This window comes from Saimiri boliviensis, chromosome 21 (genome assembly GCF_048565385.1).
Source record: "Saimiri boliviensis isolate mSaiBol1 chromosome 21, mSaiBol1.pri, whole genome shotgun sequence".
In the NCBI taxonomy this organism is placed as follows: Eukaryota; Metazoa; Chordata; class Mammalia; order Primates; family Cebidae; genus Saimiri; species Saimiri boliviensis.
In genome coordinates, this window is record NC_133469.1 from 2,030,239 (window position 1) to 2,082,124 (window position 51,886).

General features: G+C 52.0%; 1 protein-coding gene across 5 annotated transcripts; it reads right to left on the reverse strand.

Annotated features, from left to right (window-relative positions):
* Window positions 1-338: 338 nt before the first annotated feature.
* TTLL1 (TTL family tubulin polyglutamylase complex subunit L1) lies at window positions 339-41,603 on the reverse strand. Of its 5 annotated transcripts, XM_074391278.1 has the most exons (11): window positions 41,521-41,603; window positions 37,712-37,819; window positions 33,326-33,442; window positions 28,921-29,129; window positions 27,585-27,765; window positions 23,255-23,389; window positions 22,884-22,992; window positions 16,464-16,607; window positions 12,140-12,226; window positions 7,534-7,697; window positions 344-890 (listed from the first exon to the last, which is right to left on the reverse strand). In XM_074391278.1, exons 3-11 carry the CDS (start codon window positions 33,436-33,438, stop codon window positions 614-616), a joined length of 1,419 nt encoding a protein of 472 aa, XP_074247379.1. In that variant the 5' UTR covers window positions 33,439-33,442; window positions 37,712-37,819; window positions 41,521-41,603; the 3' UTR covers window positions 344-613. The 5 variants fall into 5 exon arrangements, with proteins under 5 accessions (XP_074247380.1, XP_074247379.1, XP_074247378.1 ...); XM_074391277.1 differs by lacking the exon at window positions 37,712-37,819 and having other exon boundaries at window positions 345-890; XM_039463063.2 differs by lacking the exons at window positions 344-890; window positions 37,712-37,819 and adding an exon at window positions 1,521-1,780.
* Window positions 41,604-51,886: the final 10,283 nt, after the last annotated feature.

Genomic DNA, 51,886 nt, shown 5'->3' on the forward strand with positions numbered 1-51,886 from the left:
AATACGTGTTAATACAAACTTTTACCATGAATAAAAGGCCCTTCCTGGCTGCGTGCAGTGGCTCACGCCTGTAATTCTAGCACTTTGGGAGGCCAAGGGGGGAGTATCACCTGAGGTCAGGAGTTCAAGACCAGCCTGGTCAACATGGTGAAACCCCGTCTCTACTAAAAATACAAAAAATTAGCCAGGCATGGTGGCACGAGCCTGTTATCCCAGCTACTCTGGAAGCTGAGGCAGGAGAATCGCCTGAACCCAGGAGGTGGAGATTGCAGTGAGGTGAGATCTCGCCATTGCACTCCAGCCTGGGTAACAAGAGTGAAACTCCATCGCAAAAAAAAAAAAAAAAAGACCCGTCCTAAGAACAGCACTGTAACTCGTGAGTTAGTCAGATGCATCTGTTCATCTACCCAGTGACTCGGGTTTTCTCCATAACTCCTGCAAGTCACTGGGCCACAGGGAGACGGGATGGTTACGCCACACTCACGCAGCCCGTACTGCAGCCACGGCCCGTCCCACACTTCCTGGCTGCCCGCCGCATTTCCCTGCAGCAAACCCAGCTGCTGACTTCATAAAAGGCACATAGCCGGACCTGTCTGGGCTCGTCTGTTTCCATTTACAACAGACTCATCCACAAAACTGAAGTGACAAAAACAGGTCTTTCTGAGGCCAGGCGTGGTGGCTCACGCCTGTAATCCCAACACGTTGGGAGGCTTAGGCAGGAGGATTTAGTCTCTACTGAAAACACAACAATTAGCCAGGTGTGGGGGCACTCGCCTGTAATCACAGCTACTTGGGTGTCTGGGCAGCTGGAGAATTGCTGGAACCCGGCAGGCGGAGGTTGCACTGAGCCGAGACTGCACTTCAGACAGGGCAACGGAGTGAGATTCTGTCTTAAAAAAAAAAAAAAAAAAATCACAGTCAAGTAAAAAGAAATGGAACTAAAAGATCTGTCAGTTATATTCCTTTCTTATGAAAGGGTTAGTCTGTAAGATTTTTTTTTTTTTAAGATTTTGTTTTGTTTTTAAGTTTTTAAAAAAAAATTTTTTTTTTTTTTAGATGGAGTCTCCCACTGTCACCTGGGCTTGGGTGCAGTGTTGCGATCTCAGCTCACTGCAACCTCTGCCTCCCAGGTTCAAGCGATTCTCCTGCCTCAGCCTCCCGAGTAGCTGGGATTACAGGCGCCGCCACCACGCCTGGCTAAGTTTTTGTGTTTTTAGTAGAGATGTGGTTTCACTATGTTGGCCAGGCTGGTCTCAAACGCCTGACCTGTGATCCACCCGCCTCAGCCTCCCAGAGTGCTGGGATTAAAGGTGTGAGCCAACTGCACCTGGCCCCTAGTTTTTTAAGTGTTTAAACCTTATGACACATTAAATTACACGCTGAAGCTGTTACTTTCTGCCAAAAAAAAGGTGAGTTTTTCAATATGGTAATTCTGCTTAGGTTAAAATTTTTTTTTTTAAAAAAGCAAGTTTACACATCTGCATGAACTGGTTCCTTCAGCACTAGTGAAACTGACTCCATAAGCTTCCAAAGACGTGCTTTCATTTATTTACAGGGCTCAGGAAAGGAAAAAAGCTCTAGAAAAGGAAAACTCCAAAACAGGGCTTCAGCGGGGCCCCAGGGGACTGGGCCGCTTCGGCAAGGTTGGAGTCACTTCCAGGTGGTGAGGACGGCTCTCCCCGCGTCTCTCGACCGGCCTGCTCTGGGCCCCTGAGACTGGCCCTGACGACTTCTCAGCTCCCGCTCCGCCCCGTCGCCCTGGGCCAGTTCTTCGTCGTACCTGGAGACAGAAACAGCCAGGGTCACGGTAGGCTCTCTCTGAAGGCAACGGGCAGGGCCACCAGGTTGCTGTGTGGCAAATACGACATCACCCAGAGAAGCAGCCTGAGGGAGCCCCAGCTCCTGCCAGCTCCCGCCCACCTGCCTGCCAGGTGGCTTTCGCAGCTGGCAAACACTCCCCAGGGCCACCGTACCCACGTGTACAGCCTTGATAAGTTGTTATCGTGGACCTTGCTCTTCCCTGGACACTGACATGTTAAACAGGTCACCACGTCAAATTTGGCAACGGCCCCAAAGGCAACATGAATGAGGTGACATGGAGCCAGCCCAGGGTAGTGAGGTGAGAGCCCGGGCTTCACACAAGGCACCTCAGGCTGGGGGCACTCAGGTGCCCCATTCCGGATGGGGGCGGGTGTGAGCGCCTGCCAGTGGAGGCCAGGGCAGAGAGGCCCGGCAGTACACTCAGCTACAGACTCTGCCAGTGTGACCCACGCCACCCTTCCACTTTTTTTTTTTTTTGAGACTAAGTTTTGCTTTATCACCCAGACTGGAGTATAATGGCACGATCCTGGCTCACCGCAACCTCCGCCTCCCGGGTTCAAGCGAGTCTCCTGCCTCACCCTCCTGAGTAGCTGGGATTACAGGCACACGCTACCACACCCAGCACATTTTTATATTTTTAGTACAGATGGGGTTTTACCACGTTGGCCAGGCTGGTCTCGAACTCCTAACCTCAAGTGATCTGCCCGCCTCGGCCTCCGAAAGTGCTGGGATTACAGGTGTGAGCCACCGCACCTGGCCTCTTTTGTTTTTTGAGATGAAATCTTGCTCTGTCTTGCTCACCCAAACTAACATGCAGTGGCATGATCCTGGCTCACTGCAACCTCCACCTCCCGGATTCAGGCAATTCTCCTGCCTCAGCCTCCAGAGTAGCTGCAATTACAGATACCCAACACTGCACTCGGCTAATTTTTTTTTTTTTTTTTTTTTTTTTGAGACGGAGTTTCACTCTTGTTACCCAGGCTGGAGTGCAATGGCGCGATCTCGGCTCACCGCAACCTCCGCCTCCTGGGTTCAGGCAATTCTCCTGCCTCAGCCTCCTGAGTAGCTGGGATTACAGGCACGTGCCACCATGCCCAGCTAATGTTTTGTATTTTTAGTAGAGACAGGGTTTCACCATGTTGACCGGGATGGTCTCGATCTCTTGACCTCGTGATCCACCCACCTCAGCCTCCCAAAGTGCTGGGATTACAGGCTTGAGCCACCGCGCCCGGCCTAATTTTTGTATTTTTAGTCGAGACAGGTTTTCACCATCTTGGCCAGGCTGATCTCGAACTCTTGACCTTGTGATCCACCCGCCTCGGCCGCTCAAAGTGCTGGGATTACAGGTATGAGCCCCCTGCCCATGACTCCTTTTTTTCGAAATGGTCACCCAGACGACTGTAGCAGCACAATCTCAGCTCATTGCAACCTCTGCCTCCCGGGTTCAAGAGATTCTCATGCCTCAGCCTTCCGAGTAGCTGGGATTACAGATGCATGTCACCACGCCCAGCTAAATTTCTGTGTTTTTGGTAGAGATGGAGTTTCACCATGTTGCCCAGGCTGTTCTCAAACTCTTGAGCCCAGGTGACCTGCCGGCCTCTGTCTCCCAAAGTGCTGGGATTACAGTTGTGAGCCACAGCGCCTGGCCGCATTTTCTGACTTCCGCCTGTGAAGCAGACACTACAGAGATACAGGCTGTGCACCAGGGTGGGGCTCTCAGGACGACGACACAGGGTCCCGCTCTCCTCCCTGGCTCTCGAAGAAGACACAGCCACAGTCCCTATGACACAAGGAAGCCAGACAGGACACCCCAGGCGCTCTGGAATCTGCCTGAGTGGGGGGTCCTCCAGGAAGCCTCCCCGGCCCCTCTCCACGGATCAGACGTCTCCAGCCCCTGGGGACTCCAGATTCATAAATGCAGTCACTGCCCGCCTACCTGGTTCTCGGCTGCCCCAGCAGCTTGTTCAAGCTCTGGTGAGTAGGAATCACTGAATGAATAGAGAAAAGGACCACGTATGGTGACCAGTTTCACAGAGCACTCGTGCTGATCTGCAGAGCTCAAAAATCAAAACAAACAGAACCACGCATTTGGCAAGCAGCTGGCACCAGCATGCACCGTTCTCAGGGGCGGTCTGGCCACCTACTGAGCCAACGCGGAGGAGAATCAGAGCCAAGATGGTTCTTCTAAGTTCCTGTCCTAGCAGGCCTTTCTTCTGGGTTTTGATAGAATCTAGTCACTGTTAGGGTTCAGAGCAGTACTTTTTTAAAAGCCTGTAAAAGTCGAGCCAGCAACTTCAGAACAGCGCCCTGGAGGTAGCAGATGCCAAGGGCCAAGCCTCATGGGTCCACGGCCAGCGGCACCACATGCGGCCAGCGTCCTTGCTACTGCTGCTGGGCTCTGAGGGGTTGCTGTGGCCATCGAGTGAGACGCAGAGCACCCGGCAGGGACACGGACGGGTGGCGCCACTCAGATGCCGGGGCCCTCCCAGTCAGCACCAACTGCTGCTGCTGCAGGTGGCTGCACCTGAACACAGACCTGGTTCTTTGATCATCTGAATGACTAGGGGAAGTGAGCCCTGACCGGAAGCATTTAGAGACCATCAGCTACACACAGGAGCCCTCCGTTACCCCTCAGGAGCCGGGAGAGGACGGCTAGATCAGGAGGGGTCACCTTGTTGTCTCTTCAACTAAAAGCAATGAGGCTCTGGGCTCTGCTTTATTTCTTTATTACTTTTGAGGCGGAGTCTCACTGTCGCCCAGGCTGGAGCGCAGTGGCGTAGCCTCAGCTCACTGCAACCTCCACCTCCTGAGTTCAAGCCATTATCCCGCCCTCAGCCTCACAAGCAGCTGGGATTACAGGCACGAGCTACCATGCCCAATTAGTTTTTGTATTTTTAGTAAAGATGGGGTTTCACCATAGTGGCCAGGCTGGTCTTGAACTCCTGACCTCAGGTGATCCACCTGCCTCAGCCTCCCAAAGTGCTGGGATTACAGGCGTGAGCCACTGGGCTCAGCGTGGCCTCTGCTTCTTAGCCTGGAGATGGCAAGTCTGGCTCCCTCCCTCAAGGAGGCCACGGCTGGACAGGGCAGAGGCCCCACACGCTCCCAACAAGGCAGCCTCCCCGCCATCCTCAGCTGGACTGAAGAGAACCCCCCAAGGCCTTCATGCTATGACAAGTCTCCCCCGAATGGTCCCCACCCCTGTGCACCCCCACAGAACCCTCGGTCCTCCAGCACAGGGGCCATCAGGACCCAGCCCCCAAGGCCGCCCTCCCAGCTGCCGTTCCCAGCCCCGCGATCACCCTTCACCTCCCAGGCTGCCAACCCCAGTCTGACCCCATCCGCAGAGTCACCCTCTGTGGAGTCCGGAACCCGCCGCCTGACTCCCACCCGCCCCGCCCTCCACCTTCCTGCTCTAACAGGCTCCTGGGTCTCCTGGGAGACACTGCTTCCCCTGCGGCCCCTGGGGTGGGGACTGCTTTCCCTCCCACCCACCATACTCCCTGCTGGAGGGGGCCTCCTCCCTAAAACCCCCAGCTCACCCCAGGCGTGGTCACCACAGTTACGTCCCCGCCTCGTGCAGTCACCACCCCCATCCCTTGGAGACCCAGGCTCCTAGTCCATGGCTGCAGGTGATGACAAGATCAAACAGATGAAAACCCCAGTTCCATGACCGCTGGGTGACCCTGTCCTCTACTCCATCTCAGTCCATCCCCAGGAGCCCCCAAGCCTCGCCACCCCTCGCATTAGCTCCACGGCAAGCGCTTACTCCCTGACCACTGCCCCTTCTCCTCCCAGCTCTCTTCTCTAGTGCCCGACTCCAACCTGCCCCATGGGACTGCCACCCACCCCCACCTCCTCCCTGTCCCTGCTGCCCTCTCTCTTGCCATTGCAAGCTCCCAACTCTGGCCCCTCCCAACCCTCTGCCTTCTCTATACCTAGCCCAAGCAGCTGAGCGTGGAGACCCACCAACCACACACACTGACCGGTCGCCCCTGAGGGTCACAGCCACCACCCTGCAGAGGTCCCGAGGTTGCCAGCAAGCCCAGCATACTTCCACCTAAAGTCCCGTTCCGCCTGCTCCTCCTGTCTCAGACGACAAGCTGTGCCACGCCCATCCACATCACACTCACCCGCAGCAGGGCAGGAGGCAGCTAAGCATGGGCCCTCGAGTCCCGGGCCCGTGTTCAAATCCTCCCACCAGCCGTGCCTACCAGCTGCAAGCCTGACGTGGCTGTGTGTAAATGTCGCTAAATATTTCTGCCTGTTTTCAAAAAATTTAGATTAAATGCACACTTTTGCTTTGACAGAAACATGTAACTGTGATCCTCACACACCTACTCCTCCGCCTTCCACTGCCGTCTGCTTCCCTGGCTCCCTCGACACCCACCCGACTGCAGAATCGACACCGGCAACATGACGCGTGTCCTTCCACGTCTCCCTGCTCAGGCATTCGCACGTGTCACCGTACACACACACGGGGGCTCTGAGGTCCACGTTTCACAAGGATTACATTATATCCCTTTTCTGCAGTTGTTTTTCCCAGGCCACCTCCCAGGCCCCACGGGGTAGCTCTGGGTCAGTCCTTTTTTATTTTTTTCAGCAGGTGAGGTGTTACACACTCCTTATCGGATTCCAACTTCCATGGCCACCGTCCTGCTTCTGGGTCAGTCTTTTTAAAGGCCACCCAATAGACCACGGAATGAATGAACCATACTGTGTTCAGCCACCACACTCCTGACAGGCTCCCACTTTTGCCACTACAGGCATGCCACGGAATACAGGCAGGCCACGGAATACAGGCATGCCACGGAATACAGGCATGCCACAGAACTGCTGTAAGCCTTTCTTTCCACATCTGTGAAACGGAGCTAACACTCTTACCTACTTCAAAACGTTCCTGGGAAAAGGAACTGATACTGCGTGTAAAGCAATCTGCACAGTTTCTGATGCATGGTAAGTCCTTGAAGGTTAGCTCTGTCCTTCCCACTCTGTAAGATACATCTTATTATACCCATTTAAAGGTGGACAGACTGAGGCTCCAACAGTAGCACTGGGTTCCTCACCGTCACGACCCAGCTGTACATGGCAACGCTAGGGAACGTGCCCAGGTGACCTGTGAGAACCAAGCGCTCCATCCACCCTGCTGCAGCATCCTGGCGGCTAACAGGGGGCCTGGCACGTGATCAGTGCATCACACGTACATCATGAGCAGGAGAATACACAGTGATCACGTTTAGCACCCAAACTGCTTTTCTGGGCCGGGCACAGTAGATCCCAGCACTTTAGGAGGTTGAGGCGGGAGGATCACTTGAGGTCAGGAGATCAAGACCAGCATGGCCAACAAGGTGAAACCCCATCTCTACTAAAAATACAGAACTTAGCCAGGCGTGGTGGCACGTGCCTGTAATCCCAGCTACCTGAGAGGCTGAGGCTGGAGAATCACTTGAATCCGGGAGGTGGAGGTTGCAGTGAGCCAAGATCACGCCATTGCACTCCAGCCTGGGCGACAGAGCAAGACTCCCTCTCCAAACAAAAAAAGTAGTAATAAAATAAACTTTCTTCTACAACACAATCTATCCCATAATGTTATTAATAAATGAAACACTCTGCTCAAACAAGCAGAATCCACACATGCCCAGAAATCCAAGCTGGGTTGTGGTACACCGTTCAGAGACACAGAAGGACAGGCATGCAGTCACTCAGACTTACAGAATCTCGTAATTGCCAAGGACTTCCTTTGGGGGTGACTTGTTCCATTTGCAGTCTGGAATTTCGCCATTGGGAACAGCAATGTTGAGGGTGTCGTTAATCAGGTTATACTTGAGGATTCGATCATTGGCGGTGCTGGAGGTGAGAGACGGGGACGCGTTCACCTGTGAGAGGGAAAGACCCATGTTCCTCACCTGCGTCTCTCTTTCGGAATGAAAACACGCGCTGCTGCACACTTCAGGAAGGTGGTTGTGCTGGGCGCGGTGGCTCACGCCTGTAATCCTAGAACTTTGGGAGGCCAAGGTGGGCAGATCTTGAGGTCGGGAGTTCAAGACCAGCCTAACCAATATGGCGAAACCCCGTCTCTACTAAAAAATATATATAAAAATTAGGCCGGGCACGGTGGCTCAAGCCTGTAATCCCAGCACTTTGGGAGGCCGAGGCGGGTGGATCACGAGGTCGAGAGATCGAGACCATCCTGGTCAACATGGTGAAACCCCGTCTCTACTAAAAATACAAAAAACTAGCTGGGCGTGGTGGCGCGTGCCTGTAGTCCCAGCTACTCAGGAGGCTGAGGCAGGAGAATTGCCTGAACCCAGGAGGCGGAGGTTGCAGTGAGCCGAGATCGCGCCATTGCACTCCAGCCTGGGTAACAAGAGCGAAACTCCGTCTCAAAAAAAAAAAAAAAAAAAAAAAAAAAAAAAAAAATTAGCCGGGTGTGGAGGCATGCTCCTGTAGTCCCGGCTCCTCGGTAGGCCGAGGCAGAAGAATCACTTGAACCCAGGAGGCGGAGGTTGCAGTGAGCTGAGATCGAGCCACTGCACTCCAGCCTGGGCGACAAAGAGATTTGAGACTCTGTCTCAAAAAAAAAAAAAAAGAAAAAAAAAGGTTGTTATGTAACATTGCGATTATCTAATACCGTCAGAGCACCTTGGATAGGAAGCACTTTGTGGTTCACTTTTATTAGCTGTTCAATGAAATATAAGTAATACTTGGCCGGGCGCGGTGGCTCAAGCCTGTAATCCCAGCACTTTGGGAGGCAGAGGCGGGTGGATCACGAGGTCAGGAGATCGAGACCAACGTGGTCAACATGGTGAAACCCCGTCTCTACTAAAAATACAAAAAAAAATTAGCTGGGCATGGTGGCACGTGCCTGTAATCCCAGCTACTCAGGAGGCTGAGGCAGGAGAATTGCCTGAACCCAGGAGGCGGAGGTTGCGGTGAGCCGGGATCGCGCCATTGCACTCCAGCCTGGGTAACAAGAGTGAAACTCCGTCTCAAAAAAAAAAAAAAGAAAAAAAGAAATATAAGTAATACTCAAAGGTAGGATTAGAATTAGGATCCACAAATCAGCCATCACACAAACAAACATTTTGGGGCCAGAATAGATCACAAACACAATTTCAGTGTCACCTGCGTGACTGGTTCTGTCCTAAGTACCAAGAACCCCCTAGGGGTTTGTTAGAATCATTGAACCAAGCCGGGCGCGGTGGCTCAAGCCTGTAATCCCAACACTTTGGGAGGCTGAGGCGGGTGGATCACAAGGTCAAGAGATCAAGACCATCCTGGTCAACATGGTGAAACCCCGTCTCTACTAAAAATACTAAAAATTAGCTGGGCATGGTGGCACGTGCCTGTAATCCCAGCTACTCAGGAGGCTGAGGCAGGAGAATTGCCTGAACCCAGGAGGCGGAGGTTGCGGTGAGCCGAGATCGCGCCATTGCACTCCAGCCTGGGCAACAAGAGTGAAACTCCGTCTCAAAAAAAAAAAAAAAAAAAATCATTGAACCAAATGACCCTGCCCAAGCAGCAGTGTGGGTTTAAGTAAAAGGCAATGGGCTCCCTTTTTTGCTAAGAGAGTGATATCAACAAAGCAGTGTTCTTGGGCCGGGTGCGGTGACTCACACCTGTAATCCCAGCACTTTGGGAGGCCAGAGCGGGTGGATCACGAGGTCAGGAGTGCGAGACCAGCCTGGCTAACATGGTGAAACCCCATCTCTACTAAAGATACAAAAAGTGAGCCAGGCGTGGTGGTGCACACCTGTAGTCCCAGCTCCTCAGGAGGCCGAGGCAGAGGAATCGCTTGAACCCAGGAGGTGGAGGCTGCAATGAGCCGAGATCGAGCCACTGCACTCCAGCCTGGGCCAGAGGGTGAGACTCAGTCTCACAAAAAAAAAGAAAAGAAAAAGAAAAAAAAAAAGCAGCATTCTAACTCAAACGATGAATCCTTCCAGCACACGGAAAGGTAGTCCCATAAAGCCTCTGAGAAGCTAAGCAGCGTCATGAAATCCATACATTCAAATGCAGACATTCACTTTGCTCTGTGGCGAGTCCCACAGGCCCTCGGTTGCTGGTTTTTTTGTTTGTTTGTTTGTTTTGTTTTGTTGAGATGGAGTCTTGCTCTGTCGCCCAGGCTGGAGTGCAGTGGCATGATCTTAGCTCACTACAACCTCTGCCTCCCAGGTTCAAGCTATTTCTCCTGCCTCAGCCTCCTGAGTAGCTGGGATTATAGGCGTGCATAACCATGCCCAGCTAATTTTTTGTATTTTTGGTAGAGACAGGGTTTCACCATGCTGGCCAGGCTGGTCTTGAACTCCTGACCTCGTGATCTACCCGCTTCAGCTTCCCAAAGTGCTGGGATTACACGCACAAGCCACTGCGCCTGGCCTGTTTTTTTTTTTTTTTAAGAGACCAAATCTCAGGCTGGGTGTGGTGGTTCACGCCTGTAATCCCAGCACTTTGGGAGGCTGCAGCGGGTGAATCATGAGGTCAGGAGTTCAAGACCAGCCTGACTAACATGGTAAAAACTTGTCTCCACTAAAAATACAAAAATTAGCCTGGTATTGAGGCCAGGCGTGGTGGCTCACACCTGTAATCCAAGGACTTTGGAGGCCAAGGTGGGCAGATCACCTGAGGTCGGGAGTTCAAGACCAGCCTGACCAACATGGTGAAACCCCATCTTTTTTTTTTTTTTTTTTGAGATGGAGTTTCGCTCTTGTTACCCAGGCTGGAGTGCAATGGCGCGATCTCGGCTCACCGCAACCTCCGCCTCCTGGGTTCAGGCAATTCTCCTGCCTCAGCCTCCTGAGTAGCTGGGATTATAGGCACACGCCACCATGCCCAGCTAATTTTTTGTATTTTTAGTAGAGACGGGGTTTCACCATGCTGACCAGGTTGGTCTCGATCTCTCGACCTTGTGATCCACCCACCTCGGCCTCCCAAAGTGCTGGGATTACAGGCTTGAGCCACCGCGCCTGGCGAAACCCCATCTTAAAAAAAGAAAAAAAAAAAAAAATTGGCCAGGTATGGTGGTAGATACTTATAATCCCACCTACTCAGGAGGCTGAGGCATGAGAACGCTTGAACCGGGAGGTAGAGGTTAGCAGTGAGCTGAGATCGTTCCACTGCACTCCAGCCTGGGTGACAGAACACGACTCCATCTCAAAAATTAAAAAATACCCAAAACATTAGGTTTTCCAAAGGGGGGAGGGAAGAAGGCAAGGGTTTAAAAACTCCCTAGTGAATACCACATTCACTATTTGGGTGACAGGTTCCAGAGAAGCCCAAAGCCTAGCATTTTGCAATACATTCCTGCACATGTGTCCCCTGAAACTAAAATTTAAAAAAAAAAAAAAAAGGGCTGGGAGCGGTGGCTCACACTTGTAATTTCAGCATTTTTGGAGGTCAAGGCAGGAGGATCACTTGAGCCCAGGAGTTCAAAACCAGCTTGGGCAACATAGTGAAACCCCATCTCTACAAAAAGCAAAAACATTAGCCGGGCATGGTGGTATGTGCCTGCAGTTCTATCCACTTGGGAGGCTGAGGCAGGAGGATCACTTGAGCCCAGAAGCTGGAGGCTGCAGCGAGCTATGATTGCGCCGTTGCCTGTAGCCTAGATCACAGAGTGGGACCCTGTCTCAAGACAGAAAAAAAAGAAAGAATTGTTGGCCGGGTGCGGTGGCTCACTCCTGCAATCCTAGCATTTTGGGAGGCCAAAGTGGGTGGACTGCCTGAGCTCAGGAGTTTGAGACGAGCCTGGAAAACACGGTGAAACCTCGTCTTTACTAAAACACAAAAAAATTATCCGGGTGTGGTAACATGTGCCTGTAGTCCCAGCTACTTGGGAGTCTGAGGCAGGAGAACTGAATTGCTTGAATACAGGAGGCAAAGTCTGTGCCACTGCACTCAGCCTGGGCAAAAGAAAGAATAGTAGCGACGTTCCTTCCTCAGGAGTGTGCTCCTGCGGGCCAAGGGCTTCCGAAGCTGTGAGCTGCTTTCCTAGATGGGAACACTGTCACCCAGGTGACAGGCAGGGTTCAGGACTGAGGGAGGATGGACTAGCCCAGAGGCACCCTGGAGGTGCTGCAGCCGCCAAGTTCACGTGAGACGGCCACAGCTCTCTGGGGTGGGCCGGGCACTGGGAGGCGAGCCATGCAGGAATGTGCTCACACCTCACCCAACAGCAAACCACCCAACCTGAACATCGGTCCCCTTCCTGCCTGGCCTGAGAAACATTTGGGGCCTGGGCGGCTGCCAGGCCCGAGTCGGGACAAGCGTGTTGGGGGTTGTGTGTGGCGCGGCCAGGTGCAGGCGCTGCCTCGGTTACCTCGATCAGCCAGGGCTTCAGCTTGTCGTCGATGATGATGTCGTAGCCATAGCATTCAAAGCAGTGCTTGTCATTGTTCATCACCGGCTGAGGAGAGAGTGACCCGCGGGTTACAGGGCCAGCACCGAGGGGCGCAGCGGAGACCAACACCTCAGAGACAAGCAGGGTTGTCCCCACAGCAAGGGCTCCCATGCTCCACCCCAAAGGCTTCCTTCCCTCCCTCCCCTCTTCCTCCCACAGAGCTCAGAGACTGGGCACTTCCCTTGGCCTGACAGAGAGAACTGCTGAAGCCGTAATGGGTTTCTCTGCATCTTACTCATCAGAGGCTTGACCAGTACCCAAGCCGGAGTGAGACTGTCATGAGAGTGGACGGACATCCCGCTCTAAGCCCCGAACCTGCAGTGACAGACTTCATGGCCTTATCACAGGCACAAACTGTCCACCAGGTTGCCCGTCACCCCATCCCAGGCCCTAGGGGGAGTGAGGTGCCAGACTATTAACCTCTGTTCCCAGTGATAAATGTAAATCCATTTACAGACAATTTTTTAATTTCCTTTGTAATTTTCAATTCCATGTCACTTAGATACACCTTGGATTAACTGATCTCCAGATACATAAATAATATCACCTGTGGCTGGGTGCAGTGGCTCATGTCTGTAATCCCAGCACTTTGGGAGGCCAAGGTGGGAGGATCACTTAAACCCAAGAATTTGAGACCAGTCTGGGCAACACATCGAGACCCTGCCTCTACAACAAATAAAAAATTGAGCTGCGTGCGGTGGCATTCGCCTGTAGTCCCCGCTACTGGAGATAGCTTCAGGCTGGGCGGAAGAGGAGTACAGGGAGGGGGACTGGAGTGCAACGAGCCATGATCGCGCCACTGCATCCAGACTAGGTGACAGAGCAAGAACCTGCCACGTAAAAACAAACAAAAAAGAAACATGACTGGATACAGTGGCCGACGCCTGTAATCCCAACACTTTCGGAGGCTGAGGCGGGGGGAACACCTGAGGTGGAGAGTTCGAGACCAGCCTGCCCAACATGTCGAAATCTTGTGTCTACTAAAAATACAAAAAAATCCAGGCAAGGTGGCTCATGCCTGTCATCTCAAAACTTTGGGAGGTCAAGGAGGTAAGATCACCTGAGGTCGGGAGTTCAAGACCAGCCTGACCAACATGGAGAAACCCTGTCTCTACTAAAGATACAAAATTAGCCAGGTGTGGTGGCACATGCCTGTAATCCCAGCTACTCGAGAGGCTGAGGCAGAATTGCTTGAACCACGGAGGTGGAGGTAGTAGTGAGCCGAGATTAAGCCATTGTACTCCAGCCTGGGCAACGAGAGCAAAACTCTGTCTCTCAAAAAAAAAAAAAAAAAAAAAAGATTAGCTGGGTGTGGTGGTGCACACCTGTCATCCCAGCTAGTCAAGAGGCTGAGGCAGGAGAATCACTTGAACCTGGGAGGCAGAGGTTGCTGTGAGCCTAGATCATGCCATTGTACTCTATCCTGGAGACAGATCGAGAATCCATTTGAAAAACAAAAAAACCCTAAACCCCAGCTGCCTATGATGCAGATTCCCGTGCCCTCCCCAGCCCGCCTGGGTTCAGCCTCTGGAGAGGCCCCACAGTCAGTGTTACATGCTCCTCGGAGACCTGTGCACCCCACAGTCAGGGAAGCACAGAGACGGCGTAGGGAGCTCTTCTCACACCTTAGAGGGCACTGGACTCTGCTTCCACAAAACACTTGATGAAGCTGGCAACTGCCCGAGGGAGAGAGCCCAGACCATCCTCCTCACTCACGGAGAGCGAAAGCGAGGCTCTGGTCAGCTGCTTCCTCACGCCATTTACCGAAATGACATTTAAAGTAAAAGCCTGGTATCGTCATCCGGCCAGGGCCCAGACTACTGTCCCAGACAACGTCTGTAAGACAGGACGTCCTTAGCCCGACTGCCTTTCTCCAAACCCGCGCTCTGCTTCCAGCTCTGAGCGGACTGCCCACAGGGCGTGGCTTTCAGCATCTCCGTCCGGGCTCAGGCTGCAGGCAGGTCGGGGTTCCTCCGAGGGCCTCAGAGCCACCTCCCATCCCGCACCTGGACCCTCCCATCCCGCACCAGGCCCCGCCCACCCGGCACCAGGCCCCGCCCATCCCGCACCTGGCCCCTCCCATCCGGCACCAGGCCCCTCCCATCCCGCACCAGGCCCCGCCCATCCCGCACCAGGCCCCTCCCATCCCGCACCTGGCCCCGCCCATCCCGCACCAGGCCCCTCCCATCCCGCACCTGGCCCCGCCCATCCCGCACCAGGCCCTCCATCCCGCACCAGGCCCCTCCCATCCCGCACCAGGCCCCGCCCATCCCGCACCAGGCCCCTCCCATCCCGCACCTGGCCCCCCATCTGGCAGCTGACTCCTCCCATCCCGCACCAGGCCCCTCCCATGTGCCTGTTCCCTGGGCTGCCTCACTGTGAGAACAAAATGCCTGGTAAAAACCAGGTGATGAAATATTTGCTACGTGAATAAAAGCTGAATGCATAAATCCCTGCTCCAAAGACCCGCAGAGCCTTAGAAATCTATGATAACAGCTTTTCAGTTCATGAAACTGAGGCCCAGAAAGCGCCAAGCAGAGGCACTTGCCAGAGGGCTAGGCTGAGGGGGTACAGGTTTCCTTGAAAACAGCCAGCTTTTTCTCAACTGTCTGCCAATCCTACAATGGGCTGGGAGGGGAGAGCAAAGGGCTGGGTCACTGGGTAACAATTCACACAATCACGTGTTAACAGACGAATGGCATTTAACTCTCCCTAATCACGCAGTGCAGATGTTCATGTACACCCCACGACACGGGCGTCACAGTCCCAATTTCACAGAGAAGGCATCTGAGGCTCAGTAAGAGGAGGCTCTTGAGCCTAGTCCCCTGTTGGCTCATGATGGGGCCTGGCATGAAATCAGATCTGAACTCCACACTTGTTACCTGTCACCTAAGCTGCAACCCAAGCCACCAAGGCATAAGGAGCTTCAGGGGCACAAGAGATGGGGCGCTCGGCCCCCAAGACGAATCTCCAGCCATGCACCAGGTCCTGGGGGTTTTATCTATCCGGATCCTCACTGTAAGTCAAAGACACAGAACGGGGCCAGGCACAGTACACATCTGTAATCCCAGTACTTTGGGAGGCTGAGGCTGGCGGATCACGAGGTCAGGAGGTCAAGTCCAGCCTGACCATGGTGAAACCCCGTCTTTACTAAAAACACAAAATTAGCTGGGCATGGTGGTGTGTGCCTGTAATCCCAGCTACTCAGGAGGCTGAGGCAGGAGCATCGCTTGAACATGGAGATGGAGGTTACAGTGAGTCGAGATTGCGCCACTGCAGTCCAGCCTGGGCAACAGAGCAACACTCCATCTCAAAAAAAAAAAAAAAAAAAGGCGCAGGACGAACCCACACACCGTGCTCACACACCACTACACCGTGCTCACACACCACTACACCGTGCTCACACACCACTACACCGTGCTCACACACCACTACACCGTGCTCACACACCACTACACCGTGCTCACACACCACTCTGAAGGCTGGAAGAGCTTCACTCGAAGTGCAGAAAGTCAAGGCGCCCACCAGACATCATCTCCCCACCAGACATCATCTCCCACCAGATATCATCTCTTTTTTTTTTTTTTTGAGACAGAGTTTCGTTCCTTTTGCCCAGAATGGAGTGCAATGGTGTGATCTTGGCTCACTGCAAATTCTGCCTCCTAGGTTCAAGCGATTCTCCTGCCTCAGCCTCACAAGTAGCTGGGATCACAGGCATGCACCATCACATTGCACTAATTTTGTATTTTTAGTACAGATGGGATTTTAATGTTGGCTGGGCTGGTCTTGAACTCCTGACCTCAGGTGATCCATCACCTCGGCCTCCCAGGTGTGAGCCACCATACATGGCTGAAAACAGTGGTTTTGTTTTTGTTTTTTGAGACAGAGCTCTGTTGCCTAGGCTAGAGTGCACTGGTGCAATCTTGGCTGGCTGCAACCTCTGCCTCCTGGGTTCTATCGATTGTCCTGCCTTAGCCTCCTGAGTAGCTGGGATTACAGATGAGTGCCACCACGCCCAGCTAATTATTTTATTTTGAGTAGAGATGGGTTTTACCATGTGGGCCAGGCTGGTCTTGAACTCCTGACCTCAGGTGATCCGCCGCCTCAGCCTCTCAAAGTGCTGGGATTACAGGTGTGAGCCACTGCACCCAGCCAGAAACAGGTAATTTTAACAAGAGAACAGCAAGCCCCACCACTCCCAAATGTGCCCTTAGAGCCGGCTCCCCCGCCCACGGCAACGCACCGCCACGGCCTTCAGAGACTGTACGATGATCCAGTGGATCTCGTCAAACAGCTTGCTGGTCACCTCCTTGCCGCGGGTGCTCTCCAGGTACAGCCGCAAGTTGCTGACCGTCCACTTGCCCCCGTGGATGTGGTTGTAGTCGTCCTGGCAACAGGAGAGCAGGTAGGTGTCCCTCAGGCTGTGCACCACAGAGGAACCCGGTGGAGCCCTTTCATTGCCCGAGCATTTCAGGAGTGTCCCCTAGGTGTGGGCGTCCGGCAACAAGGCAGATGGGACCTCTGCCCCAGGGAGATCTGGGCGCATATTTTCTGTTTTGTTTTTTTTTTTTTTTTTTTTTGAGATGGAGTCTTGCTCTGTCGCCCAGGCTGAAGTGCAGTGGCGCGATCTCGGCTCACCACAACCTCCGCCTCCTGGGTTCAGGCAATTCTCCTGCCTCAGCCTCCTGAGTAGCTGGGATTACAGGCACGTGCCACCATGCCCAGCTACTTTTTTGTATTTTTAGTAGAGACGGGGTTTCACCATGTTGACCAGGATGGTCTCGATCTCTTGACCTCGTGATCCACCCGCCTCGGCCTCCCAAAGTGCTGGGATTACAGGTGTGAGCCACCGTGCCCGGCCTTTTTTTTTTTTTTTTTTTTTTTTTTTTTTTTAGCAGAGACAGAGTTTCTCTTTGTTGGTCAAGCTAGTCTCAAACTCCTGACCTCAGGTGATAGACCTGCCTCGGCCTCCCAAAGTGTGGGATTACAGGTGTGTGCCACCACACGCAGCCCTAATTTTTGTATTTTTTAGTAGAGATGGGGTTTCACTGTGTTAGCCAGGATGGTCTCGATCTCCTGACTTGGTGATCTGCCTGCCTTGGGCAGGCCACCTATTTTCTGTTTTGTTTTGAGACAGGTCTCATTCTGTCTCCCAAGCTGGAGTACAACAGTGTGACTTGGCGCACAGCAGCCATGACCTCTTGAGCTTAATCGATCCTCCCACCTCAGTCTCAAGAAGCTGAGACTGTCGGGTGTGGTGGCTCACGCCTGTAATCCCGGCACTTTGGGAGGCCAAGGCGGGTGAATCACAAGGTCAAAAGATCGAGACCATCCTGGTCAACATGGTGAAACCCCGTCTCTACTAAAAGTACAAAAAATTAGCTGGGCATGGTGGCGCGTGCCTGTAATCCCAGCTACTCAGGAGGCTGAGGCAGGAGAATTGCCTGAACCCAGGAGGCGGAGGTTGCGGTGAGCCAAGATCGCGCCATTGCACTCTAGCCTGGGTAACAAGAGCGAAATTCCATCTCAAAAAAAAAAAAAAAAAAGCTGAGACTCCAGATGTGTCATCACGCCTGGCTAATTTTTAAATTTTTTGTAGAGAAGAGGTCTCACTATGTTCCCCAGACTGCTCTTGGACTCCTGGCCTCAAACAATCCTCCTGCGCTGGCCAACCAAAGTGTTGGGATTACAGGCATGAGCCAGTGTGCCTGGCCATCTGGGCCTCTTACTATGTGGGTGTTTTTTTTTTTTTTTTTTTTTTTGAGATGGGGTCTCCATCTATCACCCAGGCTGGAATGCAATGTTGCGATCTTGGCTCACTGTAACCTCCACCTCCCAGGTTCAAGCGATTCACCTGCCTCAGCCTCCCAACTAGCTGGGATTACAGGCACCTGCCATCATGGCCGGCTAAGTTTGGTATTTTTAGTAGAGATGGGGTTTCACCATGTTGGCCAGGCTGGTCCTGAACTCCTGACATCAGGTGCTCTGCCTGCCTCGTCCTCCCAAAGTGCTGGGATTACAGGCGTGAGCCACCACGACCGGCCTTATATGGGTATTTGTAAATGCTCATCTCCCGAATACTCTCCAGATTAATCATTTATGCCTCACAGCAAGGCTGGAGTGCTGCCGGGATACCCTTCAAGACCAAGGCACTCATTCTTCCAGCTGAAACCCGCACTGGGAGTGCCCTTGGCTTGAGGGAGCGCCCTAACCCAGGGGTGAAGCCCTCCCTGAGGGCAGCAGCACCCCATGTCTGCTGAGGCCAGCTGTCAGCCCCTGCTCCCTCCCGGACAGCTCTGCAGGCCATCTCTGCTCCACAGCACCCCGGCGTGGGCTGAGGCCTCCACTGCAGCAAGATCGCAGCTCGACTCTCCCTCTGCTGGGTCCGCTCACCTCCCTCACAGGTGCTGCCCCTGACGCTGGGCCCGGAAACCCCCTGAACACTGACTTCTCCCTCAGAGTCTTTCCCGGGGAAGCCAACCGAAGACACACCAGGGCTGTGCACTACAGTGTAAAAGCACTGCACCCCTAATTCTCGAACAACCTTGAGAAGTCACCATCATCATCCCACTTCACAGGTGAGGCCAGGCTCAGAGAAGCTGTTACTTGCCCAAGCTTTCCTCCTGGGCTGGGATGGAGCTGGGCGCCCAGCCCAAACGTTCTGATGCCAGTTCTGCACCCTTTTTGCTTTGCCACCACTGAAAATTAATTATCCATACAATGCTTGCCTTTGAAGGCAGAGAACTAGAAAATCCCGGAGTGTGTTCCACTGTTGGGGGACTGCGATTTCATTTTCTAAGTATAAAGTGAGAACCATGAACCGAAACAAAACCAGCCTACTAACTGCTCAAGCAAACAGCACTGACCCAAGCAGGTAAAGGGAGAATTAGCCATATTTTAAAATAAAGTCCAGGTGTGGTGGCTTGTGCCTGTAATCCCAGCACTTTGGGAAGCTGAAGTGGGTGGATCACCTGAAGTCAGTAGTTCAAGACCAGCCTGGTCAAGATGGTGAAACCCCTTTATTTATTTTGTTAACTTTTTTTTTTTAAATAGAGATGGGGTTTCTTTTTTTTTTTAAATAGAGATGGGGTTTCACCATATTGGTCAGACTGGTCTTAAACTCCTGACCTCAGGTGTTCCACCTGCCTCGGTCTCCCAAAGTGCTGGGATTACAGGCGTGAGCCACTGCGCCCGGCTGGTGAAACCCCTTTCTGACTAAAAAACCCCAGCCCGGTGTGGTGGTACGCACCTGTAATCCCAGCTACTCTGGAGGCTGAGGCAGGAGAATCACTTGAACCCGGGAGGTGGAGGTTGCAATAAACTGAGATCCTGCCACTGCACTGTAGCCTAGGCAACAAGAGTGAAACTCCATCTCAAAAAATAAAAATAAAACAGAAAGAAAGAAATGAGACCTTTGGGCTGGGCAAGGTGGCTCACGCCTGTAATCCCAACACTTTGGGAGGTCAAGGCGGGTGGATCACCTGAGATAAGGAGTTTGAGACCAGCCTTACTAACATGGAGAAACCCCATCTCTACTAAAAATACAACATTAGCTGGGTGTGATGGTGCAGGCCTGTAATCCCAGCTACTTGGGAGGCTGAGGCAGGAGAATCGCTTACACCAGGGAGGTGGAGGTTGTGGTGAGCCGAGATTGTGCCATTGCACTCCAGCCTGGGCAAGAAGCGCACAAATCCGTCTCAAGAAAGTAATAATAATAGAAAGAAAATAAAAGAAATGATTTGTGGTTTGTGTGGGGGTGAAATCAGAGCCCCAAACCTGAACTGGGCCCACAAGCCCCGTGTGTCTGGCCTCTCCAGCCCCTCCTAGGGCACCACCCGCACGCCGGGCTCCCGCCACACTGGCTTCCTCACGGCCCTGTAACGCTCCTTCCTGCAACGGGGCCTCGGCACACGGTACTCACTGCTGTGGAACCTCCCTACCTCCTCCGGATCATCCCTGCTCAGGCTTCAGATCTCGGCTCCAGCACCATTTCTGCAAGGAAGCCTTCTCCAACCACCTGACCAGGGGCTTCTTTTGTTCCATGCTCTTCTAGATGTGTGTTTCTCACTTTCAGTGCAAGCAGCTGGGTTTGTAGTTTTAGGTTCATAAGGGTGGTTATTTGATGAATGTCTCCGCTGGAAGCTCTGGGAACCATGAGAGTAGGTACTAAGGTAGGCTTTGCCTGTCACTGTATCCTGGGTACTCGGAATGGGATCAACTCACATAGGTGCTCAAAGCGTACAGATGCCCCTCAATAGGGTTATGTCCAGATAAACCCATAGCAAGTTGCAAGTATTGTAAGTTGAAAGTGCACTTAAGGCCAGGCACAGTGTCTCATGCCTGTAATTCCAGCACTTTGAGAGGTTGAGGTGGACAGATCACTTGAGGTCAGGAGTTTGAGACCAGCCTGGCCAACATGGTGAAACCCTGCCTCTACTAAAAATACAAAAAATAGCCAGGCGTGATGGTGGGTGCCTGTAGTCTCACTTCTCAGGAGGCTGAGTCAGCAAAATCGCTTGAACCCAGGTTGGGCAGAGGTTGTGGTGAGCCAAGATTGTGCTACTGCACTCCAGCTGGGGCTACAAAGCAAGACTCTGTCTCAAAAAAAAAAAAAAAAAAAAGAAAGTGCATTGAATATTGAATACACCTAACCTACCGAATATCCCGGCTTAGCCTTGCCTATCTAAAATGTGCTGAGAACACTTATTAACAGCCTGAAGTTGAACAGAATCGTCGAACACAAAGCCTATTATATAATAAAGTGTGGCGCCGGGCGCGGTGGCTCAAGCCTGTAATCCCAGCACTTTGGGAGGCCGAGGCAGTTGGATCACGAGGTCGAGAGATCGAGACCATCCTGGTCAACATGGTGAAACCCCGTCTCTATTAAAAATACAAAAAATTAGCTGGGCATGGTGGCACGTGCCTGTAATCCCAGCTACTCAGGAGGCTGAGGCAGGAGAATTGCCTGAACCCAGGAGGCGGAGGTTGCGGTGAGCCGGGATCGCGCCATTGCACTCCAGCCTGGGTAACAAGAGCGAAACTCCGTCTCAAAATAAATAAATAAATAAATAAATAAATAAAGTGTGAAAGAGCTCACATAATTTATTTACTGCACTCAAAGCAAAAAAACAAATGGTTGCATGGGTTCCTACTGAATGCACGTCGGTTTCACACCACCAAAAACGTGACAACTATAAGCTAAGCCGGGCAAATCAGGGACTGTCATCTCACGACGTTCTCTCAACAGTCCTGCAAGGTAATACTACGATTTCCTTGTATTTATTTATTTATTTATTTATTTTTTGAGACGGAGTTTCACTCTTGTTACCCAGGCTGGAGTGCAATGGCGCGATCTCGGCTCACCGCAACCTCCACCTCCTGGGTTCAGGCAATTCTCCTGCCTCAGCCTCCTGAGTAGCTGGGATTACAGGCACGTGCCACCATGCCCAGCTAATTTTTTGTATTTTTAGTAGAGACGGGGTTTCACCATGTTGACCAGGATGGTCTCCATCTCCTGACCTCATGATCCACCCGCCTCGGCCTCCCAAAGTGCTGGGATTACAGGCGTGAGCCACCGTGCCCGGCCTATTTATTTATTACTGTTTTTTTGAGATGAGAGTTTCACTCTTGTTGCCCAGGCTGGAGTGCAGTGGCACGATCTTGGCTCACTGAAACCTCCGCCTCCTGGGGTCATGCAGTCCTCCTGCCTCAGCCTCCCGAGTAGCGGGGACTATAGGCATGCATCGCCACGTCCTGCTAATTTTTGTATTTTATTTTTTAGTAGAGATGGGGTTTCTCCATGTTGGTCAGGATGGTCTCGATCTCTTGACCTCGTGATCCGCCTGCCTTGGCCTCCCAAAGTGCTGGCATTACAGGCATGAGCTCCTGGCCTCTAAGATCTCCTTTTATAAATGGAGAAACTGAGGCTCTGAGAGTTAGGCTGACTTGCCCAAGGCCGCAGAACTAGAAAGACAGGGCTTGAGCCTGCCGTCTTCCTTCTCCAGGTGCCCCCACCCGCCCTGGCATTCGGCCGATGTGCCCCAGGCCAGCCCACCTATGCCCAGAGCCTCCCAGTCCCATCAGTGCCCAGCCTGAAGCCAGAACATACCTTGAGTATCACTCCTTACCCACACTGTTCTTGAAAAAGTAGAAGAAACCCCACAAAGTTGGTCCTTTTTTCTTTTTTTTTTTTTCTTTGAGATGAAGTCTCCCTCTGTTGCCCAGGCTGGAGTGCAATGGCTCGATCTTGGCTCACTGCAACCTCTGCCTCCCAGGTTCAAGCAATTCTCCTGCCTCAGCCTCCCAAGTAGCTGGGATTACAGGTGAGTGCCACCACGGTAATTTCTGTATTTTTTTAGTAGAGACGGGATGTCACCGTGTTGGTCAGGCTGGCCTTGAACTCCTAACCTCAAGTGATCCACCCAGCTTGGCTTCCCATAGTGCTGGGATTACAGGTATGGAGCACCATGCCCAGTCTAATTTTTATATTTTTAATAGAGACAGGGTTTTGCCACGTTGGCCAAGCTGGTCTTGAGCTCCTGACCTCAGGTGACCCACCTGCCCCAGTCTCCCAAAGTGCTGGGATTACAGGCGTGAGCCACCACGCCCAGCCTGAAAAAAAATGAGTCCATTACTATAAGCACAAACGGAAGGAAACACTCACCCCATGTTTCTGGATGGCAACGTTGGTGAGATGAACGAACATGTTGTCCAGCTCACTGGTACTCGGGGTGTATTTCACTGTGCAAAACCGGCAAAACCCAAGCTTATACCTAGGTGGGAATGTAGATTAATTCGCACTCCGAGGAGAAACACAAACAACAGATACCACGTCATTCTCTAAAAAGAGCTGCTTTCATGTGCGCGATTTACACAACTCACATCAGCATCAGGGCTGACTGGTCTGGCGTCCCCTGATCCCTGCCCTGTGCCGGGCACTGCACATGTACTGCTCATCGAACCTCACAACGGTGCTGAGGAGGGGTTTAAGGTAGAAACACAACCGAGAGGGACCCAAGCCTTAGGGATGCTTACATGTAACAGCGCAGCGGACGGTACGTGGACACCAGAACGTACAGCCGCAGGTCGAACTTCCTCCCGCCGATGAGTAAAGGGTTGTTAATATAGAGAGAGATCACGTAGGCTTCTTTATTAGACTGAGACACAAACCTGAACATGTCAGAGAAGGTAAGAATCAGACGCTAAAAGGTGCAGCACTGAAGACACAATCCATGAATAAAATAACTGAGAAACTGGACTCCATTCCAGTTTAAAAAGTAAACATTTTTGACTGGGCGTGGTGGCTCTTCCCTGTAATCCCAGCCCTTTGGGAGGCCAAGGCGGGAGGACCACTTGAGGTCAGGAGTTTAAGACAAGCCTGGCCAACACGGTGAAACCCCATCTCTACTATACATACAAAAACAGCTGAGTATCACGGTGTGTGCCTGTGGTCCCAGCTACCTGGGAGGCTGAGGCAGAAGAATCGCTTGAACCCGGGAGGCGGAGGTTGCAGTGAACTGAGATTGCATTACTGCACTCCAGCCTGGGTGACAGAGCGAGACTCCATCTCAAAGAAAAAAAATAAAATAACGAGGGATCCATGTCACTATACATTTGTCTAAGTTCCCAGAATGAACAACACTAAGAGTAAACCCTACGGCCTTTGGATGATGACGGGTCGGTCAGTCTGCCAATTTTTCTTTATATATATATATTTATATTTGATAGAGAGTCTCGCTCTGTGCCCAGGCTGCAGGGCATTGGCGTGATCTCAGCTCACTACAGCCTCTACCTGGGTTCAGGCAATTCTCCTGCCTCAGCCTCCTGAGCAGCTGGGATTACAGGCACCAGCCACCACGCCTGGCTAATTTTTGTCTTTTTAGTAGAGAAAGAGTTTTGCCATGTTGGCCAGGGTGGTCTTGAACCCCCAACCTCAAGTGATCTGCCTGCCTTGGCCTCCCAAAGGGCTGGGATTACAGGCATGTGCCACCACAGACCCGGCCAGATTTTTTTTTCCGAGACAGCCTTGCTGTGTTGCCAGGCTGGAGTATGGTGGTGCGATCACAGCTCACTGCGGCCTCCTGGGTTCAAGTGATAGTCTCACCCTAGCCTGGCGAGTAGCGGAGACTACAGGAGTGGACCACAACACCCAGCTCATCGGTCTGCCAATTTTAACAAATGTTCCATTTTGATAGGGGATGCTGATAAGTGGGGAGGCTGTGCATGTGCAGGGGAAAGGGTATCGGAATCTCTGTATCTTACTCAATTGTGCGGTAACCCGAAAACTGCTCTAAAAATCAAACTACTGGGCCGGGCGCGGTGGCTCACGCCTGTAATCCCAGCACTTTGGGAGGCCGAGGCGGGCAGATCACAAGGTCAAGAGATCAAGACCATCCTGGCCAACATGGTGAAACCCCGTCTCTACTAAAAACACAAAAAAATGTGCTGGGCGTGGTGGTGCACACCTGTAGTCCCAGCTACTCGGGAGGCCTGAGGAAGGAGAATTGCTTGAACCCAGGAGGCAGAGATTGCACTGGGCTGAGATCGCACCACTGCACTATAGCCTAGGCAACAGTGCTGGACTCCGTCTAAGAAAAAAAAAATCAAGCTACTGGAAAAAAAATTGATGGTAAAGACCAAAGGTGCATTTATTCAGCTGGCAACAAGCTCCCGGCCTCTCAGTATGAGGGGCTGGATCGTCAGGAAGGAAATGGGGGTGAGGTGTATCCATGGAGGGCACCCTCTGCCCCCGAGGACAGGGCAAGCAGCTGCAGGAGAGTCCCTAGGAGTCCACTCAGGGAATTCCTCCTTGGGCCTGACCCCTGGGGGCTGGCAAAGTGTAATGAGATTTAAGCACGGCCGGGCGTGGTGGCTGACACCTTGTAGTCAGCACTTTGGGAGGCTGAGGCAGGTAGATCACTTGAGCCTGGGAATTTGACACCAACTTGCGCAACATGGCGAAACCCTGCCTCTAGAAACAAACAGAAAAAACAAAAAAGTTAGCCAGGTGTAGTGCTGTGAACCTACAGGCCCCTTCCTCAGGAGGCTTGGGCCCAGGAGGCCGAGGTTGCAGTGAGCCATGATTCCGTCTTAAAAAAAAAATTTGTTTTAGGCCAGGCGAAGTGGCTTACCCCCTGTAATCCCAGCACGGGAGGCCAAGGCGGGTGGATTACTTGAGGTCAGGAGTTCAAGACCAGCCTGGCCAACATGGTGAAACCCCGTCGCTACTAAAAAATCCAATAATTACCCAGGCATGGTGGTGGGCACCTGTGATCTCAGCTACTCGGGAGGCTGAGGTAAGAGGATCGCTTGAACCTGGGAGGCGTGAGGTTGCAGTCAGCTGAGATCATGCTACTGCACTCCAGCCTGGGTGACAGTGAGGGTCTGTGTTGAAAAATAAAAAAAGAAACCTATTTAAATGTACTATAAAATGAGGTGTCTCCTGTTACCCTGGGAACTCTGACAAGTGAGTCCTCTCCCCACTGGAAAAGGATCAGACGGAAGCTTTGCCCTGGTGGCCCCCAGACACTTCTGAGCAGCTGAGAAGAGCCAGCAGACCCAGGCCCTGTGGCCCAGAGCACGGGCCACCGCCGGCCCCTTCCAATGCTCAGGCTTCACGTGTGTCAACTCGCTCCACCCCCACCACAAGCCCCCGGCGGTGGAGCTGCTGGTGCCCCCGTTTTTCTCGGATGGAGAATGTAAGACAGGGAGACTGCGAAGAAAATACACAGAGCCAGTGCGTGTCAGACTGGGCCTCCAACCCAGGACCTCAGGGCCTCCAGTCCCGGGATGGAGGTCGGTGTCTCGCCGCCTCAAGAACCACCACGATTGAGCGGTTCTCACACCAACCTGTCATCAAAGAGCGGCTGCAGGCCCTGGCCCATCACCTACACCGTCTTCCTCACGGCCTGCCTCAGGCAGTCTGGGACTAATCACCCCAAGACAGCCACAGAGCCCCGCCGTGACACCACGTGGCAGACGACACACACCCGCAAAACCTAGCATGGGCTGCCTGGCTCGTGGCCAAAGACCGAAGAACAGGCCGGGTGCCGTGGCTCACGCCTGTAATCCCAGCACTTTGGGAGGCGTAGGCAGGCGGATCACCCTGAGGTCAGGGGTTCGAGACACGCCTGACCAACAGGGCAAAGTCTTCTCTCTCTTGTTTTTTTCGAGACGGAGTCTCACTCTGTCACCCAGGCTGCAGTGCAGTGGTGTGAACTCAGCTCACTGCAACCTCTGCCCCCGCAGAGTTCAAGGGACTCTCCTGCCTCAGCCTCCCACATAGCTGGGATTACGGGCACCTGCCATCGCACCCACCTAAATTTCTTATGTATTTTTAGTAGAGACGGGGTTTCACCATCTTTGCCAGGCTAGTCTTGAACTCCTGACAGCATGATCCACCCACCTCGGCCTCCCAACGTGCTGAAATTACTGATGTGAGCCACTGTGCCCGGCTGCAAAACTCCATCTCTATTAAAAAAAAAAAAAAAAAAAAAAAAGGCCGGACGCGGTGGCTCAAGCCTGTAATCCCAGCACTTTGGGAGGCCGAGGCGGGTGGATCATGAGGTCAAGAGATCAAGACCATCCTGGTCAACATGGTGAAACCCCATCTCTACTAAAAAATACAAAAAATTAGCTGGGCATGGTGGCACGTGCCTGTAATCCCAGTGACTCAGGAGGCTGAGGCAGGAGAATTGCCTGAACCCAGGAGGCGGAGGTTGCGGTGAGCCGAGATCGCGCCATTGCACTCCAGCCTGGGTAACAAGAGCGAAACTCCATCTCAAAAAAAAAGGAAAAAAGAAAAAAAAAAAAAAATTAGCTGGGCATGGTGGTGCATGCCTGCAATCCCAGCTACTCAGGAGGCTGAAGCAGGAGAATCGCTTGAACCCAGGAGGCAAAGGTTGCAGTGAACTGAGATTGCACCACTGCATTCTAACCTGGCAACAGAGCAAAAGTCTGTCAAACAAACAAAAAAACCCCACAGTCAGGTGCAGTGGCTCATACCTGTAATCCCAGCACTTTGGGAGGCCACGGTGGGCAGAACATGAGGTCAAGAGATCAAGACCATCCTGGCCAACATGGTGAAACCCCATCTCTACTAAAAATACAAAAATTAGCCGGGCATGGTGGCACAGGCCTGTAGTCCCAGCTGCTCAGGAGGTTGAGACAGAAGACTCGCTTGGACCCGGGAGGCGGAGGTTACAGTGAGTCGAGATTGCACCACTGCATTCTAGCCTGGCGACAGGGCAAAATTCTGTCTCAAAGAAAAAAAAAAAAACAACCACAACCATCCCACAGACTGCGGAACAGCATAAAACGGTGAGCTGGGACCTGGCACGCAGAGCGGGTAGCTGCCCACACTTACGAAGACGTCTTGCTGTCCCGGGACCACTTTTTGATCTGTGAGAGCTTGTTAATGAGGAAGATGCCCTTTCCCTGGGCTTTGCCACAAGGCTTCATGATCCAGGTGCTCGACGGGCTCTTCCGGAACTCTTCCACAAACAGGTTATAGTCAGCGGGCAGCATGTAGGTGACCGGAACAAAGTCTGCAAGGCAAAGGCACCCAGCGGTGGTATAAGGGGCAGCCCAACAGCGGCCACCAACAGAAAGGTCTTGCCCCTGCCTTTCCAGGGCCTTCAGACTCAGTGCTCCCCGCCCCGGCCCGGCAGCTAACAGAACCAGGGCCTCTGCTGCGCAGTCCCTGGGCGACACAACCTACATTCACGGAGCCTGTCTAAGCACCTTACAAACCTGCATTTTTTTTTTTTTGAGATGGAGTCTTGCTCTGTTGCCCAGGCTGGAGTGCAGTGGCATGATCTCGGCTCACTGCAACCTCCGCCTCCTGGGTTCAAGTGATTCTCCTGTCTCAGCCTCCCAAGTAGCTGGGATTATACGTGCGTGCCAGCATGCCCAGCTAATTTTTGTATTTTTAGTAGAGACGGGGTTTTACCATGTTGGCCAGGATGGTCTTGATGTTTTTTTTTATTTTTTATTTTTATAAAGACAAAGTTTCACCATGTTGGTCAGGCTGGTCTTGAACTCCTGACCTGAGGTGATCTTCCCACCTTGGCCTCCAAAGTGCTTGGATTACAGGCATGAGCCACCACGCCCGGCCCACGGTCTCGATCTCTTGACCTCATGATCCGCCTGCCTTGGCCCCCCAAAGTGCTGGGATTGCACGTGTGAGCCACCACACCCGGCCGAAACCTGTATTTTTCAATCCCCACGGCCACCTGCGAGCTACTGTAAACCGTATAATAATTCCCATTTAGCAGATGAAACTGAGGCCCAGGGAGGTCAGTTATCAAATTCTGCCCAGGTTTGTGAAGGAATCTGAAACTATTCAGTCCAGCTTTTATCCCCGGGCTGGACAGGGGCACAGTGTCTTCCCTGGGTAGAGCCAGTCAGACAGTCATGAGCCCTCGTGGCAGCCTGTGGCTCAAGAAATGTTTCCCTAGGCTGAACACTGAGGGCATTCTCTGGCTTGCACAAAGCCCATGCCAGGCAATTCCCAAGGCACTCGCAGAAACTCAGATGCCAGACTCAAACACCTCCTGCTCCTTCGTTCTGGAGACACCTGAAATGACACCCGCGTGGACATGCTGGTGTGCCAAAGCCAGCAGTCACCACCGCGGCGCCTCGAGCCCTGAATAAAACATTCAGCTGTTAAATGAAAACAGGAGCCGGGAAAAGGCACCAACCCAGATAGAGGTATTTTCCATTTTCATCTTTTTCTGCCAGAGGACTCCCTTCTTTCTCTAGCTCCTTCCTGTATCTTTTGATGTTCTTCACCATCAGATCCTTCCGGGTCAGTTCATAGTGGTTTGGAAAATGGTTGACTATCTGATCGTCTGAGAGCCGATATCCGGTTTCGACACTGAACACATTTCGGATGGTTTGCACGCTCATCCTGTAAGAGACGAGCAGGACAGACGCTCGGTGGTGAGTTCTGTGGGCAGGAGTCCTTGTTTCCATCCCCGCAAACATCCAGAGCCCTCAGCAGCCTTCCCCACTGTCCCCATATCCCCTGGCACCTGAGCCAGGGGCGGCCCGGCCCACAGCAGCACAGAATGCAGGCCCAAGGACAGGCTGGGACCCACGCTGTGTGAGGGCCAGGAGCTGTGCTGAGTCTGTGCCCTGGCCTCCCTCTCTGGCCAGGAGCAGGAGCTCAATAAATGTTTACTGATTAGTGATAACATTAATAATAACATTGTCAACAAATAAAATATATACCCTTTTCAGACTCTGAAGTCGGGAAACTCATTTAAACAGTATCTGCACCCAAGTTCAGGAAAGTCAAGGACCCTTTATTTTTTTACTTTTTAATTTAAGTTATTTATTTATTTAGAGACAGTTATGCTCTTGTTACCCAGGCTGGAGTGCAATGGCGTGATCTCGGCTCACGGCAACCTCCGCCTCCTGGGTTCAGGCAATTCTCCTGCCTCAGCCTCCTGAGTAGCTGGGATTACAGGCACGCGCCACCATGCCCAGCTAATTTTATATAAATATATATATTTACATATAAATATATATATTTATATATATATATTTAGATGTAAATATATATATTTATATAAAAAATATATATATATTTTTATATATATATATAAATATATTTTTTATATATATATAAAAAATATATATATATTTATATATACATAAAATATATATATATTTTTATATATATATAAAATATATATATATATTTATTTTATATATATATAAAATATATATATATTTATTTTATATATATATAAAATATATATATATATTTTTATATATATATAAAATATATATATATATTTTATATATATATATAAAATATATATATATATTTTTTTTTTTATATATATATATATATTTTTTTTTTTGAGACGGAGTTTCGCTCTTGTTGCCCAGGCTGGAGTGCAATGGCGCGATCTCGGCTCACCACAACCTCCGCCTCCTGGGATCAGGCAATTCTCCTGCCTCAGCCTCCTGAGTAGCTGGGATTACAGGCACACGCCACCACGGCCAGCTAATTTTTTTTTTATTTTTAGTAGAGACGGGGTTTAACCACGATGACCAGGATGGTCTCGATCTCTCGACCTCGTGATCCACCCGCCTCAGCCTCCCAAAGTGCTGGGATTACAGGCGTGAGCCACCGTGCCCGGCCCTTTTTTTTTGTTTAAACTTTTTGAGACAGAGTCTTGCTCTGTCACCCAGGCTGGAGTGCAGTGGCATGATCACAGCTCACTGCAGCCTCGACCTCTTGGGCTCAAGTGATTCTCCCACCCTGGCCTCCACAGTAGCTAGAACCACAGGCATGCACCACCATGCCCAGCTAATTTTTTTTATTTTTAGTAGAGACGGGGTTTCACCATGTTGACCAGGATGGTCTCGATCTGTTGACCTCGTGATCCACCCGCCTCGGCCTCCCAAAGTGCTGGGCCTACAGGCGTGAGCCACCGTGCCCGGCCCATCCAAAACATTTCTGTAAGATTCTCTAACAGTTCAAGACTCCATATTCTATTATGTGACATCCTATTTTATACAATTATCAGAACTAAAAAAGCAGTATTTATGTATTTACTTATTTTTGAGACAGGGTCTCGCTCTGTCACCCAGGCCGGAGTGTCATGGCTTGATCTTGGCTCACTGCAACCTCTGCCTCCCAGGCTCAAGTGATCCTCCTACCTCAGCCTCCCAAGTAACTAGGACTATAGGAAGGCGCCACTGTGTCTAGCTAAATTTTTGTAACTTTTTTTGTAGAGATGGCGTTTTGCCATGTTGCCCAGGCTGGTCTCAAACTCCTCGACTCAACTCATCCTCCGCCTAGGCATCCCAAGCGCTGGGATTACAAGCGTAAGCCACCGACCATGCAACAGCAGGAATACTTCTAGAGACAAGCTCCCCTTCATCAACAATACAGAAGCCCTAAGAATGGTTCATACACAAAACAGAATCACTGCTTGATTCTTTCATCAGTTTTCAAAATAAAGAGCTGGCCAGGCGCAGAGGCTCACGTCTGTAATCCAGCACTTTGGTGTTTTTGGTTTTTTTTTATACGAAGTTTCGCTCTGTGCCCAAACTGGAATGCAATGGCGCGATCTTGGTTCACTGCAACCTCTGCGTCCCGGGTTCAAGCAATTCTCCTGCGTCAGCCTCCTGAGTAGCTGGTACTACAGGCGTGCGCAAGCATACCCGGCTAATTTGTGTATTTTTAGCAGCGACAGGGTTTCCCCACGTCGGCCTGGCTGGGCTCAAACTCCTGACCTTGTGATCCGCCTGCCTCAGCCTCCCAAAGTGCTGGCATCACATGTGTGAGCAACCACACCCAGCTAATTTAATTTTTTTGCATTTTTAGTAGAGACGGGGTTTCACTATGTTGGCCAGGCTGATCTCTCCTGACCTCGTGCTCTGCCTGCCTCAGCCTCCCAGTGACGGGATTACAGGCGTGAGCCACTGCTCCCGGTCAGAACGCTGCTTTTCTTGTCCTAGCCTAACTCCCTTTCCATTTTATTTTTGAGGCACAGTCTTGCTCTGTCACCCAGGCTGGAGCACAGTGGCTCACTGCAACTTCTGCCTCCCGGGTTCAAGCAATTCTCCTGCCTCAGCCTCCCAAGTAGCTAGGGTTACAGGCACATCACCATGCCCAGCTACTTTTTCTATTTTTAGTAGACATGGGGTTTCACCATGTTGGCCAGGCTGGTCTCCAACTCCTGACCTCAGGTGATCCGCCTGCCTTGGCCTCCCAAAGTGCTGGGATTACAGGCTTGAGCCACCATGCCCAGCCAGTTTAACTCACCTTTCTTTTTTTTGAGACGGAGCCTCACTCTGTTGCCCAGGCGGAGTGCAGTGGCATGATCTCAGCTCACTGCAACCTCCATCTCCGAGGTTCAAGCAATTCTCCTGCCTATGCTTCCCAAGAAGCTGGGATTACAGGCATGCAGCACCACGCCCAGCTAATTTTTATATTTTTAGTAGAGACGGGGTTTCACCATGTTGGCCAGGCTGGTCTCGAACTCCTGACATCAGGTGATTCACCTGCCTCAGCCTCCCAAAGTGCTAGGATTACAGGCATGAGCCATTGTGCCTGGCCTGACTCACTTTTCTATTGCTGTGTGTCAGCCAGTCTGACTAGCACCCTCTTGGCATAGGACAGGGAAGCAAAAGAAGGCAGGCACCTGGACAGGTGTGGTGGCTCGCACCTGTGATCCCAACATTCTGAGGCTGGAGCAGGAGGATTGCTTGAAGCCAGGAGTTGGAGACCAGCCTGGACAACACGGTGAAACCCTGACTCTACAAATAATTTAAAAAGTTAGGTGGGTGTGGCAGCGCGTGCCTGCGGTCCTAGAAACTCAGGAGGCTGAGGTGGGAGGACAGCTTGGGCTCAGAAGAGCAAGGCTGCAGGAGGTATGATCACACCACGGCACTCCAGCCTGGGCAACAGAGTGAGACCCAGTCTCCAGAAAACACACGTGTTAAAAAAAAAAAATAAGTAGCTGGGTGCAGTGGCTCAAGCCTGTAATCCCAGCACTTTGGGAGGCCAAGGTGGGTGGATCACAAGGTCAGGAGTTCGAGACCAGCCTGACCAACATGGTGACACCCCATCTCTACTAAAAATACAAAAAATTAGCCAGGTATGTTGGTGTGCATCTGTAATCTCAGGTACTCGGGGGGCTGAGGCAGGAGAATTGCTTGAACTCAGGAAGTGGAGGTTGAAGTGAGTTGAGATCTCACCATTGCATTCCAGATTGGGTCACAGAGCAAGACTTTGTCTTGAAAAAAAAAGGTGCACCAAGCCTTCTTCCCTGTCCTCCGGGCCAGCTGTAACACACGCTCACTGGAAGGGGAGGGCAGAGGCTCTTGTTTCTCACCCACGTTCCCCACAGGGTTACTCACATTAGCTGCACTGAAACACCCTGGGCTTCACAGCACAGGCTGCACACAGCGAGGTGGGAACACACCATCACACCCACTCTCAGAGAGTCCTAAAGAAACACGAGTGCTGGGAGACAGTGCGACAGGAGATGCTGGCTCTGAGGTCAGCCCCGAGGCGCTGGAGCGAATAAAACCGATACCCGAGGCTCCGAGCAGCCACCCAGCCCCGCTTCGTATGCTCACCAGTAAAAATTCCAATCCTCGTTTTCTGTCACTTGGACCCATCCTCTCTTCTCAAAGTTATTGATCAGCACTGACTTCTCGATATCAGTGACCCATTTTACTTTTCCTGCCATAATCCTGGAAGAGATCAACATATTAGAGCTACAAACATCAATGACTCACTTCCCTTTAAACCCAGGAATCCTTTAAACAGCACACAAAATGACCTATGTTCCCCCACCCCAGCCAGGGGCGATTTCATCTCCCAGGGCACACCGGGCATGGGTAGAGACAGACAGTCTGGTTGTCTCGACTGGAGGATGCTTCTGGCATCAGGCTTGTCTGGGCCAGGGATGCCACTCAACATTCGACTTGCACAGGTGACCCCTCTCAGCCAATTATCCACCCCAAATGTCAACTGTGCCAAGGCTGAGAAACCCTGGTCTGGTGGGAGAGACAGGCAGCCATCAAGTCATCACCCAGGAGTGTTCAACTACACTTGTGCCAGGAGCCACAAAGGAGGGGCACAGGGGGCTCCGAGAGCCAGAGGCAGGGCAGCTGGGGAAGACCGCCCTGAGAAGGGGACCCTGGAGCCAGCTTCCAATGGGCGAATGGGGGTTGGCATACCTGACCCACGTCCCTCCAGGCACTGCCTGTCTCCCTACTTCAAGCCACCCCTCTGGAACGACAGAGTGACTGTAAGTGTTTATCTGGGCTGGGTGTGGCAGCTCACACATGTAATCCCAGCACTATGGGAGGCCAAAGTGGGTGGATTGCCTGAGGTCACAAGATCAAGACCAGTGTGACCAACATGCTGACTAAAAATACAAAAACTAGCCGGGTGTGGTGGTGGGCACCTGTAATCCCAGCTACTCAGGCTGAGGCGGGAGAATCACTTGAACCCAGGAGGTGGAAGTTGCAGTGAGCCAAGATCATGTACTCGAACCTGGGTGACACAGTGAGACTCTATCTCAAAAAAAAAAAAAAAAAGACAATCTTACAGTCACACCAGTCAGCAGCTCCCACCCAGCATGACAGCAAAAGACAGAGCGTTATTTTAAACAACAAAGGCAGTATGCCTCGGTACACTTCCACAGTTTCACCCGAAGAAGGGGTTCCAGGCAAAACTCGGCCTCAAAGCCAAGGGGCCTATGAGCCTTGAAGGCCGATTCTGAATGGCGGCATCTCCTCCAGGGACTGGCAAGGGCTCCACTTTGGGGGCAACTTGATGGTGCAGAAAGGCGTGGGATATGGAGACAGAGACCTGGCTCTAACTGGCCTCGGGAAAAGGAAGAAGGCATTCCCGTGATGGCACCACACAGTGCCCTGCTGGTAAGGCCAGGAGCGTCACAGAGGTAGGACGGAGGGACGGTAATAGCGTACGGGCTCCGCAGCTCAGGTTTGAGGCTTAGCTCCGCCACTCACTGGCTGTGTGACTTTGGGCAAGGTACTTAACCTCTCTGAATCTCCATTTCCTTGTGTAAACAGCAATAAGAATCGTATCTAGTGTGGTGGCTCACATCTGCAATCCCAGCACTTTGGGAGACAAAGGCAGGTGGATCACGAACGAGGTCAGGAGTTCCAGACCAGCCTGGCCAACATGATGGAACCCCTGCTTCCACTAAAAATACAAAAAATTAGCAGGGCGTGGTGGTGCGTGCCTATAATCCCAGCTCTCGGGAGGCTGAGGCAGGAAAATCGCTGGAACCCAGAAGGCAGGGGTTGCAGTGAGCCGAGATCACACCACTGCACCCCAGCCTGGGCGACAGAGCAAGACTCCATCTCACGGAAAGAAAAAAAGAGTAGTGTCCAGCTTACGGGCTACAGTCAGGGTTAAATGAGTGATCACACGTAAAGCACCGAACAGCCCCTGGAGCACAGAGGCACTCAAGAGGGGCCAGGCGCACTGACTCACGCCTGTAACCCCAGTACTTGGAGAGGCTGAGGCAGGCGGATCACTTGAGCCCAAGAGTGTAAGAACAGCCTGGCTAACAGGGCAAAACCCCGTCCCTACAAAAAAGGTACAAAAATTAGCCGGGCGCGGTGGCTCAAGCCTGTAATCCCAGCACTTTGGGAGGCTGAGGCGGGTGGATCACGAGGTCGAGAGATCGAGACCATCCTGGTCAACATGGTGAAACCCCGTCTCTACTAAAAATGCAAAAAATTAGCTGGGCATGGTGGCGTGTGCCTGTAATCCCAGCTACTCAGGAGGTTGAGGCAGGAGAATTGCCTGAACCCAGGAGGCGGAGGTTGTGGTGAGCCGAGATCGCGCCATTGCACTCCAGCCTGGGTAACAAGGGTGAAACTCCGTCTCAAAAAAAAAAAAAAAAAAAAAAGGTACAAAAATTAGCTGGGCACGGTGACATGCACCAACAGTCCCAGCTACTCGGGAAGCTGAAGCGGGGGGATCACTTGAACCTGGGAGGTTAAACTGCTGTGAGCCATGACGGCACCACTGCACTCCCACCTGAGGGACAGACTGAGACCTGTCTCAAAAAAAAAAAAAAAACACTCAAGAGACATTCACTATTATCATCATCATCATCCCCGCTTCACCAGTGAGGAGGCTGAGGCTCAGGGTTACGAGCCTGTGTTAAGAACCAGACTCAGCTGGGTGCGGTGGCTCACGCCTGTAATCCCAGCACTTTGGGAGGCCAAGGAGGGTGGATCACGAGGTCAAGAGATCGAGACCATCCTGGTCAACATGGTGAAACCCCGTCTCTACTAAATATACAAAAAAAAAAAAAATTAGCTGGGCATGGTGGCACGTGCCTGTAATCCCAGATACTCAGGAGGCTGAGGCAGAAGAATTGCTTGAACCCAGGAGGCAGATGCTGCAATGAGCCAAGATCATGCCATTGCACTCCAGCCTGGGCAAAAAGAGTGAAACTTCATCTCAAAAAAAAAAAAAAAAGACTGGCAACGGGAATGAGCGTATCAAACTGGCTTAGGCTAATTAGGATTTACTCCTGAGTTGGGGATATGATCACCTTCCCTGAGCAAAACTCTTGATTTTATTAACCAAGAAAAAATAATGAAAGAAAGATATGTGTCAGCTGCAAGAGTCTTGACAGATCAACTGAGCCGACTGAGATTTAAGAAGCTGAGACTCTCAAAGCACTTCCGGCCATTTCCTTGACATTAGTTATTTTTTTTTTTTTTTTTTTTTTGTGAGACGGAGTTTCGCTCTTGTTACCCAGGCTGGAGTGCAATGGCGCGACCTCAGCTCACCGCAATCTCTGCCCCCTGGGTTCAGGCAATTCTCCTGCCTCAGCCTCCCGAGTAGCTGGGATTACAGGCACGCGCCACCATGCCCAGCTAATTTTTTGTATTTTTAGTAGAGACGGGGTTTCACCATGTTGACCAGGATGGTCTCGATCTCTTGACCTTGTGATCCGCCCGCCTCGGCCTCCCAAAGTGCTGGGATTACAGGCTTGAGCCACCGCGCCCGGCCCCGACATTAGTTATTGATGAATGGCTACCAAATGTTGTCTCATACTCCGTAGTCATTTTACCTAACAATATCATGGCATTAAAATAAACTGAATCCTTATTCTTGGATTCAGCTTCCTCCAATTATACCATAAATTCCTTATGATCACATGCAGAAATAGGAGGAAACGTCACACTCCTGATACCTTCCTTTCTTTTCTTTTCTTTTTTTTTTTTTTGAGACGGAGTTTCGCTCGTTACCCAGGCTGGAGTGCAATGGCGCGATCTCGGCTCACTGCAACCTCCGCCTCCTGGGTTCAGGCAATTCTCCTGCCTCAGCCTCCTGAGTAGCTGGGATTACAGGCACGCACCACCATGCCCAGCTGATTTTTTTTGTATTTTTAGTAGAGACGGGGTTTCACCATGTTGACCAGGATGGTCTCGATCTCTCGACCTTGTGATCCACCCGCCTCGGCCTCCCAAAGTGCTGGGATTACAGGCTTGAGCCACCGCGCCCGGCCTCGATACCTTCCTTTCTTATACCAGGTAGCTAGCCTCATGTGCAGAAATCACAATAAAGTTTCTTGGTAAAAGGGATGCCAAGGAAGATAGAAACAGAGCTCTAATCTTCTGAAAAAACTCAACACATTTGTTTTTTTTGAGACAGAGTCTCCCTCTGTTACCCAGGTTGGAGTGCAATGGCATGATCTCGGCTCACTGCAACCTCTGCAACCTGGGTTCAAGTGATTCTCCTGCCTCGGCCTCCCGAGTGGCTGGGATTACAGGCGCCTGCCTTGATGCCCAGCTAGTTTTGTATTTTTAGTGGAGGTGTGGTTTCTCGACGTTGGCCAGGCTTGTCTTGAACTCCTAACCTCAGGTGATCCACCAGCCTCAACCTCCCGAAGTGCTGAGATTACAGTGTGAGCCACGTGCCCGGCCAACATCTTTTTCTTTCTTTCTTTGCAGGCTCCCCACCTGCTTTTTCCAGGTTCCGACCACAAGCTTCCAATCTCTTATCAACATGTGGTTAGGTGGTACCAATTCTGGCCAGGGCCCTGGCTGGGCACTGACGCTCAGCCATGCCTGCAGAGTAAGGAATGACGTATTTATATCATTACCGAGAACAAAAGCTACCAGTTATTAAGCACTACCACGCGCAGGCATTGGGTGGGGTAGTTTGTGAGTATCTTCCACGGCTCCACTGTGCCTGTTACCACTTCAGGTGACGCCAAAAGGCAAACGATACAATTTTTTTTTTTTTTAGACGGAGTTTCACTCTTGCTGCCCAGGTTGGAGTGCAATGGCATGATCTTGGCTCATCGCAACCTCCACCTTCCAGGGTCAAGTGACCCCCCCTGCCTCAGCCTCCTGAGTAGCTGGGATTACAGGCATGCACCATCATGCTCAGCTAATTTTGTATTTTAAGTAGAGATGGGGTTTTTCCATGTTAGGGTAGTCTCGAACTCCTGACCTCAGTGGCCTCGCAGAGTGCTGGGATTACAGGCATGAGATACCACACCTGGCCAGATGATATGGTTTGCCTGTATCCCAATCTCACCTTAAATTGTAATCATCCCCACGTGTCAAGGGCAGGGCAAGGTGGAGATAAACAAATTACGGGAGTGGTTTCACCCCCATACTGTTCTCACGGTAGTGACTGCATCTCATGAGACCTGATGGTTTTATAAACGGGAGTTCCCCTGCACAAGCTTCCTTGCCTGCTGCCATGTATAATGTGCCTCTGCTTCTCTGCCACGATTGTGACACCCAAGTGCCATGGCTAATTTTTGCATTTTTAGTAGCGATGTGGTTTCGCCATGTTGGCCGGGCTGGTCTCTTGGTCCTGACCTCAGGTGATCCGCCTGACTTTGGCCTCCCAAAGTGCTCGGATTACAGGCGTGAGCCACTGCGTCGGGCCTCTCTGCTGATTCTTACCCATGCTCAGGTTTGCAAATAATTGGTCTAGTTCATGTATTTGTTTCCTTGGCGATTATCCGTCTCTACACAGACAAGTCTGAGAGCAGGAATGTGGTTCTGCTTTAACTCGTGCTCAGTCCCCAGCACCTAGAGCAGCGTCTAGTAATAGCAAGTGCTCAATCAATATTTGATGGATGCCCAGGCGCAGTGGCAAGTGGCACGTGGCGTGTGCCTGTAGTCCCAGCTACTCGGGAGGCTGAGGTGGGAGGATTGCTTGAGCCCAGGAGTTCTGGGCTGTAGTGCGCTATTGGGTGTCTGTGCTAAGTTCGGCATCAATACAGTGACATCCTGGGAGCAGGGGACCACGAGGTTGCCTAAGGAGGGGTAAACTGGCCCAGGTCAGAAACGGAGCAGGTCAAAACTCCCATGCTGATCGATAGTGGTACGGCGCCTGTGAATAGCCACCGCACTCCAGCCTGGGCAACATGGCGAGACCCCATCTCTTAAAAAAATTTTTTTGATGAATGAACAAAAATAAACGAACTGGTGCAGTGGCTAACACCTGTAATCCCAGCACTTTGGGAGGCCAAGGCGGGCAGATCACCTGAGGTCAGCAGTTGAGACCAGCCTGACCAAAAGGGAGAAACCCCGTCTCTACTAAAAATACAAAATTAGCTGGGCGTGGTGACACATGCCTGTAATCCCAGCTACTCAGGAGACTGAGGCAGGAGAATCGCTTGAACCCGGGAGGCAGAGGTTGAGGTGAGCTGAGATCTCACCATTGCACTCCAGCCTGGGTAACAAGAGCGAAATTCTGTCTCAAACAATAACACTAACAACAAAAGAGTCCCACAGCTTTACCAGGGGTGTGAAGTATCAGGCTGGGAGCTGAGCTGATTTCCACAGTTTGGGAATATCTGCCTGCTGGGCAGACCTACAACCCCAGACAGACACTTTGCCACAAGGCCTTTCGTTTCCCAGTTATCGTAATTCCCAACTCCCAGACAAAAGCCAAACCTAAATCGCTTGCCTGGCACAAGAGAGAACGTACTCATGAGAATCATTTCATCCTTCTGTGTCCAGCCGTCAGAAAACAGGCATCCTCTCTGCCCTCATCCCCACTATCCTAGACATTCTAATCACTACTATTCTCAATGAAGTCCCAACTGGGCTAGCATTCTGGGGTATCTGGATTCTTTTCTAGCAAGTTTTCTTTAAAAAGGAAAAAAAATTGGCCGGGCGCAGTGGCTCAAGCCTGTAATCCCAGCACTTTGGGAGGCCGAGGCGGGTGGATCACGAGGTCAAGAGATCGAGACCATCCTGGTCAACAAGGTGAAACCCCGTCTCTACTAAAAATACAAAAAAGTAGCTGGGCATGGTGGCGCGTGCCTGTAGTCCCAGCTACTCAGGAGGCTGAGGCAGGAGAATTGCCTGAACCCAGGAGGCGGAGGTTGCGGTGAGCCGAGATCGCGCCATTGCACTCCAGCCTGGGTAACAAGAGCGAAACTCCATCTCAAAAAAAAAAAAAAAAAGGAAAAAAAATTAATTATCTTTAAAGAAAGCAGACCAGGTGTGGTGGCTCACACCTATAATCCTAGCACTTTGGGAGGCTGAGGCAGTGGATCACTTGAGGTCAGGAGTTCAAGACCAGCCTGGCCAAGAGGGTGAAACCCTGTCTCTACAAAAAATACAAAAACAAGCAAAGAAAAAAATTAGGCAAGCATGGTGGTGCACATCTATAATCTTAGTTATCCGGGAGGCTGAGGTGGGAGGATTGCTTGAACCCAGGAGGCAGAGGCAGAGTTTGCCAGGTTGCAGTGAGCCAAGACTGTGCCACTGCACACTCCAGCCTGGGTGACAGAGCAAGACTCCATCACACACACACACACACACACACACACACACACACAGGAATATGACCAGGCAGCATGGCTCACGCTTGTAATCGCAGCACTTTAGGAGGCCGAGGCGGGCGGATCAAGGGCCAGGAGATCAAGACCAGCCTGGCCAAACCCTATCTCCTCTAAAAACACAAATATTATCCAGGTTTGGGGGCAGGCGCCTGCAATTCCAGCTACTGGGGAGGCTGAGGCGGGAGAACAGCTGGAATCCGGAAGGGGGAGTTTGCAGTGAGCGAGATCGTGTCACCGCACTCCAGTCTGGGCGACCCAGTGAGACTACGTCTAAAAATAAATCAAGTAATAACTACGTAAACGACGACTTCACGTGGAGCAGCGCGTCGTCACTGGCCGTCGCCACGCCCGAACCGGGCGACCGCGCCCCACGGGGACTGCTCCCCATCGTCTGTGACGCCAGGGCAGAGCAGGGCCCATCTTCTCGTCCTGCCACGAGCTGGCACCCCAACGCGCTCATCAAATCTTTCCCGAACAAAGAACCCGCCCCGCCAATGCCAAAAGGGCTCGCAACGACAGGACAGTCTCACTTCCAAGGCGGATCCCCCGGGACGCCCCAGCGTCTCCGCGGGGGGGGCGACCGCCCTGCCCCGCCCTCCGAGCAGGTGGGGTACCCCGGCCCGGTCTCCGGCCCCGAGCGCGCCCCGCAGGTGCACCGCGCCCCGCGGGAGACGCCGACGGAAACGGCGCGGGCGGCACGTGAACGGGAAACGCGCAGGAACCGCGGGGGGCCGGGCCGGCGAGCGACACACGCCGCGATGCGATTCACAACGAGCGGACGGCGCGAGGCGGGTGACGGGCACGCGGCGCGGCGGTCGGCGCGGGCTCCCCGGGCTCCCCGGACCCGGCCGGCAGCGTCGGAGGCGCGTCTCCGCGGCCGCGCAGACCCCGGCGCCCACGCCCGCTCGCACGCGCGCTCCCCACGCCCTCGGGGCCCCGCGCGGCAGCCCTCACCTGGGGGCGCCTCCAGCCGCAGCCGCGCCCGCCCCGGCCTCTCTCCGGCGCTCGCAGCCCGGGGGACCCGCCCGCCGCGCCCCGCCGCGCTCTACTTCCGGGGCGTCGCCCTGGCAACCCGGGACGCGACCGCCGGCGCCACGACCACTTCCGGAATCGGGCTCCTCCGGGCTGCTGTCCCGCGAGCCCGCTCTGCCCGGGACGCAGATCCTTGGAAAGCCGGGCTGCCCACCCTCGCCCCCTTCGCGGCTCAGAAAGGAGACCCTGGTCGGGGCGCACCGGCGGCTCACGCCTGTCATCCCCGCACTGTGGGAGGCCAAGGCGGGCGGATCACGAGGTCAAGTGATCGAGACCAGCCTGGCCAACGTGGTGAAACCCCATCTCTCCTAAAAATACAAAAGTTAGCTGGGCGTGGTGGCGCGGGCCTGTAGTCCCAGATATTCGGTGGGCTGAGGCTGAGCCAGGAGAGTCGCTTGAACCCGGGAGGCAGAGGTCGCAGTGAGCCAGGATCGCGCCATTTGCACTCCAGCCTGGCGACAGAGCACGACTCCATCTCAAAAACAAAAACAAAATTTAGCCAGGCATGGTGGCAGGTGCCGGTAATTCCAGCTACTCCGGAGGCTGAGGCAGAGAGTTGCTTGAATCCTGGAGACCGGGGTTGCAGTGAGCCTAGATTGCGCCACTGCACTCCAGCCTGCTGACGGAGTGAGACCCCATCTCAAGAAACAAACAAACAAACAAACACTTTATTACTCTCTTTTGTTGTTAAGATACTCAAGCTATGGAAATAGTCTTTTTCTTTTCTATTTTTTTTTTGAGATGGAGTCTCACTCTGTCACCCAGGCTGGAGTGCAGTGGCACAACCTCGGTTCATTACAACCTCCACCTCCTGGAATCAAATGATTCTCCTGCCTCAGCCTCCCAAGTAGCTGGGATTACAGGTGCCAGCCACCACAGCCAGCTAATTTACTTATTTACTTATTTTTGGTAGAGACGGGATTCACCATGTGGGTCGGGCTGGTCTTGAACTCCTGACCTTCAGTGATCCACCAGCCTCAGTCTTCCAAAGTGCTGAAATTATAGGCATGAACCACCACACCTGGCCAAAATGCTTAAACTACAGAAATAGTCATAATCCAGAGCAGATATGTTTCCAGATCTGGTTTTCTGCCTAAGTGACCATCTGCAATAACGCTGTGGCATAGCTGGAAAGCTAGAAGAGGCATTCTCAACAGACAAAACAGTGACCAATTCCTAAACAAGGAAATCCCAACACAAAGGAGGACAGATACTCTCTACCAAGCAAAAGAGACAACATCCAAAAGAAGTGAGATTTTGAGGCTGGGCGAGGTGGCTCATGCCTGTAATCCCAGAACTTTGAGAGTCCAAGAAGGGCGGATCACCTGAGGTCAGGAGTTCAAGACCAGCCTGGCCAACATGGTGAAACCCTGTCTCTCTCTTTTTTTTTTTTTTTTTTAAGATGGGGTTTCGCCGGGCGCGGTGGCTCGAGCCTGTAATCCCAACACTTTGGGAGGCCGAGGCAGGTGGATCACGAGGTCCAGAGATTGAGACCATCCTGGTCAACATGGTGAAACCCCGTCTCTACTAAAAATACAAAAAAATTAGCTGGGCATGGTGGCACGTGCCTGTAATCCCAGCTACTCAGGAGGCTGAGGCAGGAGAATTGCCTGAACCCAGGAGGCGGAGGTTGCGGTGAGCCGAGATCGCGCCATTGCACTCCAGCCTGGGTAACAAGAGCGAAACTCTGTCTCAAAAAAAAAAAAAAAAAAAAAAAAGCAAAAATGTCCTCAGATTACTGGCCAATTCCAGCTTGCCCCGTTACTGTGCAGCTCATAAGTTAAGAATGGCTTTTACGTATGACCATTTGCCATCCATTTGGAACTAGGGAACATACTAATTTTGAATCCCAATTAAGTGAAATGTATTGCTTCCTCTTTCTCCAAATGAATTGTATTATTTTTGACCAGACTCGGTGGCTCACACCTGTAATCCCAGCACTTTGGGAGGCCCAGGTGGGTGGATCACCTGAGGTCAAGAGTTGAAGTCCAGCCTGGCCAATATGTTGAAACTCTGTCTCTACTAAAAATACAAAAATTAGCCCGGTGTGGTGGTGCGTGCTTGCAGTCCCAGCTACTCAGGAAGGCTGAGGCAGGAGAATCACTTGAACCCAGGAGGCGGAGTTTGCAGTAAGCTAAGATCACACCACTGCACTCCAGCCTGGGCAACAGAATGAGACTCCAACTCAAAAAATATATATATATATAATTTTCATTATAGAGGTGTGTTGCCCCCAATTTTTTTTTTTTTTTTTGAGATGGAGTCTTGCTCTGTCTCTAGGCTGGAGTGCAATGGCACAATCTCAGCTCACCGCAACCTCCGCCTCCTGGGTTCAAGCGATTCTTCCGCCTCAGCCTCCCGAGTAGCTGGGACCACAGGTGTGTGCCACCACAGCCGGCTAATTTTTTTTGTATTTTTAGTAGAGACGGGGTTTCACCATGTTGGCCAGGATGGTCTCAATCTCTTGACCTCGTGATCCACCCGCCTCGGCCTCCCAAAGTGCTGCGATTACAGGCGTGAGCCACCGCGCCCGGCCTATCATTTTTAATTTCACCCATTTAAAGAGTCATGCAAACTCGTGCAACTCGTGAGTGACAGAGCCTGGCTTTGAACCCTGGACACCTGAATGCTGACGCGGCTGCCTCTCGGGAGGGGTGGTGGCCTGCTTTCTTTGCGATGGCGGGAGCTTTGCTAACATTGTTTCCTACAGCCCAGCGCCCACACAGCGCCTCCTGGATGCCCAGTGCTTTCAGCCCGTCATCATTTACCTTGGGCACCATCTAGTGGGTGAAGGCTTGCACAGCACCCAGGGAAGCTCAGGGCCTGGCATAGCAAAGTGTTCAACACGCCTCGTGGCCCTCCAGCATGCTATTCGTGCCTGCAATCCCTGTACTTTGGGAGGCCAAGACAGGAGGATCACTTGAGGTCAGTGAGTGGTGTGAAGTATATTCATATTGTGCGATCAATCTCCAGGACTTTGTCATCCTGCAAAACTGAAACTCTACCCACTGGACACAACTTCCAGCCTTCTTTCCCCAAGCCCTGGTAACTACCTTTTGAATTTCTGTCTTAATTTTTTGAGACAGAGTCTCACTCTGTCACCCAGGCTAGAGTGCAGAGGTGCCATCTCGGCTCACTGCAACCTCTGCTGCCCGGGTTCAAGTAATTCTCCAGCCTCAGCCTCCTGAGTAGCTAGGGGCTGCCACCACGCCTGGCTAATTTTTGTAGTTTTTTAGCAGAGACGGGGGGTGGGGGGGTTTCACTATCTTGCCCAGGCTGGTCTTGAACTCCTGATCTTGTGATCCACCCACGTCTGCCTCCCGAAGTGCTGGAATTACAGGCATGAGCCTCCATTCCCAGCCTCTACTTTCTGTCTTAATGAATTAGACTTCCTAAATACCTCATCTAATCTAGGCTGGAATCTGGGCTGGGGGCATGGCTCACAACTGTAATCCCAGCAATTTGGGAGCCTGAGGCAGGAGGATCGCTTGAGCCTAAGAGTTTGAGACTATCCTGGGCAACACAGGGAGACCTTATCTCTACAAAAAAAAGAAAGAAAGAAAAAAGGCCAGGTGAGGTCGCTCACGCCTGTAATCCCAGCACTTTGGGAAGCAGAGGCAGGAGGATCGCTAGAGCCCAGGAGTTTGAGACCAGCCTGGGCAACACAGGGAGACCTCTGCTCTACCCAAAAAAAAAAAAAAAAAAAAAAAAAAAAAAAAAAAAAACCAGAAAAAAAAAAGAAAGGCATCAAAAAAAAAAAAAAAAAAAAAAAGAGAGAGAGAGAGAAAGGAGGACAGGCATGGTGGCTCACACCTGTAATCCCAGCACTTTGGGAGGCTCAGAAGGGTGGATCACCTGAGGCTGAGAGTTCAAGACCAGCCTGGCCAGCATGGAGAAACCCTGTCTCTACTAAAAATACAAAATTAGCTGGGCATGGTGGCAGATGCCTGTATTCCCAGCAACTCAGGAGCCTGAGGCAGGAGAATCCCTTGAACCAGGGAGGCAGAGGTTTCAGTGAGCCGAGATCGCGCCATTGCACTCCAGCCTGGGCAACGGGAACAAAACTCCGTCTCAAAAAAAAAGGAAGAAAGAAAGAGTTGGTCGCTGCTCTCTGAGCTTCGCGATGCCGTCCAAGGACCACAAGAAGAGGAGAGACACCGAAAAGTCACAAAGAAAGACAAAGACCCGGGAACAAATCTGGGGGCGGGGCCAAAAGGAAGAAGTGGTCCCAAGGCAAAGTCCACGACAGGCTCCATAACGGAGTGGCCTTTGACAAAGCTATCTAGGGCAAAGTCCGTAAGGAAGTTCCCAGCCATAAACTTACAACCCTGCTGTGGTCTCTGAGACTGAAGATTCGAGGCTTCCCGGCCAGGGCAGCCCTTCGGAAGCTCCTTAGTAACGAACGTCACAAACTGGTTTGAAAGCACAGAGCTCAGGTAATTTCTAGCACAAATACCAAGGGCGGAGATGCTCCAGCTGCTGGCGACCACCCACAGACAGGTCCAACCAACTGTACATCTGCAAATCATACAGTGTTTTCAATTCTTTTTTTTTTTTTTTTTTTTTTTTTTGAGACGGAGTTTCACTCTTGTTACCCAGGCTGGAGTGCAATGGCGCGATCTCGGCTCACCGCAACCTCCGCCTCCTGGGTTCAGGCAATTCTCCTGCCTCAGCCTCCTGAGTAGCTGGGATTACAGGCACGCGCCGCCATGCCCAGCTAATTTTTTGTATTTTTTTTTTTTTTTTTTTAAGATGGGGTTTCACCGTGATGGCCAGGCTGGTCTTGAACTCCTGACCTCAGGTGATCCACCCACCTTGGCCTCCCAAAGTGCTGGGATTACAGGCTTGAGCAACCGCGCCCGACGTTTTTTGTATTTTTAGTAGAGACGGGGTTTCACCATGTTGACCAGGGTGGTCTCGATTTCTTGACCTTGTGATCCACCCGCCTCGGCCTCCCAAAGTGCTGGGATTACAGGCTTGAGCCACGGCGCCCGGTATTTTTTGTATTTTTAGTAGAGACGGGGTTTCACCATGTTGACCAGGATGGTCTCGATCTCTTGACCTCGTGATCCACCTGCCTCGGCCTCCCAAAGTGCTGGGACTACAGGCGTGAGCCACCGTGCCCCACTGTTAATTAACAGCTCCCACTGTTAATTTCTAATAATGTTTAGACATTTTACAAATGTTTGTCAACATTATTAGAAATTAATGTCAATGCCACTCAGAGTTTGTGAACGCTGCTACGTATCGTCTAATGGAAGAAGGCTAGGAAAAACTCCCAGGAGCATAAACATCTTGTATCAAAGACTCTGCTAATGATGCAGCCTCCCACTACAAACAATACATGTGACTTGTCCTCCGCTTTTCAACGTGGGTTTGCTCTATAGCAGAATTAGAATTTAAAACTCCCTGTCAGCCAACTCAGTGAAGTTCAATTGTGAATAGAATTTCTGCTTCTGAATTCTTTTTTTTTTTTGAGATGGAGTTTCGCTCTTGTTACCCAGGCTGGAGTGCAATGGCGCGATCTCGGCTCACCGCAACCTCCGCCTCCTGGGCTCAGGCAATTCTCCTGCCTCAGCCTCCTGAGTAGCTGGGATTACAGGCACGCGCCACCATGCCCAGTTAATTTTTTGTATTTTTAGTAGAGACGGGGTTTCACCATGTTGACCAGGATGGTCTAGATCTCTCGACCTCGTGATCCACCTGCCTCGGCCTCCCAAAGTGCTGGGATTACAGGCTTGAGCCACCGCGCCCGGCCCAGTGTTTTCATCGATTTATTTATCTTTTTTTTTGTTTTTTGAGACGGAGTTTCGCTCTTGTTACCCAGGCTGGAGTGCAATGGCGCGATCTCGGCTCACCGCAACCTCCGCCTCCTGGGTTCAGGCAATTCTCCTGCCTCAGCCTCCTGAGTAGCTGGGATTACAGGCACGCGCCACCATGCCCAGCTAATTTTTTGTATTTTTAGTAGAGACGGGGTTTCACCAAGTTGACCAGGATGGTCTCGATCTCTCGACCTTGTGATCCACCCGCCTCGGCCTCCCAAAGTGCTGGGATTACAAGCTTGAGCCACCGCGCCCGGCCAATTTTTAGTATTTTTTAGTAGAGACGGGGTTCACCATGTTGACCAGGATGGTCTCGATCTCTCGACCTCGTGATCCACCCGCCTCGGCCTCCCAAAGTGCTGGGATTACAAGCTTGAGCCACCGCGCCCGGCCTATTTATCTATTTTTAGAGAAGAGGTCTTGCTCTGTGGCCCATGCTGGAGTGCAGTAGCAGGGTCACAGCTCGCTGTAAACTTGAGCTCTGGGCCTCCAGCGATCCTCCTTCCTCAGCCTCTGGAGCAGTTAGGACTACAGGCATGTGCCACCACACCCAGCTGATTTTTGTCTTTTTGTGACTGGCTTACGTCACTTAGCATGGTGTCCTCAGGTTCACCCCTGTTATAACATGGATTTCCTTTTACTTTTCTTTTTCTTCTTCTTTTTTGTTTTTAAAAACATGTCACTGTACGTTTTTAGGGCATTTTAAAAAGTCAAGGGCCAGCCAGGAGCAGTGGCTCGCACCTGTAATCCCAGAACTTTGGGAGGCCGAGGCGGGTAGATCACGAGGTCAGGAGTTCAATACCAGCCTGACCAAGATGGTGAAACCCCCGTCTACACTAAAACAAAAAATTAGCCAGGCGTGGTGGCGGGCACCTGGGTAGTTGTGATCCCAGCCCCTCAGGAGGTGGAGGCAGAGAATTGCGTGAACCCAGGAGGCGGAGGTTGCAGCGAGCCAAGATCCCGCCATTGCACTCCAGCCTGGGCAACAGAGGGAGACTCCGCCTCAAAAAAAAAAAAAAAAAAAGCAAAAAAGCAAAGCAACTTAAATCCCCAGAGCTGGTGGGAGGCAAGGGCTGCTCCTCACCTGTTATTCCTCCAGGAACGGCCCTCGGGGGGTGCTGTGTGTCCCCGCGGGGGCCTGGCTTTCCACTGCCTCCTCTCCCCCTTTTCTTCTCATCCATTGCCACCTGTTCACCCTCCTGCTGGGCAGCCAAGCCCCAGTTCCCCAGTCCTGGGGACCAAAGTGTCCTCCCAGGTAAAGCCCAAGGAGGTGTCCAGTCAGAGAAGGGTCAAGGACAATAAAAGTACCGACCGGTACCCGGGAGAGCCCCGGCCAGCGGACTCTGAGTGCCTCCCTGCTGCCTGTCCCTGCTCTTTACAACGGAGTTAACCATCGAACCAGCTTCCCGGGGCAGCTGTGATGATCAGATGAGACTCTGCAGGTGGCCGTGCTCAGCCTGCAGCCTGAACAGAGGGCAACGCGCGTGAAGACTGTTTACTATCAATGAAGGGGAAGCTGCTCAGAGAGGACCTGGTGCCCAGAGTGTGTGTGTGTGTGTGTGTGTGTGGTGTGTGTGTGTGGTGTGTGTGTGGTGTATATGGTGTGTTTGTATGAGAGTGTGTGTGCAGCCTGGCGCGGTGGCTCATGCCTATAATCCCAGCATTTTGAGGGGCCGTGGTGGGTGGATCATGAGGTCAAGAGATCGAGACCATCCTGGTCAACATGGTGAAACCCCGTCTCTACTAAAAAAAATACAAAAATTAGCTGGGCGTCGTCACAGGAGCCTGTAGTCCCAGTTACTCGGGAGGCTGAGGGAGGAGCATTGCTTGAATTCAGGAGGTGGAGGTTGCAGTGAGCTGAGATCACAGTACTGCACTCCAGCCTGGAGACAGAGTGAGACTCCATCTCAAAAAAAAACAATAGTGTGTGTGGTTTGTGTGGGGTGTGTGTGTATGTGTGTTCACCCCACGGCAGGACCCGAGGATGGTGGGGAGGGTTAGGACGAGGGGCTTGAAGCTGGAAGGGACCAGAGTTTCCCACCCTACCCACCCCCTTGCTAAGTGCACCCAGCGCAGAAAGCAGCTAGGGCTGCTATTGTTTTGAAAACATCTGCCATCACTCTGATTAAGCTCAGCTGTCAGAAGGGATGTTATTTCTGGGCAAAAGGAGAATCCGCAGGACTGGGGCTCCTTCCTGCTGATACCACGTGGGCCTAATCCCTCCCATCAGACCTGGCTTGAGTGATAACCTGGGGCCTTGAGCCTGCTCCTGGCAGGGACAGCGGTGGCCATCGCCACAGGACGTCCCCAGCCTGCTGTTCAAGGCCCCTGCAATGCTGCAGGAGCCGAGATCACCTCTTTTCTGATCCTGGATTCCTGGAATTGTCTTACGGAATGGAGGCCTGTTCCCCATCTCCCTGACAGGCCACGTGAGATGAGGTGATTCCGGTCACACGAGCCGTTTGGGTTTCTGGCCCAAATGCATGTCTGTTATGTGACTGTGGCACTGAGGTGAGAGGCCCGGTGGGCTGAGCCTCCGTAATCTGCTCTGGAGTGCACTGGTCCTATTTTCAGTGACATTATCCTTGTTACCAGCAAAGCTGGCCTCTAAGGTCTCACCATGGCCTTGGCTTACCAAGCACCCTGGCAGCTGTGAATCCAGATCTGGATTAAAATCCTTGATCTTGGCCGGGCGAGGTGGCTCACGCCTGTAGTCCCAGCACATTGGGAGGCCGAGGCAGGTGAATCACCTGAGGTCAGGAGTTCGAGACCAGCCTGGCCAACATGGTGAAATCCTGTCTCTACTAAAAATACAAAAATTAGCTCGGTATGGTGGTGCATGCCTGTAATTTCAGCTACTCAGGAGATTCAGGTAGGAGAATTGCTTGAACTCAGGAGGGGGAGGTTGCAGTCAGCTGAGATCATACCACTGTACTCCAGCCTCGGTGACAGAGTGAGACTCTGTCTCAAAAAAAAAAAAAAAAAGTGATTTGCTTTAATTTTATTTTTAGTATTGAGTTTTAATTGATAAACCCCAAAGTGCACAGATCCTAACCCTTCAGTTCAATGTGTGTTTGCACACATACCCACCCCTGCAACCACCATCTGTGACACCCCAGAAGTTCTGAAATGTCCCTTCCCAGCCAATACCCATCCCCACCCTGGAGAGGGAGCCGCCAAACTCACCTCTAGCATGATAGATTAGTTATGCCTCATGATGAACAGCAGAGAAATGGAATTACTTAGAAATTACATAGAAATGGAATTATCTTGTGTCCAGCATTTTTTTTTTTTTTTTTTTTGAGACGGAGTTTCGCTCTTGTTGCCCAGGCTGGAGTGCAATGGCGCGATCTCGGCTCACCGCAACCTCTGCCTCCTGGGCTCAGGCAATTCTCCTGCCTCAGCCTCCTGAGTAGCTGGGATTACAGGCACGCACCACCATGCCCAGCTAATTTTTTGCGCTTTTAGTAGAGACGGGGTTTCACCATGTTGACCAGGATGGTCTCGATCTCTCGACCTCGTGATCCACCCGCCTCGGCCTCCCAAAGTGCTGGGATTACAGGCTTGAGCCACCGCGCCCGGCCGGCTTATTTTTTTTTTGAGATGGAGTTTCACTCTTGTCGTCCAGGCTGGAGTGCAGCGGCATGACCTTGGCTCACTGCAATCCCCTCCTCCTGGGCTCCATCAATTCTCCTGCCTCAGCTTCCTGAGTAACGGGGATTATGGGTGCACATCAGCATACCCGGCTACTTTTTGTATTTTTAGTAGAGACAGGTTGGCCAGGCTGGTCTCAAACTCCTGGCCTCAGGTGATCTACCCACCTTAGCCTCCCAAAGTGCTGGGATTACAGGCGTGAGCCACGGTGCCCAGCCCATTACTATTAATGTTTTGGAGACAGTCTCGCTCTGTTGCCCAGGCTGGAGTGCAGCGGCGTGATCTCAGCTCACTGCAACCTCTGCCTCATAGGTGCAAGCGATTCTTCTGCCTCAGCCTCCTGAGTAGCTGGGATTGCAGGTGCGCACCCCCAAGCCTGGCTAATTTTGTATTTTTAGTAGAGACAGGGTTTCTCCATGTTGGTCAGACTGGTCTCAAACTCCTGACCTCAAGTGATCCACCCACCTCGGACTCCCAAAGTGATGGGATTATGGCATGAGCCACCTGGCCCGACCTTTAATTATTATTATTATTTTTTTAAGGGATGGGGTTTCACCATGTTGGCCAGGCAGGTCTCCAACTCCTCACCTCAGGTGATCCATCCACCTAGGCCTCCTAAAGTGCTGGGATTCCAGGCACGAGCCACCACGCCCAGCCCCTTTAATTATTATTATTATTATTATTATTTTTTTTTTTTTTTTTTGAGACGGAGTTTCGCTCTTGTTGCCCAGGCTGGAGTGCAATGGCGCGATCTCGGCTCACCGCAACCTCCGCCTCCTGGGTTCAGGCAATTCTCCTGCCTCAGCCTCCTG

What these genes read in the sequence shown, in the direction of transcription:
- TTLL1 (XM_074391278.1), bottom strand. Translation starts at nt 33,438, where the DNA reads ATGGCAGGAAAAGTAAAATGGGTCACTGATATCGAGAAGTCAGTGCTG. An exon ending in TTGCCATCCAGAAACATGGG is followed by an intron (nt 16,608 to 22,883) that starts GTGAGTGTTTCC and finishes TCCTGTTGCCAG; the next exon opens with GACGACTACAACCACATCCA. An exon ending in TGAAGCCCTGGCTGATCGAG is followed by an intron (nt 7,698 to 12,139) that starts GTAACCGAGGCA and finishes TCCCTCTCACAG; the next exon opens with GTGAACGCGTCCCCGTCTCT.